General features: G+C 43.6%; 2 protein-coding genes and 1 long non-coding RNA gene across 3 annotated transcripts; 1 reads left to right on the top strand and 2 right to left on the bottom strand.

The window, feature by feature from the left end:
* Positions 1-39846: 39846 nt before the first annotated feature.
* LOC138756558 (uncharacterized) lies at positions 39847-48841 on the top strand. The gene is made up of 3 exons (XR_011353156.1): positions 39847-39922; positions 40417-40623; positions 48689-48841. It is a non-coding gene; the product is annotated as an uncharacterized lncRNA (long non-coding RNA).
* An 11106-nt stretch (positions 48842-59947) lies between these two features.
* Positions 59948-64977, bottom strand: LOC138756867 (soluble scavenger receptor cysteine-rich domain-containing protein SSC5D-like). The gene is made up of 6 exons (XM_069923260.1): positions 64687-64977; positions 64208-64481; positions 63817-64074; positions 62862-63755; positions 62195-62393; positions 59948-60128 (listed from the first exon to the last, which is right to left on the bottom strand). The coding sequence occupies exons 1-6, from the start codon at positions 64975-64977 to the stop codon at positions 59948-59950; spliced, it is 2097 nt and encodes a 698-aa protein (XP_069779361.1).
* Positions 64978-67636: 2659 nt separating this feature from the next.
* Positions 67637-69233, bottom strand: LOC138756866 (uncharacterized). Its single transcript, XM_069923259.1, has 3 exons — positions 68412-69233; positions 68131-68378; positions 67637-67904 (listed from the first exon to the last, which is right to left on the bottom strand). The coding sequence occupies exons 1-3, from the start codon at positions 69231-69233 to the stop codon at positions 67637-67639; spliced, it is 1338 nt and encodes a 445-aa protein (XP_069779360.1).
* Between the last annotated feature and the right edge of the window lie 2856 nt (positions 69234-72089).

Raw genomic sequence — 72089 nt, 5'->3', positions numbered from 1 at the left:
GTGTGCTCTAAACCCTGAATTACTGCATTAATCATTCTCTGAAATGTGCCAGGTGCATTTTTCATCCTGAAAGGCATAACATTATATTCATACAATCCCGAAGGTGTAACAAATGCAGGAATCTCCTTGCCTCTCTCTGTCAAAGGAACACACTAGTATCCTTTTAAGAGATCAATCTTTGTAAGAAAGTCTTCCCCACCTTATCTATGCAATCATCTATTCTGGGGATAGGGAACGCATCAGTCTTTGTCATCATGTTTAACTTATGATAATCTGGACAAAACCTAATTCACCCATTTGGCTTAGGCACCAGAACACAGAGTGAACTCCAATTTAAACTTGATTTTTGGATGATGTCATTTTTGAGCATATAATCCACCTCTTGATCCAACAATCTGCTCTTTTCCTGATTAACTCAGTAAGGATGCTGCTTAATAGACTTAGCATCACTGACCTCCACATCATGACAAGCCACAGTAGCTCTTCTTGGAACATCTGGGAACATATCTTTAAAGTTCATAAGTTTATCAGTTCTTCCCTTTCTGATTTAGTCAAATGCATTAACTTGGTGTCTAAGATTTGCAAAACTATAGAATTTTCCAGCTTGGGGATTATCGCTTTCTGTGCTCCACAACCTCCCATGAATTTTAACTACTCCTTATTTTCCTCTATAACTAGCACCTTGGTTGGAATCCTATTCAACTTTCAGTCATTTTCTCAAAGTAAGGTTTAACCATGTTCACGTGACAGACCTGTGTCTCTCTTCGATGATCAGGTGTCTCAACGACATAGGTGACCTGGTTAATTTTTGATTTCACCTTATATGGTCCTGAAAACCGAGCACTCAAAGGGTTTGACTGCATTGGAAACAAAACCAATACTTTGTTGCCAGGTTTAATGTCCCTAAATTTTGCTTTTTGATCATACCGAATTTTCATTTTACCCTGAGCAATTTTAAAATTTTTCCTTGCCATCTCACAAACCTGATGTAATCGGTTTTTAAATTTGAAAACATAATCCAACAGATTTGATTGCATACCATTGTGTATCCACTGTTCCTTCAACAATACTACTTATGGGCCCCTGACTTCATGACCAAACATCAACTCAAATGAACTAAAGCCAAGAGACTCTTGAGTTGCCTCTCTAACAGCAAACAATAACAAATGGATTCATTCATCCCAATCCTTTTTATTTTCCACGCAATAAACCCTCATTATATTTTTCACAGTTAAATGGAACCTTTCCAAGGCCCCTTGACTTTCAGGATGATAGGCAGATGACACAATTTGATGGGCTCCCAATTCATACACCACCTGTTGAAATATTCCAGACATAAAGTGACTCCCTTGTTCCGATTAAATTTCCCTTGGTAGGCCAAACTGTGTGAAAAAATTTAGCATAGCCTTCATAATCGTTTTTGCTTTAATGTTTCTCAGGGGAATAGCCTCTGGAAACCTTGAAGCTGTGCACACGAGTGTTTACAAATATTCATTTTCCCACTTTGGTTTTTGGCAATGGGCCAACACAATCCACAATCACTTTTGAGAAGGGCTCCCCAAAAGCAGGGATGGGTTGTAAAGGTGTCACTGATGGTCCTTGATTAGGCTTGCCCACCAGTTGACAAGTGTGACAGGTTCTACAAAAGTTCACAACATCCTTTTTTAATTTCGGCCAATAAAACTGTTTCCTTATCTTTTCTATCATCTTCTTCACTCCAAGATGACCTCCTAAAGGTGTACTATGAGCTAACTTTAGTATTTCATTCCTTTAAGTTTTGGGAATTACAACTTGCCTTATTACAGCCTAGTTTTCAGTGGCAGGTATCACTTGTGGTCTTCAATTTCTCATCAATATTCTATCTTGAAGAAAGTAACATACTGGCACAGTTTCAATTTCCGGGTTAGACAGAATCTTATGTCTTATCCCAGCAAGATCAGGATCATGCTTTTGTCTAGCTATTAATTCTTCTCTTGACAACAGCAAAGCTAGGTCCTTAGGTTTGTCCTCAATGCTGCCTCCACTACAGGATCATCACAGACTTTCTCTACCTCTACCTTTTTTCTAGACATGGCTCTAGTAATGGCACAAGCAGAGTAGATTTCCAAATCCTTTTTGGACTCATAAACCAATGGCTTACTTGTGAGTTTCACCCCAGGTATGACTTTACCCTCTGCTAAATCATTCCCTAACAAAAGAGAAACTCCATCCACTGGCAGACTTGATCTTATCCCTATCGTAACCAGGCCATTAACTAAGTCTGATTTCATCACTATTGTATGCAAAGGTATAGGCTCTGCTTCACCACCTTTAATTAAATTCACATCTCCAGTATCGGTCTCCTCACCAAAATTCAAAACGTTGCTTAAAACAAGCGATTGGGCTGCTCCAGTATCCTTCAGGATTTTAACTGGCACTTGATTGGATCCTTCTTTAACCAAAATTAAACCTTCAGTCATGAATGGTTTAAAAATATCCCTAACTGTCTCACTCTGAACACAGGCAGTTGGTACCACCCCTTTCTCTTTCTTCCTTTTCAGTACAGGACAATTTGCTATTATGTGCCCTGGCAAATAGTGGCAAATAACACTCGAAAATTTTTCCTTCCCCCATTTCCCTTCCTCTCTTCCTTTAACTTCACTTCTAGATTTTCTTTCTACTCTACTTGGATTATCAGCAGTATTCCTTTGAAAGGTTTTCCCTGGTATCCACTTAGACTTGTGGGTTAAAGGATATTCCTCTGCAAATTTAGCCAATTTTTGCCAAGTTTTTATATTTTTCTCTGCCAAGAACACTTCAATATCATCAGGAACACAATTTTTAATCTCCTCAATCAGATTTATTTCCCATAATAAATCAAAGTTATTTTCTACTTTCATTGCAACACATCACCGATCAAAACAGACAACCTTCCTATAAGCAAAATCCAAGTAAAATTGGGTTGCTGCCTTTTTTAAAAACTCCTGAACTTTTGTCTATGGATCTAGTTCATAAGATTGGAGTATAGCCTGCTTTACAAATTTGTAATCAGCTGCTTGTTGTACAGTGAGACACGAGTACACCTGTTGGGCTTTCCCTTTAAGAACACTTTGTAGCAGGAGTGACCACTGGTCTGGTGGCCATTTTAAATTTACAGTTACTTTCTCAAAATACTGGTCTATTTCACCTTCCTCAATGGAGGAACTAACCTCACTTCCCTACTGACCAGAAACCTTTCCTCCTGACCAGCACATGGGTTTTGGGCTTCTCCCTCTTATTGCATTAGGGTCAGCTTTAATTTAGCTAGTTCTAGCTCATGCTTCCATTCTTTCTCTCTCTGCTCCATTTCTGCCTGCCTTACTGCTTCCCGTTCAGCTTTCCTTTCTGCCTCTTTTTTTCCTCTAACTCTAGTTTTCTCAAAGCCAACTTTACTTCCTCTGAAGTTTTCTCCTTTGGAAACTGTTCTAATGCAGCTTCTTCAAATACCCCCTTTCTTACAAAGTGTTTAACAATCTTTCGGGCAATTTCCTTTTTTTTCATCCAAGTTTTCACTGTAAGAAGTTTTAACTTGCCAACTATAACCATCAGTTCTGACTTTTTAAGCCATTTTTAAATTAACCACTGAAGGGTTAACTATGAACTGGTCAATATTCATAGTTGCTGGTTTTTCTGCTGGATTTATTTACTCATCATTTATTTTTAATTTCAAGCTGGAGGTTGAGTCAAACTCATACGACTGATAACTAAGCACAAGTCAATCACCCCTAAAGCTTTCAAATTGGTTTGATCCTGGACGATGTCCCCAAATTATGTTACAAGATCAAACCATCAACCACAAAGAAGGCATATCACACAGGGGTAAAGATGAACAATTACTTTATTAACAAAAATTCACCTTCAAACTTTCATTCAAAATCCCCCCTTTTATAACAATGCAAATTTCTATAACAGTGTAAAACTAATAAATTCCCCAGCTTTAATATTACCTATGTAATTAAAGTCTAAGTTATATTTCCCACCAGCCCACAGAAAAACTTAGATACAAAACACACAAGACTCAGAAAACTTCGATCTCAATTGAAGCAAAGATCATAAACAAAATTCAGTTTGTTTGGTAAACTGAAGCCAAAAGATTTTTGAGAGAGAGAGCACAAAATTCAAAGTTATCTTGTGTTGCTTTCAGAGAGAGGAACCATTGGCTTGGTCCGAATCCTTCTGGCTGCCTTCGAAATGTTCATCCCTTTTAAAATGCCCAACATTCTAAACTGTCCTCCAGACCATGACTTATGCTCTGGGCCTCCTTCCACTCCACAGCACCACCCAGTGGTGGTTTATCATCCAAGTCCAGAATTTTTCTTCATTTTCTGCATATGCTCAGTCTGTCTCCTACTCTCTCAGCAGTCCACCTTCACCTTGGCTCTCTAAGGCAAACTGTCACTTTTTAACATAAAACCACACAACACATAGGCCAATACACAACACGGAACTCTGTAACAATATGACACACCATTCAACAACCATCTTGTCTTTAGCTGGCCAGGTCCTGTAATGGAATCCACGGACTGGGTGAAGCCGGGGCATTTATTGCCATGCTAGATTGTCTGCTGCTCATCTCACATCTAAAGTCATGATGTAGTGGCTACTATGGTAGATGCTACTAAATAAAAGTAAACACACACAAAGGTAGTCAACTCAAGACTGGTTTATTGCAGACATACACAAACTTTTTATTCCCTGTCTGTCTGGTCCTGTAGGCTAGCAGGTTAAAGCCATGAGCCATTAGCGCCCCACGCTTTTAAGCAGGGGCTTCATCTGATCCACTCACTGTACTTTGGCGGCCAGCACTGCTAACCCGCGATGTGTCAGGTGACAGTGGTGGTGGCAGTTTTTGCTCTGGTTTAAATTGCCCCTGGATTAAATTGCAAGTTATGATCAACCTAACTCTTCAGAGCAACTCACTTGTTTTAAACACTATTGTTCCTCTACCACTAGGGTTTGCTGTGAGCACCAGGTAATATCCATAAGATGAATTGTCCATACCCCATTGCCAACTTTTGCACACTCAGTGACTGAGTGGACGTGGACAGTTCATAGTCCCCTGTCCAGGAAAAGCACGGTCACTCACGCAACTTTCACTCACCTCCTATAAAGTCAGGGGATTTCTGAGAGGGTTCAGAATGATGGAGAGTTCAGTCACTGGTGGACGAAACCCAACCCTCTTTCCCCTTAATTGAACATAGAAGATAACAGCACACTACAGCCTTTTGAACCACGATGTTGTGCTGATGTATTATAAACTGTATACTCGACAATCTAAATGTTCCCTACCTCACACCGATAGCCCTCCATTTTTCTGCATCCATGTGCCTGTCTAAATCTCTCTATTGTACCCCACCAACACTACTACCCTGGCAATGCATTCCAGGCACCTGCTTTCTGTGTAAGAAAACTTACTCTGATGTGACCCTAAACTTTCCTCCCTTCACCTTCAATAATATGTCCTTTAACATTGCCATTGTCACCCCTGGAAAAAGGTTCTGGTTGTTCACCCTCTATGGCTTTGGTATTCCAAAATATCTCTATTTAGTTGCCTTTCATCCTTCACTGCTCCAGAGAAAAGCCGTAACTTAATCAATCTTGCTTCAGAAGACATGTTCTCCAATCCAGCCAACATCCTGGCCAATCTCCTCTGCACCTCTCCAAAGTTTCCACATCCTCTGTGCAACATAATTTTCCAAGTGTGGTCTAATGAGAGTTTTACAGAGCGGCCACATTAACTCAATCCTGTGGCAATTGAAAGCCAATGCACCATATGCCTGTCAACCTGTGTGGCAACCGAGAGATCTGTAGACCTGGGCTGGTTTCTTCACACTGTTATCACCCTGGCATTAATCACATGTCCAAAATGCATCATCCCACTTATGCAGAATGAACTCCATCTGTCACTTCTCCACCCAGTTCTGCATCCTGTTTATATATTGGTGTAACCTATAGCAACCTTCTGCACATTCCACAACAACTCCATTTTTCATGTTATCTACAAACTTCTTTGTCAAAGTCTCATAAAAATCACAAACTGCAGGGGGCCCAGAACCGATCCCTGGTCACTGACCTCCAGGTGGAAAACATTCCATCTAATATCATCCTCTGCCTTCTGCAGGCAAGCCGATTCAGGATCAATGAGGTCAAGGTTCTATGGATCCCATGTCTCATGACTTTCTGAATGAGCCTCCTACAGGGGATCTTATCAAATGCCTGAAAAAACATCCATATTCACCACCCTACTTTCATCAAGTTGTTTTGTCACCTTCTCAAAAAACTAATTTGGGCTCATGAGACATGGCCTGCCCCTTACTAAGCTATGCTGACATCCATAAGAAGACAGAAGGAACATTACAAAGACTGCCTCAAAGTGTCCCTCAAAGGCCTGAGTGTCGACATCAACATGTATGAGATGCTTGCCCTCGACCATCCCGCTTGGTGCAGCAAGATCACCACAGGAGCCCGTGCAGCTGAAGTCAGGCGCATCATCGAAAGCATGCTGTGCGTAAGGCCCAAGCAGCATTCATTGCTACAACAGCACCACCCATTTGTGTCCCATATGTGGGCGAGCCTTCAGGGCCCAGATTGGGCTCATCAGTCACCTCTGGACCCATAGCCAACAATCTTCAATTTGACTTTGAAGCCATGGTCATCTTCGACTACGTAGGATGAACAACAACATGCTTCTTTAACTGCTTGTAAATCTTATTCATGAGAATGCTCTCCTATAGTTTTCAAACCATTGATACATGCCACAGATTGTCTGTGGTTAGAAAGGGATTACTTAAGGTGACACATGAGTGGAAGTAACAGGTTGAGAACAACTGCTCTAGTCGATAATTCCCAGGATTCGCCCTCTGACCTTTCTTATCTTTTCACATATTTGCCTTTTTCTAATCCTCTGGTACCTCTCCTGTGGCCAGAGAGGACACAAAGATCATCATCAATGCCCCAGCAATCTGTTCCCTCACTTACCGTAGTAATCTGGGATTTACTGAGTCTGGTCCCAGGGACTTACCAACACAAATGTTTTTAAAGCACTTCCTCTTTCTTAACATGTTCCAACACATACGCATGTATTTTTCTGACCTTACATTCCCCAAGGTCACTCTCCCTGGTTTACAGAAGTTTACATGGACATATACTGTATGGAATTTGTTTACCGATCTGTCCGCCACAACAGTGTGGACCTCCCAGTGGTCACCCATTTCAATTCCCTATCCCATTCCCTTGCTAACATGTCTGCCCATGGTCTCATTCGCTGCCAGACTGAGACCACTCTGGAAGAACAACACTTCATCTTCCGACGGGGCACCCTCCAACCAGATGGCATTAATATCAACTTCTCTGGCTTTCATTAACCCTGCCCCCCCACCCCCCACTTCTTCCCACTTCACCTTCCCCCAGGTCCATCTCTCCCTTCCCTGCCTCCTTTCACACGGACGTGATAAATTCTCACCTCTCCCCTTATCATATCCAATGAACACCTTTTGTCAGTCTGATTCCTCCCCCAGCTGGCACTGTCTCTATTCTGAGATTTCCTGCTTATGGCTCATTCAGCTTTTTCCCTGAAGAAGGGCTCAGGCCTGAAATGTCGGCAATATATCTTTGATTCCTCTGGATACTAAGACCGGCTGGGTCCTTCTAGCATTTCGGTGTGTTTTTACTACAATCACCACATCTACAGACTTTCGTGTTTCCCTCAGTTCAGTGGATCACACTGTGAAATCTCTTCAAGGGATACCTACCCCCTTCGAAGGGTGTTCTGTGAGGATCTCCTTCACTGCTCTCCATCTGCACTACTTGCTACTCTTAAGGTCTACCACCATGTTCTCACACAGACTCGTTTCCACAGCCATGTGTCTTTCTCGGTTACTTGCCTCCGCTGCCATCTGGTGTCATGTGGATTCCATCTCCATTTCCAAGCCTTCAGAGTTTGGTCTCCGTCAAGATCTCAGGTACCTGCACAGCATTATCTCCTGTTCTTTTCACTTCTCCCGCCGTATCATATGGACTACCCTCAGCTCGATGGCAGGAACCAGCAGACCCTTGCTCTATCGCTACCACAACTCTGTACCTCACTCACTACAATCTGCAACAGACCTCTCCTACACTTCAACCTCCACCAATTCCATCCATTCAGCCACCAATTCTACCTACACCTGGAATCCATCAAGCTCGCGTCCTTGGAGACTGCTGCCTTGCCCCTGCTGGTTTACAGAACCGAGCTCCTAATGCAATTCCCCAATCTTTCCCTGGTGACCTACAGGATCAAGCTTTGAACATAAACTTTCACCCTGAACTTGGTGACCTACAGGACTGAGCTTCAGATGCTGATCTCCACTTACTGAGCTTCTGTCACAAACTCCCATGGGACTCTCTCCCTCCACCTTCTGGCTTTCCGAACCCTCTCCTTCATCCCTTGGACCCTTCCTAATGCACCTTTCCTCCTATACTCCTACCCTCCCTAAAACCCTCCATCTCATTGAACTTCCTCCAATCCCTGCCTGGTCTTCACAGTCCCCTCCTACCTTCCCCTCTCAGAGACTGAATGCTCTGTCCTCAGTAGAGACATCACATTCATCCCCCTTTGGCCATAACTCAACAAGTTCCTCACATGCCATGATGCTGAACTCTTCTTCCATCTGCTCTGTCTCTAAGTCAACCTTCATAATCACAATTCTCCATCCCCCACTTCAGATCCCTTCTCCCACTTTAAACCTTCTTCCTCCTCCGGGACACCTTGTTCCAGTCTTCTGCCTGCTCTGGACCTTTTTATTTCCAACTGTTGCTATGACATCAACCGTATTGACTTAACTACTCCGCTCACTCATTCCAATCTCACCCCTTTGGAAAGCCTGGCCATCCACTCTCTCTGTACCAATCTAAACCTCACCATCAAACCTACAGACAAGGGTGGCGCTGTTCTGGTCTGGCACACTGACCGCTATCTGGCCGAAGACAGATGACAACTCTTAGACACCTCCTTGTACTTACCCCTCCAATAGGACCTCACCAAAACTCATTAAACCACTGTATCATGCACCATCTCTGAACTCATCTCTCCCTGGCACAGTCTTTGTCTCCCAATCCTGCTCCACCCATTTCTACTCCTAACCAAGATCCATAAACCCAATTGTCCTGGGAGACCCATCATGTCTGTGGGCTCCTGTCCCACCAAAATGGTCTCCATTTACCTCGATTCAATTTGGTCCTCCTAGTCCAGTTCTTTCCCACCTATATCCAGGATATTTCATGTGCCCTCCATTACTTCAGCAACTCGACCCCCTCATCTTTCCCATAGGCATCCAATCCCTATTCACCACCATTCCCATACTGAAGGCCTCAAAGCCCTTCATTTCTTTCTAGACAATAGACTCAAACACTCCTCCTCCACCTCCACCCTCCTCTGGATGGCAGAACTTTTCTTCACCCTCAATAATTTAACCTTTGACTCATCGCACTTTCTCCAGGTCAAAAGGGTAGACATGAGCCCGAGCTATGCCTGCCTTTTTGTTAGCTTTGTGGAGCAATCCATAACTTAAACCTATACAGGCAAGGCTTCTCTACTCTTCTTCTGCTACATCGATGACTACTTTGGTCCTGCTTCATGCACCCATGTTGAGCTTGTCAACTTCATCCACTTTGTTGTCAACTTCCACCCTAACCCTTATCTCTCTCTCTCTCTCTCTCACTCTCTCTCTCTCTCTCTCTCTCTCTCTCTCTCTCTCTCTCTCTCTCTCTCTGTCTCTCTCTCTCTCTCTCTCTCTCTCTCCATTTCAGGAGACAAACTCTCAAAAGGGCATCTTATACAAATCACCAACTTCCACAGTTAACTTGCCTGGAACAACGTGGAAATAGGAACAAAAACCATTTTAAAAGAGATTTGGATATGATGATGTTGAGAATTAAGTTCATTCAACTACATACAAATGCACTGAAATTCTTGCTTTCAAACAGGACGAGAAACCTGAAGGAGCGGCACTGTTGGCGTAGCAGTCAGCACAATGCTGTTACAGTGCCAGCGATCGGGACCAAGGTTTGAATCCTGCGCTGTCTGTAAGGAGTTTGTACGTTCTCCCCATGTCTGCATGGGTTTTCCCCGGAGGCTTCGGTTTCTTCACAACGTTCAAAATGTTCCGGTGGTATAAGCCAATTGGGTGTAATTGGGCAGCACAGATTCATGAGTTGAGTTACCGTGTTGTAAATTTATAATAATAATAATAATAATAATAAATATAAAATTTATAAAATTAAAAATTAAGTTTGAGTGTTCCAGGAGAAGAACAGGGGAACTGGACAAATCAGACAAGCTTTGCAATAAAATACAATAATTCCTCTGGAGTCTGGATGATCATTATATGAAATTGAACCTATTTAAATACAAATGTGTTTTCCTCCCACTCACAATTGACTCTTTGCACTCAGAAGCATGTGTCAGTTTAGTTTCAGTTGAAACTGTCCTGCTACTGTGGCAGCAATAAACAATGGCTATACTGAGGGGCAATGACCTACTGCTCATTGCTGTCTCCAGTGGAACACTCACTTACTCTAATCCAGGGACTCTCGTAGGATCTTTTGATTTTGGAACATGGCAATGGGTATAGCTTGCCAGCAGCTATACCTTATGAGATGTTTGAGGAGATTCGGTATGCCATCGAAGACCTCTACTGATGTACTGTCCAGTACAGAGGCGCCAACTCTCAGGACAAGAAAAAACTCCAGAGGGTTGTTAACTCATTCTGTGACATCTCAGGCATCAGTTTTCACTCTATTGAGGACATTTACATGAGGCGATGTCTTAAGAAAGCAGCCTCTATCCTCAAGGACCCCCACCACTCTCTTCACTCTGCTGCCTCAAGATGAGCTCTCAGACTTATAGGACTGAAGAGTTAATTGATAGAACTAAACAAAAATATTCTGAGTTTGGGGAGTGAGCACATAAAGTTTTGGTTTGGCAATTGAAAATGGAGCAAGCATCAAGGTTATTAATGCTGTTAAAAAGAATTCAAATTACTTATAAACCACAGGATATAAATGATTCTTTTAGAGAGTACTATAGCAAATTATATTAATCTCAATCATTGAATAATGAAGAAGAGATTAATGATTTTTTACAAAAGCTTCAATTACCATCTTTGAATTGCCAAGCTCGGAAAGATTTAGATTCCCCGTTTACATTGAAAGAAGTTATTAAAACTTTAAATTCTATGCAAAATGGGAAATCACCTGGAGAAGTTGGATTTACATCTGAATTTTATAAAGAATTTAAAGATTTATTGATGCCTTTATTAATGGAAGTATTAAAACAAGCATCTTCATTGTTGGGGTCTTTCATGGCTTGGTTCAGCATCATGCTGAAGAAGATTGAAAAGAGGGTTGGTGCGAGAACACAGCCTTGCTTCACGCCATTGTTAATGGAGAAGGGTTCAGAGAGCTCATTGCTGTATCTGACCCGACCTTGTTGGTTTTCGTGCAGTTGGATAATCATGTTGAGGAACTTTGGGGGACATCCGATGCGCTCTAGTATTTGCCAAAGCCCTTTCCTGCTCACGGTGTCGAAGGCTTTGGTGAGGTCAACAAAGGTGATGTAGAGTCCTTTGTTTTGTTCTCTGCACTTTTCTTGGAGCTGTCTGAGGGCAAAGACCATGTCAGTAGTTCCTCTGTTTGCGCGAAAGCCGCACTGTGATTCTGGGAGAATATTCTCGGCGACACTAGGTATTATTCTATTTAGTAGAATCCTAGCGAAGATTTTGCCTGCAATGGAGAGCAACGTGATTCCCCTGTAGTTTGAGCAGTCTGATTTCTCGCCTTTGTTTTTGTACAGGGTGATGATGATGGCATCACGAAGGTCCTGGGGCAGTTTTCCTTGGTCCCAACAAAGCTTGAAAAACTCATGCAGTTTGGCATGCAGAGTTTTGCCGCCAGCCTTCCAGACCTCTGGGGGGTTTCCATCCATACCTGCTGCTTTGCCACTTTTCAGTTGTTCGATTGCCTTATATGTCTCATCCAGGGTGAGGACCTCATCCAGCTCTAGCCTTAGGGGCTGTTGAGGGAGCTGGAGCAGGGCGGAATCTTGGACTGAGCAGTTGGCACTGAAAAGAGATTGGAAGTGTTTTGACCATCGGTTGAGGATGGAGATCTTGTCGCTGAGGAGGACTTTGCCATCTGAGCTGCGCAGCTGGCTTTGGACTTGGGGTGAGGGGCCGTACACAGCCTTTAGAGCCTCGTAGAAACCCCTGAAGTCGCCAATGTCCGCGCTGAGCTGGGTTCGTTTGGCGAGGCTAGTCCACCACTCATTTTGGATTTCCCGGAGTTTGCGCTGAAGATGGCTGCATGCGCGACGGAAGGCTTGTTTCTTCTCTGGACAGGACGGCTTTGTAAGGTGAGCCTGGTGGGCAGCTCGCTTCTTTGCCAGCAGCTCCTGGATTTCCTGGCTGTTTTCGTCAAACCAGTCCTTGTTTTTCCTGGAGGAGAAGCCCAGTACCTCTTCAGTGGATTTCAGTATGGTAGTCTTCAACTGATCCCAGAGGGTTTCAGGGGACGGGTCCATGAGGCGGGTTGCATCGTCAAGCTTTGCTTTGAGGTTTGCCTGGAAGTCTCCTCTCGCTTCGTCTGACTGCAGGTTTCCAACATTGAACCTCTTTCTGGGGGCTTTACTGTTCCTGGGCTTTGGCTTGAAGTGAAGGTTGAGCTTGCAGCGAACCAGCCGGTGGTCAGTGTGGCATTCCGCGCTAGGCATAACCCTGGTGTGGAGCACATCTCGTTTGTCACTTTCTCGCACCAGGATGTAGTCCAGGAGGTGCCAGTGTTTGGATCGGGGATGCATCCAGGTGGTCTTAAGGCTGTCCCTCTGCTGAAAAAGGGTGTTTGTAATGACAAGCCTCTGTTCTGCGCAGAGCTCCAACAGGAGGCGCCCATTGTCATTGCACTTGCCGACGCCATGCTTGCCCAGGATTCCTGGCCAGCTTTCTGAGTCTTTGCCGACACGAGCGTTGAAGTCGCCCAGGATGACAACCTTGTCGGCTGTAGGGGTACGTTGGATGAGGTTGCGCAGGTCGGTGTAGAACTTGTCCTTTTCTGCTGGTTCCGCCAGGAGGGTTGGAGCATAGACACTGATGAGGGTGATGTGACGCTTGTTTTGAAGGGGGAGTCGCATGGACATGATTCGGTCCGAGAGGCCTGTCGGAAGGTTTTCGAGTTTGGAGGCAATGAAGCTCTTGACCATGAAGCCTACACCAGATAGGCGTCGTTCATCTGAAGGCTTGCCAGACCAGTAGAGTGTGTAGCCCACGCCGCGTTCTTGGAGGCTGCCTACATCTGCCAGGCGGACTTCACTGAGAGCGGCTATGTCGATGTCAAGTCTGAAGAGTTCATGTGCGATGAGGGCAGACCGACGTTCAGGTCGGGGGCTGTCAGCCTTGTCTAGCATGGTTCTGATGTTCCAGCATGCTAGCTTGAGTTTGTGAGCATCTTTTGAGGGGGAGGACGTGGAGGGGGAGGACGTGGAGGGGGAGGACGTGGAGGGGGAGGATGTAGAGGGGGAGGACGTGGAGGGGGAGGACGTGGACCTGTCCTCGGGCCTGCGCAAAGGAGCTTTTAGGTGGAGTGCAGTGTGCGCAGTACTGGCCCCATCCTTTACACCCATGGTTCGTGTGCCGTGGCCGAGCAAGCTGGGACGTGGCAACGAGGTCCTTGGGTCGTAGGTTTTATATCGGAGTGGCCTTCTCCTATGCAGGTTTCTTACCCGGGCTGGAGGGGTCTGCCGCACGGATGGCAGTCTCTTCAATCTGAGGCGCCTGCAAGCTCACACCAAGACACAAGAGAAATTTGTCCGTGAACTACTCTTTGCAGATGATGCCACTTTAGTTGCCCATTCAGAGCCAGCTCTTCAGCGCTTGACGTCCTGCTTTGCGGAAACTGCCAAAATGTTTGGCCTGGAAGTCAGCCTGAAGAAAACTGAGGTCCTCCATCAGCCAGCTCCCCACCATGACTACCAGCCCCCCCACATCTCCATCGGGCACACAAAACTCAAAACGGTCAACCAGTTTACCTATCTCGGCTGCACCATTTCATCAGATGCAAGGATCGACAATGAGATAGACAACAGACTCGCCAAGGCAAATAGTGCCTTTGGAAGACTACACAAAAGAGTCTGGAAAAACAACCAACTGAAAAACCTCACAAAGATAAGCGTATACAGAGCCGTTGTCATACCCACACTCCTGTTCGGCTCCGAATCATGGGTCCTCTACCGGCATCACCTACGGCTCCTAGAACGCTTCCACCAGCGTTGTCTCCGCTCCATCCTCAACATCCATTGGAGCACTTTCATCCCTAACGTCGAAGTACTCGAGATGGCAGAGGTCGACAGCATCGAGTCCACGCTGCTGAAGATCCAGCTGCGCTGGATGGGTCACATCTCCAGATTGGAGGACCATCACCTTCCTAAGATCGTGTTATATGGCGAGCTCTCCACTGGCCACCGTGACAGAGGTACACCAAAGAAGAGGTACAAGGACTGCCTAAAGAAATCTCTTGGTGCCTGCCACTTTGACCACCGCCAGTGGGCTGATATCGCCTCAAACCGTGCATCTTGGCGCCTCACAGTTTGGCGGGCAGCAACCTCCTTTGAAGAAGACCGCAGAGCCCACCTCACTGACAAAAGGCAAAGGAGGAAAAACCCAACACCCAACCCCAACCAACCAATTTTCCCCTGCACCCGCTGCAACCGTGTCTGCCTGTCCCGTATCGGACTTGTCAGCCACAAACGAGCCTGCAGCTGACGTGGACTTTTACCCCCTCCATAAATCTTCGTCCGCGAAGCCAAGCCAAAGAAAGAAGAATTAAAACAAGCAACTGTAACTTAAATCTTTTTCCAATGTTGTGATAACAGTATTACCTAAGAAAGATAAAGATTTCGTAAAACCTGAGTCTTATAGACATATCATTACTAAATGTGGATTATAAAATTGTTGCTAAAGTTTTGGCTAATAGAGTAAATGAATATTTACCTGAGTTGGTTCAGTTAGATCAATCTGGATTTATTAAGAAGCTAAATCAATCAATTTAATACATAGTTCTCAGAGTCAATCGGATCAGGCATTAGTTTTATCGTTAGATCCTCTGGAGAATGTTTGCCAAGCTTCCTGTCTCCCCTCTGGCGAGCCTTGCTGTACTAACATTGGCTGTGCATTATCTCTACTGTTAAGGACACTCCCCTTGGATATAACTGTATATGCACCAATTGTCTTTCATTATTGTACCATGAGTTTCTGCTAATAAAAGCCATGATTATTGTTTGACCACATCATCTTTGTCTATTTCATCAACAGGCACTTCAATTTTATTAGCAGGAATGGATGCAGCCCTCAAACCAGTATGGCTGACAATCGACCCTTCTCCCCCGAGGGCCAGAGAAATTTTCAACTACTGGATTGTTTGTTTCGATTACTACTTGGCTCAAAACAACGTGGTCGATGAGGCGATATAGTGGGGCCACCTGAATTCTCTACTGGGTGAGGTCCCTTTCACCGTAACGCAAGGAGCTACCACTCTGGCTATAGCCCGGGATCATCTGACTGCTTTACTATGCAGCGCCGCAGAATGTGGTGCTTGCTCGACACCAGTTGCTGACAAGATGCCAGAACCCCGCAGAAAGTGATGCTGCCTATGCACTGGCCCTCGGCTCCCTGGCAAATGAATGTGATGTCAGGGCAGTCAATGTGCAACAACACCGCAATGCCTTGAAGCTGGATGCTTTTGTTAACGGGATTGACTCCAGTTACATCCGACAGAGGCTGCTGGAGATGGAACCCTTAACCTACAACCAGGCAGTCACTCTAGCCAAAACACTGAGAAGTGACATGCGGTCCAGTGAAATGCTAGAAACTAAAAAGGAAACATCCAGAGTGCTGGAACCCCAAAGGAAAGAAAAGGGCGAACCCCTGAAAAATGCTACTTCTGTGATAAGAGCTGGCATCCCAGACAGAAGGGCCCGGCTCAATTTGCTACCTGCAGCTATTGTGGGAACTCAGCCACTTCGCTAAAGCGTGTAAGGAGAAAAGTACTCCCACTGATAAGAAGAAGAAGAGAAGCACCAAGAAAATGCATCCTGGAGCTGCAGGAATGGAAGACAACTGTGAAAAGGGGCAATCTTCAGACGAGCAGGCTGAATCGACTTCAAGTGATGGCGAGGTGAGATCTCCTGTGATAGCTCAATTGACTGTAAAGCTTGGGGGATGTTACAGACTGGAATGGTCGACTATGAAGGGGGAGGTGAATGGTGAGACTTGGGGAGTATTGACAGCTACATCCACGAGAAAGTTGCCAGAGCCTTGAAATTGTGAAGATATTCAACGAACCGAAAGATATCAATGGCTTGTAGTGAACTTACATAAACTGTTTGGGACAAGTGTAAAGTTACTTTAAATTTGCAGGGACATCGGTGGGCCACTACCCACACTTACCATCTCCCACGCTAGTTACTGCAGTCTGTCCACATTAAAGATCAAAGCTCCTTCCCTTTTCAGTGATTTATCCCCTGAGTGTCAGCCGATTGCTACTAAGAGCCGTTCTTACAGCAAAGAGGATCGTGAGTTTATCAAAGTGGAGACCCAGAGACTGCTTAAAGAGGGAGTAATTGAACCTAGTAAGAGTCCATGGCGGGCCCAAGTGGTAGTCGTGAAAAATCACACTAAGAGACGACTGGCTATTGACTACAGGCAGACAATCAACCGTTACACTAACCTGGATGCCTACCCCCTGCTACACATCAATGAAATGATTAGTCAGATAGCGCAATACAAAGTGTACTCCACTATCGACCTCAAAGCAGCTTATCACCAAATCCCCATTAAGAAAATGGAACGGCCTTATACGGCTTTTGAGGCTGATAGGGGGTTATACCAGTTTAAAAGGGTACCTTTTGGGGTCACTAATGTTTCAGAGGGAAATGGATAAGACGTTTGAGTTACAGGGTACGTTTCCCTATCTAGATAAAGTCACTATCTGTGGGAAAACACAGGCTGAGCACGACAGCAATTTAAAGAAATTTTTAGCAACAGCTAAAGAACTCAACCTTACATTTAACGAGGGCAAATGTGTGTTCAACACAACAGAGCTACCCATTCTGGGCTACATTGTCCGTAAGGGCGAAATCCTCCCCGACTCGGAAAGAATGCCCCCCCCCCTTAAGAAGTTACCACCCCCAGACTCAGCAAAAGCCCTTAAAAAGTGTATGGGATTCTTTTCCTACTACTGCAAATGGGTTCGGGACTACGCCACGAAGGCACTAAATCTTTTCCTCTCTCTCCAATGGCCTTGCAGGCTTTTGAGAGAAATAAATCTGATATTGCCAAAGCTCCACTCTCATCCATTGACAAGGATGTCCCATTCCAAGTGGAAACTGATGCCTCAGATTGTGCCTTGGTAGGAACCCTTAATCTAAAGGGCAGACCTGTGACATTCTTCTCCCGCACGTTACATGGACCTGAACTTAAAGATCCTGCCATTGAAAAATAAGCCCAGCTGTTCGATACTGGAGACACTTTCTAGCCGGCAGAAAATTTACTCTTGTCACTGATCAGAAATCTGTAGCTTACATGTTCAGTACTAAACACAAAAGTAAAATCAAGAACGATAAGATGGCACGCTGGCAAATAGAACTCTCAACTTATAATTATGAGATCCAGTACAGAACAGGCAGGTTAAATGATCCCTCTGACGCATTGTCATGATCTGCTGCTGGTGCTCAGCTGGAGGGACTAAAAGAGATCCATAGCAGACTTTGCCACCCAGGAGTCACGAGGTTCTTCCACTACATAAGAACTAACAACCTTCCTTACTCTCTGGAAGAAGTCAGGAAACTGACTAAAAGCTGTCCCGTTTGCGCAGAATGCAAACCGCAATACTTCAAAGCTCCAGAGACCACTCTCTTCAAGGCAACCCGACTTTTGAGAGGATTAGCTTAGATTTTAAAGGGCTGTTACCTTCCAACAACAAAAATGTATATTTCCTTACTGTAATTGACGAATATTCCAGGTTTCCCTTTCAATACCCTGCCCTGACGTCTCGTCAGCGTCTGTCATTAAGTCACTTGACAGAATTTTCTGCATTTTTGGTTTTCCCAATTACATTCATACTGATAGGGACTCAGCATTCATGAGCGCTGAACTGAGGCGCTCATGAGGGGATTGCCACTAGCCGTACCATGAGCTACAACCCGCAGGGCAATGGGCAGGTTGAAAGGGCTAATGCTATAGTCTGGAAGACTGTTAATCTTGCTTTAAAAACACATGGTTACCCTGTTACCCAGTGGCAGGAGGTGCTGCCTGACACATTACATTCTATTCAGTCTTTATTGTGTACTGCAACAAATCAAACACCTCATGAATGTATGTTTGCCTTTCCTAGGAAATCAGGAACTATAATGGACTGGCTAAAGAGCCAGTGCTGCTAAAGAGCCATGCTCAGGCACGTGAAACAGACCCCCTAGTCCAATCACTTCAGCTACTGCATACTAACCCCATCTACGCTCATATTAAATTCCCAGACGGGAGTACTGACAATCTGGCCTCGCCTGATTCACCTCTTCCTCGCACCCCTTCTCAGAGTGAGCCTGAGAAGTTGGACTCACCCCCCCCCCCCCACAGCCTGTGACCCCTAGTAAGCTTTCAAATGGCCATGCTGAGGGTCCACTGCCTCACGCTGGCAATTATGGAGGGGGTCCAGAAGTCACTCCTTCCCACACTACAGACCCAGGACCTGTACCAGTTCCCAAGGTTGCAAAGGAGCCACCTATTTTGCGAAGAATCACCAGAATTCGTAAACAACCTGATAGGCTGACATATTCATAAAACATCTCATTATATTTTGATTGCTTGCTAGATACTGGCGTATTTTGGCTGTTAGAGTATTCTCAATGCCAAACATAGTATCCATGTTTCGCTTGCTTCAATCTTTCCTGGCAGCTGTCCTTTTGATTTTAACCCTTCTTCTGCTAGGGGGAGACTGTAGTGAATGTCTGCCAAGCTGCCTGTCTCCCCTCTGGCTAGCCTTGCTGTACTAACATTGGCTATGCATTATCTCTACTGTTAAGGACACTCCCCTTGGATATAACTGTATATGCATCTATTGTCTTTCATTATTGTACCATGAGATTCTGCTAATAAAAGCCATGATTATTGTTTGACCACATCATCTTTGTCTACTTCATCAACTGGCACTTCAGATGCAGAAAAGGCTTTTGATAGATTAGAATGGAATTATTTGTTTAAGGCTTTAGAAAAAAATTCAATTTGGGTCAATATTTATAAATTGGATTAAAGGTTTATATAGGAACCCTATGGCTCAAGTAGTTAATAATGGACAGCTTTCTCCTTCTTTTCTATTAACATGGTCGGCTAGGTAAGGCTGACCTTTATCTTCTGCATTGTTTGTTTTAGCAATTAAACCATTGGTGCAATTAATAAGACAAGATGTTGGTATTAAAGGAATTAAAATGAATAAAGAAGAATATAAAATTAGTTTGTATTGATTTATATAACAGATCCTGAGAATCCTTTAGTTTATATAAAAAATTTACAAGATTATGGAGAAATATCTGGTTATAAAATTAATTGAGATATAAGTGAAGTTATGCCATTAGTAGAAAGAGATTATTATCACTGTAAATGTGTAGCTCAATTTAGGTGTACAAATAATCCAATTAAATATTTGGGTATTAGAATTTCTAGAAATTTAGAAAATTTGTATATGTTAAATTGTGTTCCATTATTTAATAAAATTAAAGATTTTATAGATGGAATGTTTTGACCTATTACATTAACAGGGAGAGTGAATTGTATTAAAATGAATATTTTTCCAAGGATTCAATATGTTTTTCAATCTATCCTTTGTTAAGTACCCCAAAAATTTTTTAAAGATCTTAATTTAATTGTAAGAAAATTTTATGGAAGGGGAAAATGAAAAGGGTGTCTTTGGAGAAATTAACTTGGAAATTTGAATTAGGTGGTTTACAACTTCTTCATTTTCAGAATTATTATAAAGCTGCACAATTGAAATTTATTAATGCTGTTAAGAGCCCAAAAGAGCCCAAAACCCAGCAGCAATAGACATTCACCAAGACAAGTAGTTACTTAAACAAAAGTTGTTTTTAATTATCTTTAAAAATGAAAACAGAATCAAACTTTAACTTATCACTATTAACTTAACTAACCTAAATTAACCCCCTTTTAATTTTAAGCACATGTGTATGTCTTCTTCTTTGGCTTGGCTTCGCGGACGAAGATTTATGGAGAGGGTAAAAAGTCCACGTCAGCTGCAGGCTCGTTTGTGGCTGACAAGTGTAATGTGTGTGTAAATTTAAGAAAATTCTTTGGTTCACAGTTCAATCTCACTTCTCATTCTTCCAAGTTCTCTGGTTGCAGACAATTTTATACTGTGCACAGAATTTAACATGTATAAAATTCACCAGGCTTTGGTGCTCAAAATGTAAATGTTTACCGCTCAGGAAGGTTCTTGTAGGTTTGAAGAGAGAGATGTGTCTTCCAAGATTTTCACAACTGAGGTACCACCATTAATCTCCTCAAGTCTTGCCCCATCAGGGTTCTCCAGTTGATAACCTCTTTCTTTCAGGCTACTGCAGAGTTCCTTTCTGTTCCACTTATCCACTTATTCCAAGAGAAACATCAGACAGATAGCACTTCCAGCTATCCGCCACTTCTGTTTCAGTTCCAACAAGCTTCTCTTGGCTGACACTGCTCAGTTGTGTGTCTCTCTCTCCATCTCTGAGATTCCAATTGCCAGCCTCATGTTCTTCTCTCTCTCACTTGCAAACCCCCTCCTTCTCCAGAAAACAATAGGAGTCAGTCTTCTTGGTCAATCTGTTGTTTTTAGGTAAACAAGAACCCAGGAGTGACTTTTCTGTGCACTCTGTCAAAACCCTTTCAAAGAGCTATGAAATAGCCAGTGTGTCTCCTGCTTGTTGCTTTAAAGACAACACTCCATTTATTTATGACAGCATTTCAATTAGCACCTACTTCTGAAATGTGCATAGCATTCTCCATAGATTCTGTAAAGTCACTGAATATGAATTCTTCAGTTTTTCAAATAAGATCTGTTTTAAAATGTAACCTATTCTAATTTTACCAATTTATCTCCCCCAAAAAATTCCCAAATATTCTACCACAATACAATGTTTGATATCAATAAATCTTCTGTTTGGGCCAATGTAGAGTTAGATAAAATTGTAAGAAATTTATGGCTGAATTAATTTATGTGTAATTCAAAAATGTTAGTTGGTATAGATCCACCAATTTTGAAACATTTAATTGAAATATGTGTGACAGAGTATATGGATATATGTGATTTAGGGAGATAAAATGGAAAAGGTTTGTTAGAGTCTCTTCTTCTTTCTCTTTGGCTTGGCTTCGCGGACGAAGATTTCTGGAGGGGTTAAATGTCCACGTCAGCTGCAGCCTCATTTGTGGCTGACAAGTCCGATGCGGGACAGGCAGACACGGTTGCAGCGGTTGCAGGGGAAAATTTGTTGGTTGGGCTTTTGTCAGTGATGTGGGCTCTGCGGTCTTCTTCAAAGGAGGTTGCTGCCCGCCGAACTGTGTGGCTCCAAGATGCATGGTTTGAGGCGATATCAGCCCACTGACGGTGGTCAATGTGGCAGGCACCAAGAGATTTCTTTAGGCAGTCCTTGTACCTCTTCTTTGGTGCACCTCTGACACGATGGCCAGTGGAGAGCTCGCCATATAACACGATCTTGGGAAGGCGATGGTCCTCCATTCTGGAGACGTGACCTACCCAGTGCAGTTGGATCTTGAACAGCGTGGATTCGATGCTGTCGGCCTCTGCCATCTCAAGTACTTCGATGTTAGGGATGAAGTCGCTCCAATGAATGTTGAGGATGGAGCGGAGACAACGCTGGTGGAAGCGTTCTCGGAGCAGTAGGTGATGCCGGTAGAGGACCCATGATTCGGAGCCGAACAGGAGTGTGGGTATGACAACGGCTCTGTATACGCTTATCTTTGTGAGGTTTTTCAGTTGGTTGTTTTTCCAGACTCTTTTGTGTAGTCTTCCAAAGGCGCTATTTGCCTTGGCGAGTCACATACAAACACTTTAAAACAGATCTTATTTGAAATACTGGAGCTCTGCCCCATGGTAGACGTATGAGCTCCAGAGCTTATACAAGAGACTTCACCAATGGAATTTTGTTTACAAAAGGCAGCAAATGAAAGAGCATGTTGAAGCCGCCTGCTGTCTGGAGTGGAACTTACTGTTCTACGAGGATCATGTGGTTTTGCAAGCAGAGAGAGTCAAAGAAGGTTTCTCTCAGAGAGAGAGAGAGAAAGAGAGGGGGGGAGGGAGAGAGGGTGGTGGGGGAGAGGGAGAGAGGGTGGTGGGGGAGAGGGAGAGAGAGACACACACACAGAGATCACTTGCACAGTGTTACAGCCAGTAGGCAGCAGCTGGGATGGGAAAAGGACAAGCTGGCAAGTTTTTGGAAAGCCCCATTTTGGAAGACAGCCTGGTCAAAGCCCTTGTGGTTTATGCAAGAGGAGAGGACTGGCTGTCAAATATTTCACTTGGAATAAAAGAAATGAAAAGGAACTCTGTGTTGACCTGAAAGAAAGAGGTTATCATCTGGAGAACCCTGAAGGGGTGTTTCATCAGCAAGACACGAAAGTGGCTGATTAAAAAGGAACCACAAATCTCTCTCTGAAAACTGACAAGTACCTTCTTGAGCAGTTACCATTTACCTTTCAAGCTCAGAGGGTGCAAAGACCCCAATTATTACCAAGCTCTACAGTGAGGATATTAGGTACGTGGACAGTCAAGGGACAAGGAGTTTGGGCAAATAGGTTTGCTGTTGAAGTTCAAGAAGTGCTGCTGCCCCATAGCACCAGAAACATGGGTTTAGTCCTGACCATTGGAGTGGAGTAAGCACGTTCTCCCCAAGCTCGCCTGACTTTTCTCTTTGTGCTCTCGTTTCTTCCCACAGTCCAAAGACAGGTGGGATGGTAGTTTAAATGGCCATTGTGCATTAGGCCTGAATGGTAGAATCTGGGGAGAGTTGATGGGAAAATGGTGTAACAGGTAGGTCGGGTTGTAATGAGAACTTTTGTCAACAGTCCTTCATAAATCAAAGTATTGAGTCCAGATGTTGGGATGTTATGGTAACGTTGTATAAAACATTAGTGAGGCCAAATTTGGAGTATTGTGGGCACTTTTGGTTACCTATCTACTGGAAAGATATCAGTAAGATTGAAAGATTTCCAAGGATGTTGCCAGAACTTTAGGAACTGAGTTACAGGGCAAGGTTAAACAGTAGAGGACTTCATTCCCTGGCGTGTGGAGGAATAATGGAAGATTTGCTAGAGGTAGAGATGCCATCTGAAGTGGTAAATGCGAGTTTGATTTGGACATTCAAGAAAAATGTGGATAGGTGTATGGATGGGAAGGATGTGGAAGGTTATGTGCAGGATAACAGGACGAAGCAGAATAATAGTTTGCCGCAGAAGGTTTTGAACCTTTCATGGTGCTGCAGTGTTTTACGGTTGTCTGAAATGTGGAGTGGAGGTGAGTCGAATGGCCTGTTTTTGTCCCCTGTATCTCCACGACTCCTAATTGTGCCAAGTTCCATGCTTCCCTCCCCTCCTGATTCTTTCGTTCTTAAGGGTATAAGGAGGGACCAACAATCTTCTCTCACTTAAAATAGCTAATCATCACCAAGACTAATTTCATTCACACTTGTGCACATCGAGTGTCTTTGGTCTGCTCCCATCCCTGCACCTTGCTGACTTTTGAATTTATCCCCTGATGCTGACAGTCTTCAGCCTCCTGACAAGAATGAAATGAAGCCAGTATCCTTGAATCATACACTCTTCAATGCAAAAGAAATGGGCAAGGTGCTCATTAAGATTAACCATGGAGTAAAAGAATCAAAATGCAGAGCACGCGAAGGGCACCAATCTGCGTTAACATCAGATGGTACGATGTGACACAATCTAAACTAAATACACTGCATGGGATTAAAGGATTATATGAGAGCTGTTAAAATTGGGTTCTAAGCAACCAAATGACTTTTATACCCAGCAAAAGTAACAACATAAATGATAAATTATTGCAGTATGCGAGGAATATATTCTGCATTGTGCATTAGTTCATCTATTTTTCTGGTATATTTATGAGCATTGGGACTATTTGCATTTGTGATTGATAGATACTCAAATCTTCAGTCTTCCCATAGGAATTTCTACCTCTTTGGCCATTCGTTTGTGATATGGCATGATATGATGTAGTAAAATAGGTTCTTTATTTAAATTTAAAATTTAAATTTAGTGATACAGCATGGCAACAGGCCATTCTGGCCCACGAGGCTATACCACCCAAATGCTCCAATTAACCTACAAGCCCTGTATGGTTTTGGAGAGTGTCACATTCACATCTATTCTGCCTGGAGATAGGTGCTTAGTGGAGTACCACAAGGATCTGTTCTGGGACCCACTGCTCTGTGATTTTTATAAATGACCTGGATGAAGAGGCGGATGGAGGGGTCAGTAAGTTTGCAGATGACATGGAGGTTGGAGGATTTGTGGATGGAGAAGATTGTCGAAGGTTAAAGAGAATATAGACAGGATGCAGAGTTGGGCCGAAAGGTGGCAGATGGATTTCAATCCAAGTAAGTATGAGGTGATGCATTTTGGAAGGTCAAACCAAAAGGCTGAGTACAGGGTTAATGGCTGGTTACTTAAGAGTGTAGATGAACGGAGGGACCTTGGGGTTCAAATCCATCATCCCTGAAGGTCACCACACAGGTTGATAGGATAGTTAAGAAGGCCTATGGGATTCTGGTCTTCATTAATAAGGGGATTGAGTTCAGGAGTACAGAGGTCATGTTACAAGTCTTCAAATCTCTGGTAAGACCACATGTGTCATTGTATTGTGTTCATTTCTGGTCACCTATTTACAGGAGGGATGTTGAAGCTATGGAGAAGGTGCAGAGGAGATTTACCAGGATGTTTCCTGGATTGGGAAATAAATCTTATGAGGCAAGGTTAGCAGAGCTGGGACTTTTCTCTTTGGAGCATAGAAGGATGAGACGAGACTTAATAGAGGTCTGCAAGAGGCATAGATAGAGTGGACAGCCAGTGCCTGTTTCCAGGGCAGGATCAGCAAACACCAAAGGACCATGTGTACAAAGTGAAGGGAGGGATGTTTAGGAGAGAATTCTGGGGTAAGGTTTTCTACACAGAGTGTTGTGGGTGCCTGGAATGCCTTGAAACATTAGAGGAAATGAAGAACTTTATACAGCCATATAGACGGGGTAGGCAGGTTTATTACCATTTTTGAGGAAATAATACATGGGCCGGCACAACATTAGGGGGGTGAAGGGCCTGTGCTGTGTTGTAGTGTTCTATTCTATTCTATTCAGTGAGTGAAGAAATCTGTGCTGTCATCATGTACCAAGATCAGGGCAACATCTAAGCATTGGCTGATAATTGTCATGTAGCATTAGTGCAATGTAAATGTTACACAAGGAGTGTCTCCGAGGAGAAGACTTAAACCGCATACTTTTGGCATTCATTAGCATTTTCATCACCATGTCCTGCACCATCTATAGCCTGGTGGTTACCATTGACCAGAAACACAATGGACAGGTCATATAGACGATCCACCATCTACAAGGCACAAGTTTGGGACACTTGGATGAGTGCGACACCAACGGCTATGAAGTATACAGACGAAAAAGGTGGATAAGTCTTGCAACATCAACTTAAAGAGCTACGTAGAAGATTAAAGAGCAGAGTCTCAATGGTTGTAATCTTTGGACTGGTTCGGGTATCCATGCACTGTTGATTTTTTTAAAATTTAGACATAAAGTCTGGTAACAAGCCAATTCAGCCTATGTGCCTTTATTGTCCAATTACACCTAATTAATCTACACCCCGATACATTTGAATGATGGGAGGAAACCGGAGGCCCCAGGGAAAACCCACACAGATGCGGAGAGAATATACAAACTCCTTAAAACAGTACAGGGTTCGAAACATGATCCTGATCGGTGATGCTCTAACAGCGTTGTGTTAACCACTACATTAACTCTGCCACCCAATGGGGAGCTGGTTCAGGTAAATGTGTGGTCAAAGGGATAATGTAGGAGAGAGGATTATAGATTTGTGGATCACTGGGGCCTTTTCTGGTGAAGGAAAGGTTGTACAAGATGATTTGATGAGTGAAGAATAAAATAGAAATCGTTTGGAAATGGTGTAAGTGGGGATTGAAGGTCATTGTGGATTCAGGCCTATCTCTTGTGCTGGAACACCTTACAGGTATGGAAGTACTTAGGAAAGAAACTACTGCAAACATCAGTCAGGATCTGTCAATCTAACAATTGATAAGTAATACATTTAAAAAAAATATTTAATTTACAAATTTTAAACCATAATAATAATTACATTACATTCAATTCAAAAAATTATTTCAAAACATTAATCATGCAATATACAAGATAAAATCCTGTAAATTTATTTCTTCTGTTTTACTAAGTTCTATATTGACCCAAGCAGTAATTTTATCTAAACTAAACGGTACATTAGTAAACCTCATTTGAGCACCTTTATAGTAATTCTTTTAATTCCAACTTCCAGGTCAATTTTTCCAAAGAAACCCTTGCCTTTTTCCCCTTTCCATAAAAACTCCCTAATGATTGCATTTAAATCCTTAATTTTTTTTGAGGAATTGAGATGGGGATTGACTGAAAAAGATATTGAACTCTACGGAAAATATTCATCTTAACACAATTTACCCCACCTACTAATGTAACAGGTAGGTTATTCCATTTACTCAAATCCTTAGCATTTTTATTAAATAATGGTAAATAATTTAATTTATACAATGTGGCGGCTCACCCACATGGCAAGCAGACTGGCTCCAGCAGTCATGGGCAAGTCCCGCAGCCAGTGACATTCTCAGGGACTCTCAGTGCAGGGCAAAGCCTCAGCCTGGAAAACGACATCACTTACACCCCACAGGGCACAAGGGTCACTGGGACAAGCGTGGGCTTCTTAAGTGTGCAATTTTGAATTAATAAATCAGTTGAACTGAAACTCTGCTCGACTCAGCGTGTTTCTTTCACTTGCAGCCATATTGGTGACCCTGAAGGTCTAACACAAATGACACAATCAACATGGACAAGGTGAATGACTCAACTCTTCAGAATGCAGTTTTGCTTAAACTTCCAGCTTTCTGGACCACTCAGTCCCTTGTCTGGTTTCAGCAAGGAGAGGCCCAGTTCCAGGTCTCCGATGAGACCAGATACTACTATGTGGCAGCTGCTCTCGACCTGGAAATTGCAGGCTGCAACAGCCCCTGGAGGCTATGAAGCACTCAAGGTCCTTTTGGTCGGCCCTTTCGGCCTCTCACACTGTGAACTTTGCTACATATGGATAACCTGGATAACTGTGCACTGTCGGCCCTAATGAGTTTCACGCTGGTACTGGCAGACCACCATGGGCCACGTCTACTCTTCAGAAAGGACTAGCAAATGAGGCCCTTTCCATTCGGCCTATTCAAATCCCTTAGGAGGCCATTCAGCCTTAAAAACAGCGCAGAACTTCCATCGCCTCATGGACGTGGTAGGGCGGGACATAGACTTTCTGTTTGTCTACCTAGATGACAACCTGGTAGCCAGCCATTCCCACCAGGAATATCAGGTAAGCTCTGCTGTTGCCTCAGTGAGTCTTCTTCACTTTGGCTTGGCTTCGCGGATGAAGATTTATGGAGGGGTAATGTCCACGTCAGCTGCAGGCTCATTTGTGGCTGACAAGTCTGATGCAGGACAGGCAGACACGGTTGCAGCGGTTGCAAGGGAAAATTGGTTGGTTGGGGTTGGGTGTTGGGTTTTTCCTCTTTTGTCTTTTGTCAGTGAGGTGGGCTCTGTGGTCTTCTTCAAAGGAGGTTACTGCCTGCCGAACTGTGAGGTTCCAAGATGCACGGTTTGAGGTGATATCAGCCCACTGGCGGTGGTCAATGTGGCAGGCACCAAGAGATTTCTTTAGGCAGTCCTTTGGTGCACCTTTGTCTCGGTGGCCAGTGGAGAGCTCGCCATATAACACGATCTTGGGAAGGCGATGGTCCTCCATTCTGGAGTCGTGACCTACCCAGCGCAGTTGGATCTTCAGCAGCGTGGATTCAATGCTGTCGGCCTCTGCCATCTCGAGTACTTCGATGTTGGTGATGAAGTCGCTCCAATGAATGTTGAGGATGGAGCGGAGACAACGCTGGTGGAAGGACCCATGATTCGGAGCCGAACAGGAGTGTGGGTATGACAACGGCTCTGAATATGCTAATCTTTGTGAGGTTTTTCAGTTGGTTGTTTTTCCAGACTCTTTTGTGTAGTCTTCCAAAGGTGCTATTTGCCTTGGCGAGTCTGTTGTCTATCTCGTTGTCGATCTTTGCATCTGATGAAATGGTGCAGCCGAGATAGGTAAACTGGTTGACCTCAGTGACTACGGCCTGGCGATCAAGTGTCACCATCGACTTCTTGAGACACCGGATCGACCATCACAGAGCTGTTCCCCTGCCGGTAAAAGTGGAATCCATTTGACAATTTGCCAACCCAACACACTATTTGTCGGGATGGCTAACTTTTACCACCAGTTCATTCCCTCAGTGGCCCGAATCATATGCCCCCCTTTCAGTTTGATGTCTGGCAAAGCCAAAGAAGTTGCCTGGATGGAGGTGTCGATGGCAGCTTTCAATCAGGCCAAGGATGCTCTAGCCAATGCCATACTCATGTAGACATCGCCACAGCCCTCATTGTAGATGCTTCCGAAGCGACAGTTAGCAGCATGCTTGAACAGCTAATCAAAGGCCAATGGAAACCACTTAGTTTCCTTCTCCTTTCTTAACTATTATATTATTGATGAGAACCACTTCCCACACAATAGGGTGGCTAGTACTGGCCTTTTGTGGGGGGGTAGCTTTTTTAAGTTTTGTTTTCTTTTTTCTTTACTTTCTTGCTTAACAGTTTTAAGATGCGGGAGGTACAAGAGGAGAGGTAAAGGGGAGTTTTGATTTGTTGGGAAGTAGTAGCTACCAGTAGTGTACTAAATTTTGTAACTTGTGATATAAATGGGCTTAATTATACTATTAAGAGAAAGTGGAAGAGGGTTTAGCTTATTTGAAGAAAATTAAAGTTGACGTTTCTTTCTTGCAAGAGACTCACATAACAGAGAAGGAGCATCAGAAATTAAAAAGAGATGGGGTAGGTCAAGTGGTAGCTTCAACAATTAATTCTAAAGCAAGAGATGTGGCAATTTTGTTTAAGAAAACGTTGCCTGTTAAAATTCAAAGGGCGATTACTGATCCCGTGGGGAGATCTGTCTTGATTCATTGTCAAATTTACTCTGAAATGTGGATACTTAAGAGTAATTAAGCACCAGATGTTGATGATACTTTATGTTTTTAGCTGAAGCACAGGAAAAAATATTTATAGGAGGGAATTTTAATTGTTGTCTTCATCTGGTTCTGGATAAAACGACAAGATCAGTTATTTGAACTAAAGTAGCAGAAGTAACTTTGAGCCAAATGAAAGAGCTGAGCTTGGTAGATATTTGGCAAAAGTTAAATCCTTAAGAAAGATTACTCTTATTCTAGAATAGACTTATTCTTGATATCGACGCAACTGAAAGGAAGAATTATGCATTTGGACTATAAGGCCAGAAGTTTGTCTGATCATTCACAGCTTTTAATGACATGTTTGGTTCCTGAGAAGGAGTCATTGGTTTATATGTAGAGATTTAATTCTACATCATGGATTTTTGTGACTTTATAAGAAAGCAAATCCAAGAATTTTTAGAAATACATTCTAATTCAGTAGGTAATGTTTATTGTTTGGGATGCATTGAAGGCATACTTGAGGGGTCAGATAATAAGTTTTACGGTGAAAGTTAAGAAAGATTATATGAAAAAGTTTGACCAATTGGAAAGAGAAATAGAGAATTTGGAGAAGGATTTCCAAAGAAAGGTTCCAGATGAGAAAAGAAATAAATTAATAATTAAAAAACCCTAACTATAATATGATTCAGTCTTATAGAATGGAAACATTATTTGAGAGAACCAAACAGGTATTATGAATTAGGTAAAAAAGGCCCATAAGGTTCTTGCTTGGGTGTTAAAAACAGAACAAACTTCTGGAAATTGTGAAGTCAGTTAATGCAGAATTGAAAGTAAGATGAGATCATAAGGAATCCCTGCCATGCAGCAGAAACTGACACCCTGCATGAACCTCCTGTTCTTCCTTATCAGGGAACCTCTGGCATCTACACACAAGCATTCAGATCTGACCTTTGCAAATGTGGCAGAATGAATCGCTTACCTTCCCCCAGCAACCTCCACCACCTCATCACAGGCATTTGTAGCTTTGCAGAAGCCTGCATTGATGGATATTGATTTTGATGTTGTCCAAGTCCTTTCAACCTAGGGATCAGCTGTTGCTCCAGGAACCGACAAGTCACATCTAGAATATTGAATTGTTCTGTCAATCTGATGTCTTGTCTTTCAGAAAACACAGGAGTTTAGACCACAAAACCATATGACATAGGAGCAGAAATGGATTTTTCAGTCCATCGAGTCTGCCCTGCCATTCATTGATGACCTGTTCCTTTTTGCCACTCAGCCCCACTGCCCGGCCTTTTCCCCATAACCTTTGATATCCTGGCTTATCAAGAACCTATAAATCTTTGCCTTAAATACACCCAGTGACCCAGCCTCCACAACCCCCTGTTCGAAGAGGATGCCCTTCAATCTAAACTTGTGCCCTCTTGCCCAAGACTTTCCCAATCTCTTGCCAGTTGTTTAGTTGCATCCCCAGTGACCCAAGGTACAGTATATTTTGCTGTCTCTCCTTGCTGTAGCTCTGCCTTGAGAGTGCTTTCATAGAAGAGCTGGCAAACACCATGGTCAAGGAGACTGAAGGATAAATTATGTCAGAGGAGTCCACATCTCTCAATCCTCCTGCTATCAGAATTGAAAAGTGAGTCTTTAAATTTAATTATTGTTCTTAAATTTAAATTTAGACTTACAGCACAGTAACAGCACCATGAGCCCATGCTTCCAAATTACACCAAATTAACCAACACCCCTGGTACGTTTAAAATGGTAAGAGGAAACCGGAGCCTCCGGGGAAAACTCATGCAGGCACGGGGAAAACGTACAAACTTCTTACAGTCAGTGTGGTATTCGAATCCAGTCCCGATTGCTGGTGCTCTAAGAGTGTTACACTAACTGCTATGTAACTCTTCAACATTTCATTTTGCACAAAAACAGGTTGAAATTCAGAATATTTCTTTCAAAAAATGCATTAATCACAGCAGGGCCCAAGAAGGTCTGTATGAGTGTAGTGCCCAACAGTGAGCTGCCTCAATGACTGTCGCCCAGTTGCACTAACATCTACTGTAATGAAATGCTTTGACAGGTTGGTCATGGCCAGAATTAACTTCATCATTGGATGATCATGGTCAGTGTGAATGAGTAAAAAGACCTCCTCCTCACTATCAACACAGACACCCCTCATGGATACGTGCTCAGCCCACTGCTCCACTCACTCTATATCTGATCACCTTCGAACCTCTGACTTTCCTTCTTGATTAATGAAAACATTCTTGGCCAATGCTTTCACTTTTGTCTGTCTTGTGCCGGTCCCAGAATTTCACAATATGAATGGCCCGGGCCATCCCTTTTAATCATGGCCTCAGTTCCGAAAACCAACAAAATAGAACCATGGTCCTATTCCATTATTCCTAGCTGCAGTATCCAGGTGGCCTGGCCAGCTTTGAACACTCTAATTTTTTCAAAGTAAATGCTTTGGACCCTAGAAGACACTCAGTCAAGAGCCTCAAGGGAATGCTGTGAGGCAGGGGCTTGGACAGGTGGTAGCTCGCCTCGTGGTGTACCGTCGGCCCGATCCCAAGATCCAACTACCAGCTTTTTAACTGCAGCAGCTTTAATATACACTATTGGAGCTGGAATTATCATGGCTGCTGGCACCAGACTTGCCCTCCAATGGATCCTCCACAAGGGATTTAAAGTGTACCCATTCCTATTACAGGGCCTCGAAAGAGCCCTGTATTGTTATTGTTCATCCCTACCTCCCCGAGTTGGCAGTGGGTAAGTTTTGCACTTGCTGTCTACTGTGTGACATATACATGAGTGTGTGGCTAGACATGATTCAAATGCCATCTACAAATTTGCAGATGACACCACGGTTGTCGGCAGAATCACAGATGGCAATGAGGAAGTGTACAGGAGTGAGATCGATCAGCTCGTTGAATAGTGTCACAACAGCAACCTTGCATTCAATGTTAGCAAAACTAAGGAACTGATTGTGGACTTCAGGAAGGGGAAACCAGGAGAACACAAACCAGTTCTCATCAAGGGGTCAACAGTGCAAAGGGTAAAGAACCTCAAATTCCTGGGTGTCAACATCTCTGACCATCTACTGTCAAGAGCATTCTGACCAGCTGCATCACAGGACAGGAAAAGGCCATAGAGGGTTGTAAACTTGGCCAACACCATCATGGGCATTAGTCTTCACTCCTCATCTACAGGAGGCGATGTCTCAAGAAAGCAGCCTGTTTGAGAAAGAAAAGCTTGGTGGTTGCTTTCCACACTTTATTCAACTTAATTGTACAGTTAGAGTTAGAATTTAGAATTATTTACAACAATATAAGAATAACTTTGAAATTTTACACTCTCGTTAAAAAAAAAAACACCTGAAATATCAAACCACACTTTATGGGACTAGTCCCATTCATATTGATTGGGAGGTTTTGGTGCATGACCGGATCTCCTTAGTTCATCATCCTCCATGCTATGGCATGTTGTATCTTCCTCCTCCTCTAGTATTGGTACCGCCAGATTTCTTTTATCATGTTCTACAATAGGAGATATGGGGATCGCCTGGGCTTCTGGACAAAGTGCCAAGTCATGAATACAGTAGACTCCTGTCCATCTGGGTACCTGATGTTGGATTACTGTCAAGGAGTTCAACTTGATCTACGAGTGGTTCATTTTTGTTACTCCTCACAAACCTTCTTAGTAGCCAGGAGGGTAGTGAATTTCCATGGGATGAGCAATGTTGGAATGCAAAAAAAAATGTTCATGGGGTGTAGTATTTGTTGCTGTACACAACAGTGATCTTTGGGAGTGTAGCACCTCAGGAAGAACCAGTTCCCAATGTTTCTCGGGCAGGCTACATGATCTAAGGGCCAAACGGGCTGCCTCCCATATGATGCCGTTGAACCTCTTTACCTGTCCATTCCTGAATGGGTGTTGTGGGATAGTATGACTTGTGGCAACCCTCTTCTGGGAGAGACAACTTTCAGATCCTTAGACATGAAGGTGTTGCCTCGATCAGTGTGCATGTAAGTTGGCATTCCACATAGGTTAAATAGCAGATCCAGGCATCTGATTACTGTTGTAGAAAGCATATTCAGACATGGAAAAGCAAAGGAGAAGCGCGAGTATTCATCAACTGCTGTAAGTAGTTATGGGTTACGTGAAGCTGTAGGCAATGGGCCTTGAAGTCAATACTAAGTCGTTCCATAGGTGTTGTTGCTTAGATAAGATTCTGGTGGGTGGTAGAACTGAGGCTTTAGTTCAGCACAGTCCCTGCATAAAGCATAAGTCTTCTGTAGAAAAGGGGAGGTTCTTTGCTCTAATAAAATGCAGCAGCCTAGATGACAAAGTTCGTTGTGAATTTCAGCGAGTGTGCGGGTAGTAAAGGTTGAACAAGTGTATGTCTGACTAAATGCATCAGGGACCACATTCTCTTTCACATGATGGTACTATCTTTCTTTGGCTTGGCTTCACAGACGAAGATTTATGGAGGGGTAATGTCCACGTCAGCTGCAGGCTCGCTTGTGGCTGACAAGTCCGATGCAGGACAGGCAGACACAGTTGCAGCGGTTACAAGGGAAAATTGGTTGATTGGGGTTGGGTATTGGGTTTATCCTCCTTTGTCTTTTGTCAGTGAGATGGGCTCTGCGGTCTTCTTCAAAGGAGGTTGCTGCCCGCCGAACTGTGAGGCACCAAGATGCACGGTTTGAGGCGATATCAGCCCACTGGTGGTGGTCAATGTGGCAGGCACCAAGAGATTTCTTTAGGCAGTCCTTGTACCTCTTCTTTGGTGCACCTCTGTCTTGGTGGCCAGTGGAGAGCTCACCATATAACACGATCTTGGGAAGGCGATGGTCCTCCATTCTGGAGACGTGACCTACCCAGAGCAGTTTGATCTTCAGCAGCGTGGATTCGATGCTGTCGGCCTCTGCCATCTCGAGTACTTCGATGTTGGAGATAAAGTCACTCCAATGAATGTTGAGGATGGAGTGGAGACAACGCTGGTGGAAGTGTTCTAGGAGCCGTAGGTGATGCCGGTAGAGGACCCATGATTCGGAGCCGAACAGGAGTGTGGGTATGACAACGGCTCTGTATACGCCAATCTTCATGAGGTTTTTCAGTTGGTTTTTTTCCAGACTCTTTTGTGTAGTCTTCCAAAGGCGCTATTTGCCTTGGCGAGTCTGTTGTCTATCTCGTTGTCGATCCTTGCATCCGATGAAATGGTGCAGCCGAGATAGGTAAACTGGTTGACCGTTTTGAATTCAGTGTGCCCGATGGAGATGTGGGGGGGCTGGTAGTCATGGTGGGGAGCTGGCTGATGGAGGACCTCAGTTTTCTTCAGGCTGACTTCCAGGCCAAACATTTTGGCAGTTTCCGTAAAACAGGACATCAAGCGCTGAAGAGCTGGCTCTGAATTGGCAACTAAAGCGACATCGTCTGCAAAGAGTAGTTCACGAACAAGTTGCTCTTGTGTCTTGGTGTGAGCTTGCAGGCTCTTTATTGTGTAACTAAATACTGCAAATTAGGAAGGTATTACCCCCCCCCCCCTCCACCTTCCTGGGCACAAATTGGACGATGCATAGTTGGAGAAAAGATAGCAGGAGAGTTTATATATAAATGGGGCACTAAATTGATTTCAAAGAAAACCTCATATTAAAATGTAAAAATAAATCAATGAATGGGAATAAAGGTGGGGTGAGTCCTAAAATATCCTAGCGAGGGCCCGAAGCCAGGCTTAAACAGATCAAGGGAAGGGTGAGAGATGGACTTTGGCACAACAATCCACGAGCGGTGCTGGTCAGACCTGTGTTGGGACAACATGACAACTGTTATTAATTCCAGGTTCACGTTGGTGCAATACAATTTCCTGCATCAACTGTGCCTCACACCACAAAAATTACATCAATCTAAACCAGAAATCTCAAAAACGTGCTTTAGATGTGGTGTGAATATTTAAACGTTTATCCATTCCACCTGGCTGTGTACAAAGGTGAGATCCTTCTGGGAGGACCTGGGGGACATTCTGAAAAAATTACAAAGGTGGATTTTCCACAGGATTCAAAATTTTCCCTGCTGGGGAACATATGGATGTGTGTTTTAAAGTGTTCAAGCACCAAATTCAGTTTTTTAAGGTCGTCCTGTTGGTAGCCAGGAAGTGCATAGCAGCCGCATGGAAGACCGACTCCCAACTAAATCTTACACAATGGAATATGGAAATACAGATGTATTCCCTGGAGAAAATTGCATACAATTTAAAGGGTAAATATGGCACATAAATATGGCACAGATATGGCAACCCTATCTGCAACAAATTGGTACGCAGAAAAAATTCTACTCTTTCTGAATAAAGGAAATGCAACAACCCATGCCAGTAGGGAAATGATCGAGATCAATGAATTGGGTTGTGGCGCAGATGATGGGCTCTTATATTTTGTTACTTATCTTTTTTTTATTTCAGATGTGGCGGCGCACAGCCTAATGGCAAACCGGCCCCACTTGTATCGTCACGTTGCTGGACAGCCATGGGGGAATGGCGTCATCAGGGGTTTCTCTCTGACTCCAGCATCCCTTCCAGCGCACGCCCTGAACAATGACGTCACAATGCACCAGGTGACTGAGCTCATGCTGCCCTTAAAGGGGCACGCAGAATTTGAATAAAAACAGTCATTAATGACCATCGGTGTGGTGGCAGTGATTTACTACAGCTCCTCAGAGTGCCACATTGGTGACCCCGACGGGCCCAGATGACATTCTGGACCCAACCAATGATGGACATGGCAGAGGTTAACGTGATAGCCCTCAAACTTTCCACTTTCTGGCCACATCGCCCACGGATGTGGTTCGACCAAGCAGAGGAACAATTCCACCTCTGCAACATCACAGCTGCAACCACCAAGGTTTACCTTGTCATGGGCGCCCTTGATCAGGACACAGCAGCGAGGGTGGACGAAACCATCTATCGGCAACCAGTGACCAAAAAGTACACAACCCTCAAGAATCTGCTCCTGGGGTAGTTTGGGCTCTCACCCCAGCAGCGTGCGTCCAAATTCTTACATCTAGACTGGTTGGGGGACCGCAGCCCCTCAGCCCTCATAGACGAGATACTGGCCCTGACAGAGGATCAGAAGCCGTGCTTTCTCTTCAGACAGATCTTTCTAGAACAGATGCCAGAGGACATTCAGTTCCACCTGTCTGGAGGACTTCTCCGACCCCCGCAAGGCAGAAACTCGGACGGATGCGTTCTGGTGAGCAGGAGAACGAGGCAGCACTCAGCCAAGTCTTCAAGTCGGCACCCTGTCATCAGCAAGATTCCCCCAAGGGGAAGCCCGAAGAAGCCCAGTCATCGTGGTGCTTCTACCATCAGCGCTTGTGGGCTAAAGCCTGCAAGTGCCGCCAGCCCTGCAATTACCAGGAAAACGGCCAGGGCAACTGCCGTTAATAGTTGCGACGGTTGGCCATGTGAACAGCCTCCTTTACATCCAAGACAGATCCACAGGCTGCCGGTTCCTAGTCAACACAGGGTCTGAGCTGAGTGTCCTTCCCCCTACTGTGCTGAAAACACGGACTCGAACCCCCAGTCCAACCCTGAGGGCTGCCAATGGCTCTACAATCAAAACCTTTGGCAGATAAAGAATGGGGAAGAGAAGTTCACTTGGAGATTTGTCCTGGCCTCGGTGAGCATGGCGCTGTTGGCGGCTGACTTCCTAAGGTCTCACGGCCTGCTGGTGGATGTGAGGAGTGCCTGGGCATGGCAGACGATGGCAGGTCAGAGATCGCCACAGTCTCCGCCGGCGAAGACGGATTCGCTGGGATCCTCAGTGAGTTCTCTGCCATCCTCGAGCCTCGCTTCGACACCACCTTCCCCCCAACACAGAGTATTCCATCATGTCTCCACTTAAGGTCCCCCGATCCACACCAGGGCTAGACGGCTGCCGCCAGAGAAACTGAAGCAAGCCAAGGAGGAATTCTCCAGACTCCAGGAATTGGGCATCGTTCGATGATTGAACAGCGCTTGGTGGGCACCGCTACACATGGTCCCGAAGTCATCAGGAGGTTGGAGGCCCTGCGGAGTCTACAGATGGCTGAATGATGCCACGACTCTAGACAGCTACCCAGTCACCCATATCCAAGACGTCGCAGCCAACCTGCAAGGTGTGCAGTTCTTTTCAAAGGTTGATCTGGTGCACGGATACCACCAAATCCCAGTCCACCCCGACGATGTTGGCAAGACTGTCATTATAACTCCCTTCGGCCTGTTCGAGTTTCTCCGCATGCCGTTCGGCCTGAAGAATGCCGCCCAGACATTCCAGCGCCTCATGGACGGAGTGGGTAGGGATTTGGACTTTGTCTTTATCTACCAAGACGACATCCTGATAGCTAGCAGCACTCGCGAAGAGCAGAAGGCCCATTTCCATACCCTATTCGCCCAGCAGGCAGAATTTGGCCTCACGGTCAACAAGGCCAAATGCCAATTCGGGACAGCTCTGGCACCGGAGAAGATGACAGCCGTCTAATGTTTCCCCAAGCCCTCCTCCCTCAAAGGGCTACAGGAATTTGTGGGGATGGTGAACTTTTACCATCGATTCATCCTCAACGCCGCCTGCATCATGCGCCCTCTGTTTGCACTGATAGCGATGACCTTGGCCTGGTCGGGGGAAGCAGATGAGACTTTTGCAGTGATGAAGCGGGCCCTCGCTGAAGCAACTTTGTTAGTGCACCTATGTCTGGAAGCACACACGGCGCTATCAGTCGATGCTTCCACCATGGAGGTTGGAGGAGTGCTCGAACAGTGGCTGGACAGACAGTGACACCTGCTAGCCTTTTTCAGCAGGCAGTTGCGGCCTCCCGTACTCAAATACAGTGCATTCAACCGGGACCTCCTGGCGCAGTACCTAGCCATTCGCCACTTTTGATATTTCCAAGAGGGTAGGACTTTTACCACCTTTACCGACCACAAGCCCCTCACCCAAGCACTATCGATGGCCAAGGCCCCGTGGTCAGCCAGGCAACAGCGCCACCTGTCCTATGTCTTGTAATTCACCATGGACATCCAGTACAGGGGCAGGTAAGGACAATGTAGTCACTGACGCGCTGTCCCGCCTGGCCATCGGCACACTAGCTCACGGTCTTGACTACACACAGCTCACACAGGCCCAACAGAGCAATGCCAAAACCCAGGTTCTCCACACCGCAGTATCAGGGCTCCAGCTTGAGGATATCTGCGATACCTCCACCGGCTCACCGCGCCTGGTAGTTCCACAGGACTTTAGGGCTAGAGTCATCAGTTCCATCCATGATCTTGCCCATGCCTCAGTAAAGACTACCGTCTGCATGGTGGCTCAACAATTCATCTGGCACGGCCTCAAGAAGGAGGTCGCAGCCCTAGCCCGCAACTGCGTCCGATGCCAGACCTTCAAAATCCACAGGCACATGCAGGCCCTTGTCCAACATTTTGATCCGGCACTGCGAAGGTTCCAACATATCCATGTAGACATTGTGGGCCCCTTGCCGGTGTCCAGGGAGTCGCGGTACCTATTGACCATAGTGGACAGAGCTACCAGGTGGCCAGAGTGATCCCGGTCCGTGAAGCATTGGCAGAGACATGCGCTAGAGCCCTGGTTGGTCAATGGATCGCTCATTTTGGCATGCTGGTGCATATTAGGAGTGACAGGGGCACTCAATTTACCTCTGCCCTATGGTCACAGCTGGCGAGGCTTTTAGGGGTAACACTGTACCACACCACGGCCTCCCACCTTCAGTCTAACAGAGAGAGGTTCCATCGCCACTTAAAGTCCACCCTGATGGCCAAGATTTCCGGCCCCGACTGGGTGGATGAGTACCCTGGGTCCTCCTCAGAATCAGAATGGCGCCCAAGGAGGACCTGCAAGCCTCATCAGCTGAAACGGTCTACGGCGCACCACTCTCCCTGCCAGGGGAATTCTTCAGCCCGCAAGCAGAGGCCACGCACAGCGAAGGTGAGCGGCTCGCCAACCTCCATAAATGCCTGGGCAACCTGACCCCACCGCCCGTGTCACACCACGGCACCTGACTGTCTCATTAGCCCAAATAACTCGATGTGGTGCAATTTGTCTTTGTCAAAAGGGGACCACGGAGAGCACCACTGCAGCGGCCTTACGAGGGGCCATACAAGGTGCTCCGGCGGTTGAGTGGAACTTTTACTTTGGATGTGGGGGGCAGGGAGGAATTGTTTACCGTGGAGCACTTGAAATCCACCCACCTAGATTTATCTCAACCAGTCCAGGCAGCCGTACCCAAATGGTGTGCCCCGCATCATCAGGGGTTTCTTCTTGACTCCTGCATCCCTTCCAGCGCACGCCCTGGGCAGGAATTATGATGTCACAATGCACCAGGTAACTGACCTCAAGCTGTACTTAAAGGGGCACACGGAAACAGTCGTTAATGACCATCGGCTGTGATTTACTTCACCTCCCCAGAGCACCACACAGGTTTCTTTGGATTTTTAAGGGTTTGTGACTTAACCAAACATTAGTTCTTTGTATTTGTTTAATTTAAATAATCTTCTCTTCTATGCATTAGGGTACAGGAGGGAGGGGATTGTAGACCGTGTTGAAAGAACCAAAGACTTGTTGATCCAAACCAAGGCTTTTATTAACTAAAAGACTGGAGCATATCACAAGTAGGTCGACCAGTCCAGAATGACCTGGTCTGGCTAGCAGCAATCCTTTAAGACCTGCCAGTAGGTGTGGCTACACTCACTCTCAGCCAATCACAGTCATCTTCCACTACAATCTGTACATATACACATTGGTGATAGAATCTGTACTATCACAGGGATAAAATAGTCTTTGTATGTTGTATATTATTGCAGAAAGAGGTTGTTTGAATTTGTACGAGTCTTTGAAAATTTAAAATATTCAAAAAAAATCTCCAAGTTCCAGCCTCCATTCTTAAATCTTTGCATTCCTTGTCTTTGTGTGTGTTTGACTGTCAAACATAAAGGCCACTGACCCTCTGATCAGTAACCAAGCTAAAGTGACGCCATGCCAGGAAGTGACTCCCTTTGCTCACTGCCTCAATGATGGCAGTCGCTTCTTTCTCTACAATGTGGTGGAGCTTCCTTGTTGCAGTGAATGCAACCGGCCATCCTCCTTGGTGAAGGACAGCGGAAACAGCCACTTCAGATACATCACACTCCACCTCAAAGGGGTAAGTTTTCATCCACCGAGTGCAGGGTGGCTTCCTCCAACTCTCTCTTTAGTAAGTTAAGGATGTTCAGGGCAAACTTCTCTGTATTTACCGTCGGTTGAATCTTGTTAGAAAATCCATGAATCCATTTGGCATAATGAGCAAACAGCCTGAGTGCCCTTTTTAAGGATCGCAAATTTACTGGTGGAAGAAGCTCTTGTAGTGGGAGAAGTCTCTCAGGATCTGGCTTATTGATACCATCCCCATAAAGTACCACAGACTCCACAGTCTTGGAATCATTAACTGTTAGTGCCTCTCAATGATAGTCTTTAGGAATTTCTTTCCATTTTGATCATGTCCTTCTTGTGTATGTCCAGCAATAGTGATATTATCAAAGTATTAATTAACTTGTCCACAGCTCACTGGAAGGCAGTTACCCCATTTCTGAATCCTACAAAATTGATATAATCATCCGTTGGCTTCAAAATCCGTATACTTGTTATATGACCCTTTTGATCACCATTTTTCCAATCTTGGCAAGGGGTAAGCATTCAATTCTGTATATTGATTGTGTATAATCCTCACACGTTCACTTCTTGTGTCGGTGGGTAGGATCCATCACCACTACCACTTGGGCTCGCCATGGTGATAGGCACATCTCCATCATGCCTTCTGAAAGTAATTGCCGAATTTCCTCTCCAATGAAGTCCTGATTATCTTTGCTGAAGTGTCTTGATTTGGCAGCAATTGGTTTACACCTTGGTGATAAGTTTGGGAAAAGGATGGCTCTTCTATTTCTACTGCTGTCAGTGCATGGTCATGATTGGCACCGTTCACCATTCGCTCACACAAGGGTCCTCCGCATTCTAATTTCACGCTCAGATACTGACGCTGGAAACCCTGGCCAAGTATTACGTCAGAACACTGATCCTTCAATACACCAAGTCGTGTGACAGCATATGACTGGCTATTAAGACGAAGAGTTAGGTCAACAACAACATATCCTTCGGGACTAGTGTTTAAAGTTTTCTGAGCTTACTGAGCTCTGAGTTCCCATGTGACTTTCTTACTAATGTAAATATCAGTGCTGCATGAATCCAGCAGAGCACAACCTTTTACCATTCATAGTCACAAAGGTATTGACTTGAGTGAGTCCTCGTGGCACATTAGTAAGTTTAGCCAGTACCTAAGAATTGACCACTGGTGCCACTGAACTTGGATTTGCACCAAGGGATAACGTCCCTTCTTGGAGAGTGATCCTGTGAATGGTGAGAGAAATCACAGAAGAAACATTTCCATTTTGTATTATAAGTGGCGGCCACAGCTGGTTTCTCAAACGCAGCTTCAAGGTGATCAGGCCGCCCTACTGAAGAATCCTTCTCACATACCTGCCGTACCTGTGATGGTCCCGGGTTCCCTACAGCAGCTGTATGGACGGCTGGGGTAGCATTTGCATCATTATTGTGCTCAGCTATGTCTAACGCAGAAGCTTGGTTATAAGCAGTCTGTAAGTCCAATGTTTTGTTTTCTAAGAGACGCTGGTGCATTGCAGGTGAGGCAATGCCAGCGATGAACGCGCCACACACTGCCTCGTTCCCACACGGCTCCGCACCATCTTGAAAATTACAGTTTCTCTTTAATTTTTCCGACTCCCTAAAGAAATAATCTAACGATTCTCCTGGCTTCTGCCGCCTGGTAGCCAGTAAATGTCTGGCAAAAACCTCATTGGGAGTCTTCACGTATAAACTGTCCAACTTAGACATAACTGAGTCAAAATTTTCACATCCTTCTATATTCGAAAATGTTGCAACTCACATAGCCCAATAGTGCTCTGTACTTGTTCGCTATCTTGTCCCTATAGTCGTCAACGTAGTTCATGAAAATCGTACGCTCCTTGGCAGCTGTCAGTGAGCTGAGGTCAGTGTCTAAGTACTTGGGTCTCCACGCTGTCTCCAGGCTTGCCAATTAAGTTGAGTAAATTGTTGTGAGAATGAAAAAAACTTGGTGGCTGTTTTCCAAGCTTTACTCAACTTAATTGTACAGTTACAGTTAGAATTTAGACTGATTTAGAACCAATTACACTAACTTTCTAATATTACACAGCCTCTCTCCTCAAGGACCCTCACCGCCCAGGCGGTGCCCTCTTCTCACTGCTACCATCGGGAAGGAGGTGCAGGAGCCTGAAGACGAGCACCCAACAGCTTCTGCCCCTCTACCATCAGATTTCTGGATGAATGATAGGCTCCACCTCACTTTTTCTTTTCTTTTGTACTAATTTATTTAACTTTTTAAATAGTGATTTATAGCAAGTTTGGCAGCTGTAATGCACCATGATGCTGCCACAAAACAACACATTCTGTGACACGTGTGACAATAAATTCTGACTGATACCGATTCTGAAAAGCCTTTGCAAGAAACAAAGAAACGGTGTTTACAAGTCTGAAGTGAGGAATATCTGTAAATATCACCACAGCAGGGAATGCAAAGCCAGTCAGTAGCATCAGATAACCAGCTCTTAGTGACAACCAGGGCTCATTCTGCCCAGCCACCATTTAAGGTGCTTAGAACTTAGAATATAATGCTGAAGGTTTTGCGGTTTCATCAAAGTCTGAGATATATCTTCTTTCATACATACACAGGAATAAGAGGGAAAAACACAAAAGTATAGCAACCATTTATACAGTGACAAACTGCCAATAAAGAACAGACACAAGGCTTATTGCAAATATTAGCTCTTTTCTGCATTTCTTAGGAGTGTCAATAAATCAAACAGGAGGTAAAGCCAGTGTGTTCCTGCTTCCCTTCGTTGTCACGTTGTTGAGTACCAGCTGAAGAAGGTGATGTCACAGTTGTTTCAAACTTTGGTTAGATGATGCTTGGAGTTGTGTGTAAAATTCTGGTCGCCCCATTACAGGAAGGACGTGGAGACTTTGGAAAATGTGCAGAAGAGATTTACCAGGATGCTGCCAGGATTGGACAAACTTGGGTTGTTTTCTCTGGAGTGTCTGAGGCTGAGGGAGACCTGATTGATGTTTATAAGATTGTGCGAGGCATTGATAAGGTAGACAGTTGGAATCTTTAACCAGGGTGAAAGAGTCACACACGTAACTTTGAGGTGGGGGTGGATGAGGGGTGGTGGGAATTTAAAGGAGAAGCGGAGGGTAGATTTTTGACACAGGAAGTGGTGAGTGCCTGCAAGGTGCTGCCAGGGGTAGCGATGGAAGCAGATATGATACTAGCATTTTAGAACTTTCTAGGCAGACAGATGAATATGCAGGGAATCGAGGGTTATGTATCACGTGCAAGCAGCAGAGTCTTAGTTTAATTTGGACATCATGTTCAGTGCAGACTTTACGGGCAAAAGAGCCCTTTTCATGTTTTTTGATCCATAAGATAGAAATGACAAAAGGAGGGCATGTTGATTAATTCTTGCATATGTTGATTCTGTTAGACTGTGTGGTTTGTTTTTGTACAAATTAAACTAAACTTGAATGGGAAATGTAACTATAGGGGCCACAAGACTTGCACCACCACGTTCAGGAGACAGCTGCCTCCTCTCCACCATCAGACTCAACAATAAACTCAATCAGGGATTCATTTAAGGACTCGCACATGCACTTTATTGATTTTCTTTGCTCTCTCTGTATTGCACAGTCAGTTTGTTTACATTCATTTTCTGTTTACAGTTCTTTTGGTTGTTTACATGTTTACTCTGTGTACAGTTTATTTTTTGTACTACATATTAGTGATAATTCTGCCACGCCCGCAGGAAAAAGGAATGTCAGGGTTGCATGTGATGACATCTATGACCTCTGACAATAAATCTAAAATCTGAATGAGTTACAAGGCTATTCCAAGGACATCTTGGTGATAACTTAGTTCCATGTGTTGAAGCACAGATTATTCAGGATTCAAGATTTAAGAGTATTTTATTGTCATATTGAAAAACAGAAAATGTGATATTCAGGGGTGCAGTGCTGGATCTTACCAGAGGGCCACTCTGGCACTTTAAGGGGCAGCTCCAGAACCTCATGGGGTGCCTCTGGCACCTCCTTTTCATCGTTCTTGGAGAGCTCTGGCACCTAAAAGATTAGCACTGCCACACCCCCCCACCCATGACATTACATGAAACTTCTGCTATGATGTCGAGAGAAATTCGCTATCAGCTGAAATTCACCGGCGTCCCTTACAGCCAGAGAAAGAGAAGCAAGAGAGAATCCCCCCGGGAGTCACCTCCAGTGGAATCACCCTCCGTGGATTCACCTCCAGTGCTCCCTCAGCCTCTGCAGCCATACAGGGTCCATTCCAAACCATCAGCAACCGAGCTCCAGATGCAAACCTCAGGAAACCTCTAGTACCCTCCCGATTCTGGTACCTGGTTCCCCTTCAGCCAGTCTCAAACTAATTTTCAGCAGACCACAGCCTGATGTGGGCCCTTGACTGCCATCGTGAGCATCCCACTGCCTGTGTTGGTTCCTTGCCTCGTCACCAGCTGATCCTGCCCTGGGAAACAGGTGCTGACTGTTCACCTTATCTATGGCTCTCATAATCCTGTAGACCTCAATCAAGTCTCTACTCATCCTTCTACACTTCGATTGTATACCTAAAATGGATGAGAGGGGGGTGGGGGGGGGGGTGGCTTGGGAGGAGGGGGGGGGAAGAAAAAGTCACTGTATATGTGTGAAAAAGAAATAGTGTATATCATGGCTAATGTGATTTATGGTGTGAAAAATAAAAAATTTAAAAAAAAAAGAGGAAAGTCCCAGCTCTGCTAGCGATGCCTCATAAGACTTACTTGTCAATCCAGGTAACATCCTGATAAATCTCCTCTGCATCCTCTCCAGGTGACCAGAACTAAACACACTACTTTGTGTGGTCTCACCTGAGAATTGTAGAGTTGCAACATGATCTCTCTGCTCTTGAACTCAATCTCCCCATTAATGAAGCCCATAGGCATCCCATAATCCTTCTTAACTATCAACATTTGCAGTGACCTTGAGAGATGTATGGACTCCAAGGACTCTCTGTTCACCCACACTCTTAAGTAACTGACCATTAACCCTGTATTCAGCTTTCTGGTTTGTCCTTCCAAAATACATCACCTCACACTTATCCAGATTGAAATCCATCTGCCACTTTTCTGCTCAACTCTGCATCCTGTCTATATCCTCTTGTAACCTAGGACCACCTTCAGCTCCATCAACAACTCCTCTAACCTTCATATCATCCATAAACTTAATGATCCATCCTTCATCCTCCTCATCCAGGTCATTTATAAAAATCGCAAAGAGCAGGGGACCCAGAGCAGATCCCTGCGGCACTCCACTAGTGAACGACCTCCGGGCAGAATACTTTCCTTCTACTAGGACTCCCTGCTTTCTACACACAAGAAAATGTTTAATACACACAGCCAAAATCTTATGGATCCCAAGTCTCATGACTTACTGAATGTCTGCCATGGAATCTTCTCCAATAGTTTGCACACCACTAATATGTGACTTACTGGTCTATAACTTCCAGATTCTCCACATTACCTTTTTTAAACAAGGAGGCCACATTTGCCATTCTCCAATCCTCCGGCACCTCCACTGCGGTCAAGGAAGACTCAAAGATCAATGCTACTGCCCTAGCTATCTCTTCTCTCACCTTCCACAGTGACCTGGGGTATATTGTGACCAGACCCAGAACTTGGCAATTTTAATCATTTTTAAGAAGATCCAACACTTCTTCTTCACAAATCTCCTTTATTGTCCAGCACACAGGCCTGCTCTATTCTGATCTGACCCTGATCAAGGTCATTTTCTTTTGAGAATACTGAAGCAAAGTATACATACCTCCCTAACCTCCACCACCTCCAGGCATATATTGCCTCCATTATTCTTAACCGGCCCCCCATCTTCATTCTCGTTATCCTTCTGTTCTTCACATAGAACACCTTGGGGCTTCTCCTTAATCCCTTTAGTTGCCCATTCAGAGCCAGATGTTCAGCGCTTGACGTCCTATTTTGCGGAAACTGCCAAAATGTTTGGCCTGGAAGTCAGCCTGAAGAAAACTGAGGTCCTCCATCAGCCAGCTCCCCACCATGACTGCCAGCCCCCCCCCCACATCTCCATCGGGCACACAAAACTCAAAACGGTCAACCAGTTTACCTATCTCGGCTGCACCATTTCATCGGATGCAAGGATCGACAACGAGATAGACAACAGACTCGCCAAGGCAAATAGCACCTTTGGAAGACTACACAAAAGAGTCTGGAAAAACAACCAACTGCAAAACCTCACAAAGATTAGCCCTCCATAAATCTTCATCCGCGAAGCCAAGCCAAGCCAAAGAAGTAGAAAGACATGCTGAGGCCTTCTCATGTCCCCTTCAAGCTCTCCTGAGTGCTTTCTTAAGCTCCTTCCCAGCCACAGAGGTAGGTTTTTTTATATTTTACATGATCATGTTCAAAATTGAGGCTATTTTGGATAGTTGGGAAAATTTCTGGAATAAATTATAGAAGTTACATTTCCACAAGACCCAAGGCTTTTCTTATTGGGTAATATTCTGGCAATAAGACCAAAAGTGAAATAGATTTTTTTCCAAAATTATCTGTGAAAATTGCATTAACAGTCACAAGCAAATGTACAGCAGTGAAAAGGAAATCAGATTTCCATTTTGGAATGGAAGTTGGCATGCAGAAATACATAGATGTATACCTCTTGAGAAAACTACATATAATTTAAGGGATAAATTTGATACCTTTTTGAAAATTTGGTGCCCATACTTACATATTGTAGGTATTAATTTATAAAGAGCTTTCCCTGAACCTAATGAAACCTTGCTAACTCCTTGGGATAAATAAATGATGATATTGAGAAGGCAAGGTTGTGTGAATAGTGGTGATATTTTGGTAACCTGGTTTGTTTTTCTCTGTGTTCTTATTTCAATCTTTTCCTTTTTTGCTTTTTCTTTCCTAGGGATTATTATTATGTGGGGAGTAGGGGGTTGGTGGGTTGCATTGGGGTATAATATGTAGCATGTATAACTGATGTGGAATATTAGTACAGAAATTTAAATAAAGCATTCACAAAAACAAAACGCACTGATCCATTCTCTTAGTTCATCCCCTTTATTCCCAATACTTCTCGTGTTGAAATAGATACATTTCAACCCTTCTAATTGGCTCCCTTTATGTTTTGACCCCTGTTTGTCCTTCATCACAAACTCAGAGCATATAGGATCATGTGAAGTGGTGAATGTGGATTCAATTCTGACATTTAAGAAAAGTTTGGAAGGCTACATAGATCAAAGGGGTCAAATGGACAATATGTTTAAACAGATGTCTCGAGGATTTTTGGATGTAAAAATTAAAATGAGTTATATGTGTGAAGACTTGACAAATATGAAGCAAGATATGTCTGTAGTTATGTTAATAGATGTATAAAATCAGTTGATACAGTACAAGATAATTTTTTTTAAATTGAAGCAGCTTTGTTTGAATGTAAAAATCAAGTTGAATGTAATAGGGAAAAAATGGAAAAAGTGGAAGATTCTTTTGTGGACTGGGGAATTCAGCAGAATGATTTACTGAAGAATTTATTCACTGGAAAATCAAAATTGGAGGAATAATGTGAAAATAGTGGGTCTTCCAGAAGATATTGAAGGTTCCGACCCGATAAAATTTTTTAAGAAATGGATTCCTGAGATGTTGGGCAAGGAGTTTTTTCAAGAAGGTTTAGAGTTGGATCGAGGACATAGAGCATTAAGAAAGAAGCCGTTTCCGGGACAATCGCTACGGGCGGTTTTAATTCGTTGTTTGAAATATCAAGATAGAGAAATGATATTATGACTGGTGGTGCAAGAGGCCCGACAAAGTCAATCTACAATGATGATTCAAAATAATAGAGTATTTTTAATGAAGATTTGAGTCAAGAAGTTATTTGGCGATGTCAGGAATTTAATTCAGCTAAAGAAGTATTCTGGCGGAAGGGTTATAAATTTGCTTTTCGCTATCCTGCTGTGTTAAAAGTTATTTATGGTAATTTTCAATCTCAATTTTTAAAAAATGACCATGATGCATTAATTTTTGCCAATTTGTTGCTAGATTTCCAAGCAAAAAGAAGGGCGAATGGAAATGGGCATGGGAATGGGAAGAATGGGAAGAAAGAAGAGCTGACACAAAGTCTTCTTGATATTGAAGACCCGGGACAATCATTGGGACTGGAGTCATTGGGTTGAATATATTTACTGTATTTGATTATGTTTAATTGAATAATGTATGTATGTCTGGCTGGGCAATGGGTGGATGGCACTGAAATCTTTGACAGTCATCTGCTGCTAGTGGGGTTTACCACACCCAGATTTTTAGGGTGTTACTACCTTTGAGTGTTTTTATTTAGGGGTGATTTTTTCTTTATTTATTTTCTTGACATTTTATAGGGGAGGGATTGTAATTTTAAGGATTTATAAGGGGAGCGATATTTTATAGTGGGTGAATATATTGTTAGTTTGTAGAAATGTCTAATTTGAAATTTGCAACTTATAATGTTCAGGGGTTGAATAATCCAATTAAGCAGAAATGAGTTTTGGCCTATATTAAAAAAAATGAAAGTCGACATTGCTTTTTTGCAAGAAACACATTTGACTGAAAAATAACACTTGAAATTGAAGAGGGATTGGGTTGGTCATGTGTTTTCTTCTTCCTTTAATTCTAAGGTGAGAGGCATAGCAATTTTAATTCATAAGAGTTTGCCATTTCAATTACAACCTTTGGAGGGAAATGCTGGGAGAGTTTTGAGGGTGAACTGTAAAATGTTTGCTGAATCTTGGACTTTGCTTAATGTTTATGCACCTAATATAGATGATGAATGTTTTATTTCAGAAGCTTTTTTGTTGTTATATAAGGCTAATGCAAATATCTTAGTTGGGGGAGACTTCAACTGTGTTTTGGAACCTTTATTGGATAGATCTCCGAAAAGTATAAGGAAATCAAATATGGTGATACAAATTGGGGCTTTGATAAAAGATTAAATTTGGTGGATATTTGGAGAAGAGTTAATCCTACAGAGAAAGATTTTTCTTTTTATTCATTTTGACATGATTCATTTTCCAGAATAGATTTTTTTTATATCGGCACATTTACAGTGTAGAATATTACAGGCTGAGTACAAAAGTAGGACTACATCGGATCATTCTTTATTGTTTTTTTCTTGTGTAAGTTCAGAAGTGGTACGTTCATCCTACGGATGGAGGTTTAATACAATGTTAGTGAAAAAAACAGAGTTTGTTACTGAGAATGTTAATTCTGTAGATAGTCATTTTGTATTATAGGAGGCTCTGAAAGCTTATTTAAGAGGGCAGATTATTAGTTATACTACAAGAGTAAATTAAGAAACAATAAATGGCAGAGAGTTTAGAATTAGAGAAATAAATTTCTGAGTTAGAGAGGGAATTTTAGAAAAATGTGACAGAAAAAAAAGCGGCTCAGGCAAACTTGAAATTACATTATAATACATTGCAAACTTATCAACTTAAACATTTAATTAATCGATCTAAGCAGCGTTATTATGAATTGGGTGAGAGGGCACATAAGGTACTTGCATGGCAATTAAAAACAACAGGTTTCATGGACTATTAATGCAGTTAAAAAGAATTCAATAGTTACTTATAAACCTCAGGAAATCAATGACCAGTTTTATTCATTTTATCAAAAATTATATACTTCTGTGGGGAAACAGGATAACGGTTCTATTGAATCTTATTTATCTAAATTAATGATACTGGTATTAGGGGAGGAAGATGTTATGGAATTGGAATCTCCATTTACAGATTTTGAGATTAAGGAGGCTATACAGGAGGTGCCAAATGGAAAGTCACCGAGGGATGATGGATTCTCCGTGGAATTTTATAAATTTTTTTTATGAAGACTTATCTTTTGTATTTGGGGTTGTATTACAACAAATAACTGAAGAGTGGGTGTTACTGGAATCTTGTTTGAGTGCTTTAATTACTGTAATTCCAAAAAAGATCGAGATCCATTGAAAGTGTCTTCATATAGACCTATTTCTTTATTGAATGTAGGTTATAAAATTATAATAAAGCATTCACAAAATGATCCATTCCCAATACTTCTCGTGTTGAAATAGATACATTTCAACCCTTCTAACTGGCTCCCTTTATGTTTTGTCCCCTGTTTGTCCTTCCTCACAAACTCAGAGCATATAGGATCATGTGAAATGCTAAATTATAGCAAAAGTATTAGCAAATCGGCTACCTAAGTATTTACCTAAGTTGATACACATTGATCAAACAGGTTTTTATTAAGAATAGGAATGCATCAGATAATATTCCTCAATTGCTAACTTTGGTCAATGCATATCGAAAGCAGCCCAACCATGCTAGATGCAGAAAAAGCCTTTGATAGGGTTGAATGGGATTTTTTATTTAAGGTGTTAGAGAAGTTTAAATTTTTCCCTTTTTTTATTGGTTGGATTAAAGCTTTATATACAAACCCAATTGCTAGGGTGGTGACAAATGGTCAAGTTTCTTTACCATTCAAATTGACACGTTCGATCCGGCAAGGGTGTCCATTGTCACCAGCCTTGATTGAATTGGCTATTGAACCATTAGCTAGACAATAAGACAGAATGAAAAGATAAGAGGGCTGAGAGTTATGGATGAGGAATATAAGATTAATCTATTTGAAGATGATGTTTTGATATACTTGACAGAACCAAAACAGTCATTGCCACATTTGCAAGAATGTCTATTGCAATTTGGAGAACTATCTAGATATAAAGTTAATTGGGATAAGAGTGAAATTTTGCCAGTTGGAGAGGGTGATTATTCAGAGCATAAAAATATTATAAAATTGAAATGGTCCGATAAAATTAAATATTTAGGAATAACTGTAAATGCTGATTATCAATCATTATATAAGTTAAATTATGTTTCTTTATTAAAAAAGATTGAAGCAGATTTAATTAAATGGAAAGACCTTCCTTTAACTTTAATTGGTCGAGTAAATTGTATTAAGATGAACATTTTTCCTCGAATCCAATATTTAATTCAATCGATACCATGTTCCCTTTCAAAAGGTTTTTTTCAGGATTTAAATAAGTTGTGAGAGAATTTTTATGGAAAGGTAAATTACCACGGGTAGCATTGTATAAACTCACATGGAGATATGCATTGGGTGGACTCCAGTTACCTCATTTTCAAAATTATTATGAAGCAGCTCAGTTGAAATTTATTAGTAGATTGATGGACTTGGACCAATCTCCAAGTTGGGTAAAAGTGGAGATGGCTTATATTTTTGAAGTTGAGGTGCATCAATTTATATTTTGATGGAATATAAATTGCAGGAATATAATATGCTAATATTAAAACATTTGTTAAAGGTATGGACTAGAATGAATAAGGTTCTAGGATCAAAAGATAAATTATCAATTTTAACCCTATTATATAATAATCAGTTTATTCCTTTTTAAATGTTAAATAATCATTTAAAGAGTTGGGACTCAAAGGATATAAAGATATTGCAGGATTGTTTTGATTCTTTCTTTTAACCAATTGAGGGAACGATTTGATATCTCTGAAAATTCTTTGTTTGTTTATAACCAACAGAGCTTTGGTAAAAGATATCTATGGTAAAGAGATGATTCTACCTGTTTTGACAAAATTTGAATCTTTGATTTCCTCTATACCAAAGAAGGGTTATATTTCAGTTATGTATCAAGTGTTACAAGATAGTATGGATAAACCAGATTGGGAGAAGTCTAAGCTTAAATGGGAAAAATATTTAATTTTTATTTTTCCGGAAGATTACTGGGCGGATATGTGTTATGATAATGTAACTAAATTGACAAATGTTCGATATGGAATGGTTAATTATAATTTTTTACATCAGTTATATTTAACTCCGGAGAAATCGAAAAAATAAGGTTTTAGCAATTCAGATTCTTGTTTTAGATGTAGTTTATGTACTGGAACTGTTTTACATGCTGTTTGGTCCTGTGTTAAAGTACAACCATTTTGGGAAGAAATTAGGTTAGTTTTGGAAAAATTATATAATATTAAGTTACCATTAGACCCATCTATTTTTCTAATGGTTCTTTTAAGAGGATTAGGGTTGGATAAGTTTCAAATTGCATTTGCACGAATAGTGTTGTCTGTGGCATGAAAATGTGCAGCTAGTACATGAAAAGATAATATAGCGATTAGTATTAGTATATACCAAGACACAAGAGAAACTTGTCCGTGAACTACTCTTTGCAGATGATGCCGCTTTAGTTGCCCATTCAGAGCCAGCTCTTCAGCGCTTGACGTCCTGCTTTGCGGAAACTGCCAAAATGTTTGGCCTGGAAGTCAGCCTGAAGAAAACTGAGGTCCTCCATCAGCCAGCTCCCCACCATGACTACCAGCCCCCCCACATCTCCATCGGGCACACAAAACTCAAAACGGTCAACCAGTTTACCTATCTCGGCTGCACCATTTCATCAGATGCAAGGATCGACAATGAGATAGACAACAGACTCGCCAAGGCAAATAGCGCCTTTGGAAGACTACACAAAAGAGTCTGGAAAAACAACCAACTGAAAAACCTCACAAAGATAAGCGTATACAGAGCCGTTGTCATACCCACACTCCTGTTCGGCTCCGAATCATGGGTCCTCTACCGGCACCACCTACGGCTCCTAGAACGCTTCCACCAGCGTTGTCTCCGCTCCATCCTCAACATCCATTGGAGCGCTCACACCCCTAACGTCGAGGTACTCGAGATGGCAGAGGTCGACAGCATCGAGTCCACGCTGCTGAAGATCCAGCTGCGCTGGATGGGTCACGTCTCCAGAATGGAGGACCATCGCCTTCCCAAGATCGTATTATATGGCGAGCTCTCCACTGGCCACCGTGACAGAGGTGCACCAAAGAAAAGGTACAAGGACTGCCTAAAGAAATCTCTTGGTGCCTGCCACATTGACCACCGCCAGTGGGCTGATAACGCCTCAAACCGTGCATCTTGGCGCCTCACAGTTTGGCGGGCAGCAGCCTCCTTTGAAGAAGACCGCAGAGCCCACCTCACTGACAAAAGGCAAAGGAGGAAAAACCCAACACCCAACCCCAACCAACCAATTTTCCCTTGCAACCGCTGCAATCGTGTCTGCCTGTCCCGCATCGGACTGGTCAGCCACAAACGAGCCTGCAGCTGACGTGGACTTTTTTACCCCCTCCATAAATCTTCGTCCGCGAAGCCAAGCCAAAGAAGAAGATATAATACACTGGCTAATGAATTCAAAGCTTGTATTATTATGGGAAAAATTACATGTAATTTGCATGATCATTATTCTTTTTTTTGCTAATAAGTGGCTACCTTATTTGGAATATATGCATTTGGATGTACTTTGATTTTTAAGTTTTTTTTTTGTTTATATTCTTGGTTCTCCTTAAGAGATCTGGCTGATGGGGTGGAAAGGTGGTTTTTTTTGTGTGTGTTTTCTTTTATATATATACTTATACAAAATTGTTCTTACTGGATTGTATACTGTTTTTTCTTAATGATCTTTTAAATAAATAAAGTTTAAAAAAAAGATGAAAGGGGTATGGAGGGATATGGTCCAGGTGCAAGTCAATGGAACAAGGCAGAATAATAGTTAAGCATAGACTAGATGGGGTGAAGGGCCTGTGTTGTATTCAGAATAGGTATGATGGGTTCAAATAGAATCAAGGCTGGACATATGTTATAAACAAACAGTGGCCTTTATTTACACATGGACATTCACAAAAAGCCCATACACTGACAGACTAATGTATACAGCACACAGGCACAGAACACTAAGACAAGGGTTTAACTTTTTCAGCACCCACCATCCATAGACATGGTATACCAAGAAACAAGGACTTAACTTGTTCAGCACCCACCAACCACAGGCCCGATACACCGAGAAACAAGGACTTAACTTGTTCAGCACCCACCAACCACAGGCCCGATACACCGAGAAACAAGGACTTAACTTGTTTAGCAGCCACCAACCACAGGCCCGATACACCGAGAAACAAGGACTTAACCTGTTCAGCACCCACAACCCACAAACAGTGTATACTGCATAACTAAACAAGTATATTAAGCTGATCTCCAGTGTTGATGCTGCTCAGGATCTGGGATGTGCCCATTGCATTTGGCCCTCTGGAGCTGCTCATGGCCTGCAGCCTGGATTTCAGTGATACCCCAGCAGCAAGGGGAGGTGGAGGGGAAAAGAGAGAGAGAGAGAGAGAGAGAGAGAGAGAATGCATAATATTTGGCTTTTTAATCAGGATCCATCAATGTGACCTGCGAGAAAAAAATCATATGTCAGCCTCATCTGAAGGACCAATCACACATCAGCTGCCAGGGCATATCAGCCTCATGTGGGCAGATCTAACCCTTGAGTAGCAGGTGTGGCGACTTCTGACTAGGCTCCACCCAGAGGCATCACATGACCCTCCACAAAGCACCCTACAGTCTGTTTCTATGCTGTAGTGTTCGACGGTAAAGGTAAAAGATTAGGGATATTCAAGGAATCAAGAGGCAAGGGGATAATGCAGGTGAATGGCTCTAAGGTACACAAATTGTTAAATGGTGGAGCAGGGTGGTTTACCCCTGCCCCTAATTAGTATGTGTTTGCATTCAGATGGAGTTCAGACCCTCTGAAGAGCAGTAGAGCACCACTGACAGTGTAGCATTTCCTCAAGGCCTGTAATGAAGGACTCGCTTAAAGTTTATGTACAAGCCTTGGAACCAGATCCCAGACTGACACAAAGCCATGGCTTTTAATGTCATTCTCCTGGCACTTCTTCTGCTGCTTCGACAAGCCCCTTGGGATAAAGTAAGTCTTTCAGCTCTCAACATCAACCTGAATGTTCTTTCTCCACTTTGAGTGTTTGAGGATAACAGATTACAACAGTTAGCACAACTCTGTTGCAGCTCCTGTAACTGGGCTTTGAATCCACTGCTGTAAGGAACTTGTACGTCCTCCCTGTGTTTCTGTGGGTGTTCTGTTTCCTTCCATTTAAAAAAATATATACTGTACCAGTGAGTAGGGTAACTGGTCACGTGAATGTATTTGGGTAGCACGGGCTTGTGGGGTGCGAGAGCTTATTACACTGTGATATCTCTCAAACCTTATTTAAAAAATCATCTGACTCTACAACCTCATCACTTTGTCAGCTCTGAGAGAATTTAATCTTTAAGCTGGGATATGCAAGGAGCAAATTTTCAGTCATAGATTTGCCTTCCTTAGCCTCATAGCTGTACTCAAAAGTAACAAAATAGACCCTTCTTTACACAGGTTACCTGTTCTAGTCACCTTGGCACCACAGCAACAGAATCACATGCCTCACTTCCCGGCCGGTGGAAACAGTGTGCTATGTGACAGGCCCAGAACAACATTTTTGTCCAATCTCTCCTTCTCGTTGATTCTCTCTAATCCTGACTTTCAGTCACGTTTGATCTTGGCTCAGCAGGTTCAACACTCACAAAGCAATCGGATGCCAACTATTAAACCAAAAAAACTGGCCTAATTATGTGTAGGTTTAAGAAATTACTTGACACTTGGTCTTGACTGTCAGCATTTCCCAAACTCTCAACATTTATAAAATGACTCTCCCCTTCTGTTTGTGCCCTGGTGAATTAATTCACATTTCTACATATTTAAATTCCATCTGCCACATTCCCTGTTTTACATCATCCGTAAGCTTGTGTTTGTGGCAATTGCTGTCCTCGACCTAATCATCGATATTGATCATGAATTCACTGGGACCCAGACATTGATACACAATGAGAAAGATCTGTTATTACAGCCCTGACACCTGAAAGCAAATTTCAGTTCATGCCCCAGTTCTCTAATAGCTCATGAGTTCTAACTACATTCACCAACCTGCTGAGTGAGTCCTCATTAAAAGCCATCTGAAAATGTCATGGTGTTATCCTCAAACAATTCCAGTCGATAAACATGACTTCCATTTCATACATCCATGCTAACTCTGCTCAATCCTATTCATCTTTTTACATGTTCCAACCAGATTCCACTTAATTCCCCACTGATTTTAAGGTAACAACTTCATCGTTCTGTTGCTCCCTTCTTTCATAAAGAATAAGGTCATGTTTGCCAGCCTTTAATCTGCAGGAACTATTCTAGAATCTACAAAATTCCTGGAGATGGTAACCTGAGTGTAGTGCGCGCCGAAAGAACTAAAGACTTGTTGATCCAAACCAAGGCTTTTGTTAACTAAAAGATTGGAGCATATCACAAGTAGGTCGACCAGTCCAGAATGACCTAGTCTGGCTAGGAGCAATCCTTTAAGACCTGCCAGTAGGTGTGGCTACGCTCTCAGCCAATCACAGTGATCCCACACTCACATATACACATTGGTGATAGAATTTGTACTATCACACTGAGTATCCTCCATCTCCTCGGCTACATCCTTCAAAACTTTGGCATCCTGGGATTTATCAGTCATAAGTCTCCTCAGCTTCTCCAATCTGCTCTATAGGTAGGTATAAATGAAGCTGGATCCTGCCCTGTGAGTTAATCTTCATGTACCATAGATAAAAGCATATTGTTTGGCAACAGTGTGACAGAGTATTTAGAGATGATTTGGAATGAATTGCTAGAGCTGGTTGCACACAAATACATTTTAAAACACAGAATTTTTGCAGAATGCTTTTTGTAAAGAGAGCAACAAAGTTGCAGAATGCAGCTTGCCTGGGAGAGCATGTGATTTTTGCTCTCAGAGTGGAATGGAGTGAAACAGAGCAGAGAGACACAGAAATCCATTCCAGAGGGACAAGCTGGCAAACTTTGGAAGGCTGCCTGGTCAAAAGAGGAGACTGGCAGTGTGAAAGGTGACCTGAAAGAAAGAGGATCATCTGGAGAACCCTGAAGGGGGCAAGTTTCGTCACAAAGACTGATTGAGAAGGAATCAGATGTGGATGTCCTGGAAAAGGAATCTCTCTCTGAAAACCAGCAAGATCCCTCCTGAGTGGTAACCATTTTCCAGTTAAGCACCAAAGATTGGCAAACTTTGTTAATGCTAACCTCTGTGCAAGATTTGCTTGCAACCAGTGAGATTGGACGTGATCCAAGAACTTTTCTAATCTTAAATGTGCATTACACACACCTGCACTTAGTATTTTAGGAGGGTTAGGTGGGTTAAGTAATAAGTTAAAGTTTAATTCTGTTTTCTTGTTCAATTATAATTTAAAACTACTTTTGTTTAAGTGACCCTGTGGCGTGGTGCATATCTAATGCTGCTGGTTTTTGGGGTCCTCTGGACTCCGTAATAACAGTCATTTGTGATCATGATGTGCACAAATTAATTGCTGCAATCCACACATTACAAAAACAAACTTTGGGACGTGTCTCCTTCCAAATCCACTTCACATTAATATTCACATTTGATCTTGGCTCAGCAGGTGCAATGCTGCACAAGGAGACCGGGTGCCACCAAATAAACCTAAAAATCTGACCTGATTATGTGTAGGGTTAACAAATTACTCAGTAGTCCTCAAGATCTGGGAGGCAGGTGATATTTACAGTGCATTGCGTACTAGAGGCCCAATCCATATTTCCTTTGGGAAACATTTAAGGAACAGCTTGGCAAGTGAAAAATCACAAAGTCCTCAGTTACAATGTAACAGGCATTTTGGGGGTGGGGAAAGTGTGTGAGGGAGTCAGTCTGGATTTAGTGAGGAATAAAACCAATTTGGAGGGGATGCACGAAATGGGATAGCGGCAATGCAAGAGGAACACTTCAATAATTATGCAACACTGCTGTCGATCAAAGGAATCTATCAATGTGGAATCCGGGTGAATATGTATGATGCACCTTCACCAGGGAGAAACAGCTCTGTCATGTTTTCATACCACTGCCCTTGTAACTAAAAGTTAATTTCATTTTACAGAGAAATATACTGAAAAGCATTTCTGATCAGGAGCAGATTTAAATTATTATTCAAGCCTTCCAAAGATTATTGAATTCAATTGATGTTGATGAGTTTTGCTGTCAAAGCAGAAGGTGATAAAGAGGGAAATGCAACAGAGCAACTGGTGTGACTGAATTGTAGAATAGTTGCAAGGGGCTGAATGGCTCCCTTCTGCTCAAATACAATATCAGCAAAGAAGTGCATGGGACACCTTGACTGAATTTCTCCACCGACTGACTTATCAAACGTCAGCTTGCTGATCATATCGGATGTTTGAACCTGGGACTCCAGGTCCAGCAGCGGAATGGACAGGGTTGCACAGGTGGACAAGAGAGGAATCCAGACACTCTGTGTCTCTGAAGGGACTCATGCTTCTTAATGGATCTCTGGGCTAATGGTGTCTTGGAGGCAAACAAATGTTACACATTTTATGTATTTATGTATAAGAATTGAATCCTGATAGTTAATGGGAACAGGTTGATGATCTGGTTGCGTGTTGTGTCATTGAATTCGATTAAATCGAACATAAATATGAAGGTTTGTTAAGTATGAAAGGAAACTCATAAAATATCACACTGGAGAGTTCCAGTAATGAAAGATCTTTAACATGTACAGCACTGTAATTGCTTTGCAATCAATGAAGCCCTGACACTGTTATAATGAAGCAAATGCAGCATTCAACCTGCAGTCAGTGTGGTGAACATCAGGACAAGGACCAATTCACTCATCACCCATACTAACTGGAACTAGAGAAGACACTATTACCAATGCAGAAAAATGCCCATTTTTATTTATTTTATAGCCACTTGAGGATGGACAGACCCTTTAACCAAAGTCAAGGTCCACCTACTTTGCCTCTGTGCCATGGTAGGAGCAGAGTCATGTTTGCATAAACGACCCATGACCGTCTGCACACATGTGATATACAGAGATGGAAAACTGCTCTCTATCAGGAGTAGGTCAGACTGACAAGGACAGCAGATTTGATTCCTTGGACAGATCCCATGGTAAACTGGTGATTTTACTGGGACACTAATACTGCACCAGTGGCCCAGGTTCCAATCTACTGCTCTCTGTAAGAAGATTGCATGTTTTCCCCATGTCTACACGGGCTTTCCTCGGGTGCTCTGGTTTCCTCCCACCCTCCAAATTATATGGGGCTGAAGCTTAATTGGACGGCACGGGTTTCAATGGCCGAAATCGGCTTCTACTGTGCTGTGAAATTTTTAAAGTTAAAAATTTTTAAATTAAAATTTAAAGTTGCTGGCATCACTTATCATTTTGTCATTTTGTTAACTCTTTAAATTCCTCATGAGCAATGAGGACATAATTCTGAGTCATTAGTTCAAGTCTCTCGATGCTCGTCCAGCAGCATATGGAGGTCCCTGGTTATGGGCTGAAGAGCTACAGTGTAGGCAGAGGCTTCCATTCTCTGATATCCGCCTTGGACTGGCTCAGTCCATTATTTCCTGCTGGAAGGAGAGCTGATAGCTTGGTGCAAGTTTCTATTCCACCATGCTTAAGAATTCCAGAGATAATGAGACAATAGGCAGTGAGGGAGGAAGCATTCCAAGTGAAGATCGAGCTCCAATTCAACAACAGCTAAGGAAGGGTCACAATCCTCCCAAAGAATGGTTGTCTATTTCTCCAAACCATCAACATGTCAGAATCAGATTCAGAATTTATTGTCATGAACAAATCATGAAATTCAGTGTTTTGTGGCAACATCACAGAGCAAACGTTCATATTATAACCATCTTATAACATTACTATAAAAAAGTAAAAACAACAGTGCACACAAAGTCAGGCAGTGTCTTTGGTCCAATGATTACTCAGGAATCCGATGGTGGTGGGGAAGAAGCTGTCCTGGTTCCGTGATGCTCGTCTTTAGGCTTTAGTATCTTTTTCCTAATGGTAGCGGAGTGAAGAAGGCATGGACTGGCTGGTGGGGGTCTTTGAGGATAGAGGCTGCTTTTTTAAGACCTTGTAGATGTGCTCAATGGAGTGAAGTCTGAGGCCTGTGATGGATAGACGGATGGATGAATGGACAAATGGTCAGATGGATGGTTGGATAGATTGATGGACATACAGATTGATTGATGGATGGATGGATGGATGGCTGGATGGATGGATGGATGTATGTATGGATGGATGGACAGATGGATGATGGATGGATGTATGGACAGATTGACAGATGGATGAATTGATGGATTGATGTATGGATGGACTGATGGTTGGACAGATGGACGGATGGATGGATGATGGATGGATATATTGATGGATAGACAGATGGGTGGATGGAAGCATGGATGGATATATTAACGGATGGATATATGGATGGATGGACGGATGGATGGACAGATGGTTGAATGGATGGAAGGATGAACGGATGGATGAATGGACAGATGGTCAGATGGATGGATAGATGGATTTCTGGACGTACAGATGGATGGTTGGATGGATGGATGGATGGATGGATGTACAAATGGACAGATGGATGAATGGATGGGCTATTGGACAGATGGATGGATGGATGGACAGACAAATGGATGATGGATGTATTGATGCATGGATGGTTGGATGGATGGACAGATGGATGGATGGATGGACAGATGGATGGATGGATGGACAGATGGATGGATGCACAGATGGATGGATTAATAGATGGATGGATGGGTGGTGGATGGATGAAAGGTTGGACAGATGAATAAACAGATGGATGGATGGGTGGATGGATGGACAGTTGGATGGATGGTTGGATGGAGAGATGGATGGATGGAGGGATGGATGGTGGATGGATGGACAGACAAATGGAAGATTGAAGGATGGACAGTTGGATGATGGACGGATAGACAGATGGATGGATGAATGGATGGATGGATGAAAGGTTGGATGAAAGGTTGGATGAAAGGTTGGATGGCCAGATGGATGGATGGGTAGATGGGTGGATGGATGGACAGTTGGATGATGGATGGATGGACAGATGGATGGATGGAAGGTGGATGGATGGATGGATGGATGGATGGTCAGACAAATGGAAGAACAGATGGATGGAAGGGTGGATGGATGGATGAATAGATGGACAAATGTATAAATTGTTGGCTTCATGGGCCAATGGATGGATTGATGGATGGACAGATGGACAGATGGATGGATGATGGATGGATGTATTGATGGATGGACAGATGGGTGGATGGAAGCATGGATGGATATATTAACGGATGGATGGATGGATGGATGGATGGACAGATGGTTGAATGGATGGAAGGATGAACGGATGGATGAATGGACAGATGGTCAGATGGATCGATAGATGGATTTCTGGACGTACAGAAGGATGGTTGGATGGATGGATGGATGGATGAACAAATGGACAGATGGATGAATGGATGGGCTATTGGATGGATGGATGGATGGACAGACAAATGGATGATGGATGCATTGATGCATGGATGGTTGGATGGATGGAAGGAGCATGGATGGACAGATGGATGGATGGATGGACAAATGGATGGATGCACAGATAGATGGATGAATAGATGGATGGATGGGTGGTGGATGGATGAAAGGTTGGACAGATGGATAAACAGATGGATGGATGGGTGGACAGTTGGATGATGGATGGATGGACAGATGGATGGATGGTTGAACAGATGGATGGATGCACAGATGGATGGATGAATAGATGGATGGATGGGTGGTGGATGGATGAAATGTTGGACAGATGGATAAACAGATGGATGGATGGGTGGATAGATGGACAGTAGGATGATGGATGGATGGACAATTGGATGGATGGTTGGATGGAGAGATGGATGGATGGAGGATGGATGGATGGTGGATGGATGGACAGACAAATGGAAGATGGACAGTTGGATGATGGATGGATAGACAGATGGATGGATGAATGGATGGATGGATGGATGAGAGGTTGGATGGATGGATGGGCAGATGGATGGATGGGTGGATGGATGGATGGATGGATGGTCAGACAAATGGAAGAACAGATGGATGGAAGGGTGGATGGATGGATGAATAGATGGACAAATGTATAAATTGTTGGCTTCATGGGCCAATGGATAGATTGATGGATGGACAGATGGATGAATGGATAGATGGATGGATGGACAGATGGATGAATGGATGGACAGGTAGACAGTTGGATGGACTGATGGATGGATGGATGGATGGTTGGATGGATGGATGGACAGATGGATGGTGGAAGGTCAGATGGATGGATGGATTGATGGATGGATCGCTCTATGGATGGATTGATTGATGGGTGGATGGATGCATAGATGGATGGATGAGGAATGGGTTGATGGATGGATGGATTGATGAGTGGATGGATGGAAGGATGGACCATGGATGAATGGACTGATGGATGGTTGGATGAACGGATGGATGGATGGATGAATGGAGGAATGGATGTTTGGACAGATGGTTGGATGGAGGATGGATCGATGGATGTATGTATGGATGGATGGATGGACAGACATATGGATGATTGATGGATGGATGGACAGATGGATGGATGGAAGGTGGATGGATGGATGAATGGATGGATAGATGGATGGATAGATGGACAGACATATGGATTGATGGATGGATGGACGGACTGACATTTGGACGATTGATGGATGGATGGATGGATGGATGGATGGAAGGTGGATGGATGGATGAATAGATGGACAAATGTATAAATTGTTGGCTTCATGGGCCAATGGATGGATTGATGGATGGACAGATGGATGAATGGATAGATGGATGGGTGAACAGATGAATGGATGGATGGACAGGTTGACAGTTGGATGAATGGATGGACTGATGGATGGATGGATGGATGGATGGAAGGTGGATGGATGGATGAATAGATTAACAAATGTATAAATTGTTTGCTTCATGGGCCAATGGATGGATTGATGGATGGACAGATGGATGAATGGATAGATTGATGGGTGAACAGATGGATGGATGGATGGACAGGTTGACAGTTGGATGGACTGATGGATGGATGGATGGATGGTTGGATGGATGGATGGACAGATGGATGGTGGAAGGTCAGATGGATGGATGGATTGATGGATGGATCGCTCTATGGATGGATTGATTGATGGGTGGATGGATGCATAGATGGATGGATGAGGAATGGGTTGATGGATGGATGGATTGATGAGTGGATGGATGGAAGGATGGACCATGGATGAATGGACTGATGGATGGTTGGATGAACGGATGGATGGATGGATGAATGGAGGAATGGATGTTTGGACAGATGGTTGGATGGAGGATGGATCGATGGATGTATGTATGGATGGATGGATGGACAGACATATGGATGATTGATGGATGGATGGACAGATGGATGGATGGAAGGTGGATGGATGGATGAATGGATGGATAGATGGATGGATAGATGGACAGACATATGGATTGATGGATGGATGGATTGACTGACATTTGGATGATTGATGGATGGATGGATGGATGGATGGATGGAAGGTGGATGGATGGATGAATAGATGGACAAATGTATAAATTGTTGGCTTCATGGGCCAATGGATGGATTGATGGATGGACAGATGGATGAATGGATAGATGGATGGGTGAACAGATGAATGGATGGATGGACAGGTTGCCAGTTGGATGAATGGATGGACTGATGGATGGATGGATGGATGGATGGAAGGTGGATGGATGGATGAATAGATTGACAAATGTATAAATTGTTTGCTTCATGGGCCAATGGATGGATTGATGGATGGACAGATGGATGAATGGATAGATAGATGGGTGAACAGATGGATGGATGGATGGACAGGTTGACAGTTGGATGAATGGATGGACGGATGGATGGATGGATTGATGGATGGATGGATGGATGGACAGATGGAGGGTGGAAGGACAGATGGATGGATGGATTGATGGATGGATCGCTCTATGGATGGATTGATTGATGGGTGGATGGATGGATGGATGAGGAATGGATTGATGAGTGGATGGATGGAAGGCTGGACCATGGATGAATGGACTGATGGATGGATTGATGAACGGATGGATGGATGGATGGATGGAGGAATGGATGTATGGAGAGATGGTTGGATGGAGGATGGATGGGTTGATGTATGGATGGATGGACAGACATATGGACGATTGATGGATGGATGGATGGATGGACAGACATATGGGCGATTGATGGATGGATGGATGGACAGATGGATGAAGAAATTAATGGATGGAGGATGGATGGATGGATGGATGGAGGATGGATGGATGGATGGATGGATGAATGGACAGATCAATGGATGGAAGGAGAGTGGATGAATGAATGGATGGATGGACGGATGGTTGTATGGACAGATGTTTGTATGGATGGATGGGTGTATGGATTGATGGATTGATGAACAGATGGACAGATGGATGAATGGATGCATAGTTGGATGTAGTAACAGATGGATGCAAATATGGAATGATGGATGGATAGATGGTTGAATGGATGGATGGACAGAGGTGTGGAGAGATGTATGGAGAGGTAGATGGAGAGATGAAAGAACAATTAGGCAGATGGACAGGTGGATGAATGGATGGATTGATGGCAATGGATGGATGGATGGATGGATGGCTGGATGGACGAATGGATGATGGATAGATTGGACAGATGGATGGACAGATATATGGATGGATTGGCAGGTTGACAGTTGGAAGAATGGATGGACTGATGGATGAATAGATGGATGGATGGATGGATGGATGGAAGGTGGATGGATCGATGGATGGTCAGACAAATGGAAGAACAGATGGATGGAAGGGTGGATGGATGGATGATAGATGGACAAATGTATAAATTGTTGGCTTCATGGGCCAATGGATGGATTGATGGATGGATAGATGGATGAATGGATGGATCGATCGATGGACAGATGGGTGGATGGATGAACAGGTTGACAGTTGGATGAATGAATGGACTGATGGATGGATGGATGGATGGATGGATGGACAAATGTATGGTGGAAGGACAGATGGACGGATGGATTGATGGATGGATTGCTCTATGGATGGATTGATTGATGGGTGGATGGGTGCATGGATGGATGGATGGGGAATGAATTGATGGATGGATGGATTGATGAGTGGATGGATGGAAGGATGAATCATGGATGAATGGACTGATGGATGGATGGATGAACGGATGGATGAATGAATGGATGTTTGAATGGATGGAAGGAGGATGGATGGAGGATGGATGGATTGATGTATGGATGGATGGACAGACATATGGACGATTGATGGATGGATGGACACATGGATGGATGGAAGCTGGAATGATGGATGGATTGATGGATGGATGGTCATACAAATGCAAGAACAAATGGATGGAAGGATGGAAGTGTGGATGGATGAATGAATAGATAGACAAATGTATAAATTGTTGGCTTCATGGGCCAATGGATGGATTGATGGATAGACAGATGGATTAATGGATGGATGGATGGATGGACAGATGGATGGATGGATGGACAGATGGATGGATGGATGGACAGATATATGGATGGATTGGCAGGTTGACAGTTGGATGAATGGATGGACTGATGGGTGGATGGATGGATGGATGGATGGATGGATGGATGGATGGATGGATGGACAGATATATGGATGGATTGGCAGGTTGACAGTTGGATGAATGGATGGACTGATGGGTGGATGGATGGATGGATGGATGGATGGATGGATGGATGGATGGTGGAAGGACAGATGGACGGATGGATTGATGGTTGGATCACTCTATGGATGGATTGATTGATGTGTGGATGGATGCATTGATGGATGGATGGATGAGGAATGGATTGATGAGTGGATGGATGGATGGAAGGATTGACCATGGATGAATGGACTGATGGATGGATGGATGGACGGATGAATGGATGGATGTATTGATGGATGGTTGGATAGATGGATGGATGGATGAATAGATGTATGGAGAGATGGATGCATGGATGGATAAATGGATGGATGTATTGATGGATGGATAGATGGACAGATGGTTGCATGCATGGTGGACCGATGTATGCAGTAATGAATGGATGTATGGATGGATGAATGTACAGTTGGATGGTGGATGGATGGATAGATCAATGGATGGAAGGAGGATGGATGGATGAATGGAGGAATGGATGGAAGGAGGATGGATGGATGAATAGAGGAATGGATGGATGGAGGATGGATGGATGGTCAGTCAAATGGACAATTGATGGATGGATGGACAGATGGATGGATGGAAGGGAGATGGATGGATGAATGGAAGAATGGATGTATGGAGAAATGGTTGGATGGAGGATGGATGGACAGACATATGGACGATTGATCGATGGATGGACGGATTGGTGGATGGATGGATGAATAGATGGACAAATGTATAAGTTGTTGGTTTCATGGCCCAATGAATGGATTGATGGATGGACAGATGGATGAATGGATGGATGAATTGATGGATGGATGAATGGACAGATGGATGTATGGATGGACAGATGGATGGACAGTTGGTTGGATTCATTGATAGATGGAAATATGGACGGATGGATGGATGGACAGATGGTCAGATGGATGGATGTATGGATGGATTGATGTACGAATGGATGGATGGAAGCACGGATGGATAAATGTATGGATGTATTGATGGATAAATGGATGGACAGATTGTTGGATGGATTATGGACAGATGTATGCAGAAATAAATGGATGGATGGATGGATGGACAGATGTATGGAGAGATGGATGGATGGAGGATGGATGGATGGATGGATGGAGGATGGATGGATGGATGGATGAATGGACAGATCAATGGATGGAAGGAGAGTGGATGAATGAATGGATGGATGGACGGATGGTTGTATGGACGGATGGTGGTATGGATGGATGGGTGTATGGATGGATGGATTGATGAACAGATGGACAGATGGATGAATAGATGCATAGTTGGATGTAGTAACGGATGGATGCAAATATGGATGGATGGATGGATAGATGGTTGAATGGATAGATGGACAGAGGTGTGGAGAGATGTATGGAGAGGTAGATGGAGAGATGAAAGAACAATTAGGCAGATGGACAGGTGGATGAATGGATGGATTGATGGCAATGGACGGTGGATGGATGGATGGATGGTTGGATGGATGAATGAATGATGGATGGATGGCTGAATGGATGGATGGATGAACAGATGGATGAATGGATGGGCAAATGGGCAGATGGATGGATGATGGATAGACAGACGATTGGATGATGAATGGATTGATGCATGGATGTTTGAATGGATGGAAGGAGGATGGATGGATGGACAGATGGATGGATGGATGGATGGATAGATCTTTGGATGGATGGATGGTTTGATGCAAAGATTGACAGATGGATGGATTGATGAATGGATTGATGGATGAATGGATGGATTGATGGATGGTGGAAGGACAGATGGATGGATGGATTGATGGTTGGATCACTCTATGATGAATTGATTGATGGGTGGATCGATGCATGGATGGATGAATGGATGAGGAATGGATTGATGGATGGATGGATTGATGGAAAAATTGACAGATGGATGGATTGATGAATGGATTGATGGATGGATGGATGGACGGATGGATGGATGGATGGATGGATGGATGGTCATGGATGGTGGAAGGACAGATGGATGGATGGATTGATGGTTGGATCGCTCTATGGATGGATTGATTGATGGGTGGATCGATGCATGGATGGATGGATGGATGAGGAATGGATTGATGGATGGATGGATTGATGAGTGGATGGATGGAAGGATGGACCATGGATGAATGGACTGATGGATGGATGGATGGACGAATGGATGAACAGATGAATGGATGGATGGATTTATGAATGGTTGGATAGATGGATGGATGGATGAACAGATGTATGCAGAGATGGATGCATGGATGGATAAATGGATGGATGTATTGATAGATGGATGGATGGACAGATGGTTGCATGGATGGTGGACATATGTATGCAGGAATGAATGGATGTATGGATGGATGATTGGGCGGATGGATGATGGATGGATGGATAGACTGATGGACGATGAGTGGATAGATGGATGGATGGACTGATAGATGGATGGAAGGAGGATGGATGGATGGATGGATGGATGGATGGATGGGTGGTTGGATGGATGGAAGGAGATTGGATGGACAGATGCATGGATGGATGGACAGATGGTTGGATGCACAGATGGACGGATGGATGGATGGACGGATGGATGAACAGATGATTGGATGGATGGATTGATGGATGGTTGGCTGAATGGATGGATGGATGAGCTGATGAACAGATGGATGCATGGATGGAAAAATGGACAGATGGATGGATGATGGATGGACAGACGGATGGATGATGGATTGATTGATGCATGGATGTTTGAATGGATGGAAGGAGGAAGGATGGATGGACAGATGGATGGATGGATGGATAGATGGATGGATGGTTGGATTGATGGATGGACAGATGTATGGATGAATGGATGGATGGATGGATTAATGGACATTGACAGATGGATGAATTGATGGATGAATGAATGGACGGACAGATGGCTGGATGGATGGAAGGACAGATGGATGGATGGATGGATGGCTGGATCGCTGGATGCATGGATTGACTGATGGGTGGATGGATGCATGGATGCATGGATGGATGGAGAATGGATTGATGGATGGATGAGTGGATGGACATTGGTTGGATGGATGGATGGACATATGGATGAACTTATGAATGGATGGATGGATTGATGGATAGATGGATGGATGGATGAACAGATGTATGGAGAGATGGATGCACAGATGGATAAATGGATGGATGGATGGACAGATGGTCAGATGGATGGATGGATGGATTTCTGGTCGTACAGATGGATGGTTGGATGGATGGATGAATGAACAAATGGACAGATGGATGAATGGTTAGGCTATTGCACGGATGTATGGATGGATGGACAGACAATTGGATGATGGATGTATTGATGCATGGATGGTTGGATGGATGAAAGGAGGATGGATGGACAGATGGATGGATGGATTGATGCACAGATGGACAGATGAATGGACGGATGGTTGGACTGATGGAAGGATGGATGAATGGATGGGTGGATGGACAGATGGACATGAATGGATGGATAGATGGATGGATGGATGATGAAAGGTTGGACAGATGGATGGACATATGGATGGATTGATGGATGAATGCACAGATGGATGGATGGATGGATGGATGGATGGTTGGAATGATGGAAGTATTGATGGATGGATGGAAGGATGGATGGGTGGATGGACAAATGGACATGGATGGATGGATGGATGGTTGGATAGATGGATGGATGGATGAACAGATGTATGGAGAGATGGATGCACAGATGGATAAATGGATGGATGGATGGATGGACAGACAGAAGTACGATGGATGGATGGACAGATGGATGGATGAGAGGATGGATAGATGAATGGATGGATGGTTGGACAGATGGTCAGATAGATGGTTGGATGGATGAATTGCTGGACGTATAGATGGATGGATGGGTGGATGTTTGCTTGGATGGATAAAAAGATGGATGTATTGATGGATGGATGGATGGACAGATAGTTGGAGAAATGGATGGATGGATGGATGGATGGTTGGTTTATGGATGGATGGATGGATGGATGGACAGATGGATGGATGGAAGCAGGATAGATGGATGAATGGAGGATGGATGGATAGTTAGACAGATGGATGGAAGGATGGGTGGCTGGATGGATGAATAGATGGACAAATGGATGAATGGTTGGCCTGGGGCCAATGGATGGATGGATGGATGGATGGACAGGTTTACAGTTGGATGAATGGATGGACTGATGGATGGATGGATGGATGGACAGATGGAGCTATGAATGCATGGATTGATGGACGGACAGATGGATGGATGGATTGACAGATGGATGGATGGATGGATCGCTGGATGGATGGATTGACTGATGGCTGGATGGATGCATGGATGGATGAATGGAGGATTGTTGGATGGATGGATGGATGGATAGATGGATGAACAGATGGACAGGTGTATGAACGGATGGACTAATGATGGATGGATGGATGGATGGATGCATGGGAGATGGATGAATGGATTTACAGACAGATGGACGATGGATGGATTGATGGAGGGATGCACATATGGATGGATGGAAGGAGGATGAATGTATGAATGGATGGATGGATGGACAGATAGATGGATGGACAGATGGACAGATGGACTGTTGGGTGGATGGATGGATGGATGGATGGATAGAGGATGAATGGTTTGGCAGATGGACAGATGGATGAATAGATGGACTACTGGTAGATGGATGGATGGATGGATGATGGATGGATGGATTTACAGACAGATGGACAATGGATGGATTGATGAATGGATGCACATATGGATGGAAGGAGGATGTATTGATGAATGGATTGATGGATGAATGGACAGAGGATGGATGGGGAAGGAGGATGGATGGATGAATGGATGGATGGATGGACTGATGTGTTGATGGATGGATGGTTAGAGGATGGATGGATGGATGGGTGGTTGGACAGATGGATGGATGGATGGACAGATGGACAGATTGTTGGATGAATGAATGGACAGATTGTTGGATGAATGAATGGACAGATGGATGGATGGATGCATGGATGGATGGATGAACGGACAGATGGATGAATGGATGGACTAATGGATGGATAGATGAATGGATGGATGGATGGAGGAATGGATGGATGGATGGATGGACTGATGTGTGGATGGATGGATGGTTGGGGGATTGTTGGATGTATGGATGGTTGGAGAGATGGATGGATGGATGGATGGATGGATGGATGGATGGATGGATGGATGGATGGACAGATGGATAAATGGATGGATGGATAGATGGATGGACAGATGAACAGATGGACAGATGGATGAATGGATGGATGGACAGTTGAATGGATGGATGGATGGACAGATGAACGGATGGATGGATGGGTTGATGGATGGATGGATGCACTGATGTGTGGATGGATGGATGGTTAGAGGATGGATGGATGGATGGGTTGGACAGAAGGATGGATGGATGGATGGACAGGTGCACAGATGGATGGATGAATGGATGGATGGACAGATTGCTGGATGGATGTATGAACAGATTGATGGATGGATGGATGGATGGATGGATGATGGATGGACAGTTGGTTGGATGGATGGATGGCTGGATTGACAGATGGATGGATTGATGAACAGTTGGACAGATGGATGAATGGATGGACTGATGGGCAGGTAGATGGATGGGAATGGATGGATGGATGAATGGACATGCAATAGTCGATGGACAGATGGATAGATGGATGAATGGATGGATGGATGGACAGATGAATGGATGGATGGGCATTTGAATGGATGGATGGATGGATATTCAATTTGCTATCATTCAAAAAACCATAACCACATACCAGGTGATCCCCAGCTCCCTGATATTTTGCCTCCCTT

Source organism: Narcine bancroftii, chromosome 3 (genome assembly GCF_036971445.1).
Source record: "Narcine bancroftii isolate sNarBan1 chromosome 3, sNarBan1.hap1, whole genome shotgun sequence".
Lineage (NCBI taxonomy): Eukaryota > Metazoa > Chordata > Chondrichthyes > Torpediniformes > Narcinidae > Narcine > Narcine bancroftii.
The sequence above is the reverse complement of the archived record's forward strand: the minus strand, read 5'-3'. Positions and strand labels throughout refer to the sequence as shown.

Coding starts and splice junctions, on each gene's coding strand:
- LOC138756867 (XM_069923260.1), bottom strand. CDS start 64,977: ATGCATCCATTCATCCATCTGTCCATCTGTTCATCAATCCATCAATCC. Junction 62,394..62,861: donor TCAATCCATCCATCCATCAA/CCCATTCCTCAT, acceptor TCCATTTGTCTG/TCCATCCATCCACCATCCAT. Junction 60,129..62,194: donor ATCTGTGCATCCATCCATCT/GTTCAACCATCC, acceptor GTTGAATTGGAG/CTCGATCTTCACTTGGAATG.
- LOC138756866 (XM_069923259.1), bottom strand. CDS start 69,233: ATGCATCCATCCACCCATCAGTCAATCCATGCATCCAGCGATCCAGCC. Junction 68,379..68,411: donor ATCCATCCATCCATTCATCT/GTTCATCCATTC, acceptor TCCATCCATCAG/TCCATTCATCCATGGTCCAT. Junction 67,905..68,130: donor TCATCAATCCATCCATCTGT/CAATTTTTCCAT, acceptor CATCCAAAGATC/TATCCATCCATCCATCCATC.